Consider the following 72,089-nt stretch of genomic DNA (forward strand, 5'->3'; position numbering starts at 1 on the left):
GAGGCAACCAGTGTGTTTGTGTCAAACAGCGTGGTGATAGTTTCATGGGTGTGTTCTTTTCTCCAAACTCATCAAAATGTAGGCATTACATATACACAAGTTTTGGAATGTCAATCACACCGCAAAAAAAGTAGTTAAAATAGTTCTTATATCTTGATTTCTTTCTTTTTCCTTTCTAATAGTATTTGTATTTTATTCTCTCAACTAAATTCACTTTTTAAATATCAACATTAGCAATACCAATAACAGCCACTGATGTGCCAGTGCTGATATGAACACTCAATGCATATAAAGTCATTTAAACCCCAAAACAACTTTATTAGGTAGGTGTTATTGTTTTCTTCACTTTACAAATAAGCACATGGATGCCCAGAGAGGTTGTGGGACTTGCCCAAATTCACTGAAGGTGGAAACCATGACAGACTATCATCTATACAGCCTGGGTACACAGCACAAAGTGTGTAACAGTTCCGTGCATTTTCAAAAAAGCAGAAGAGGTGATCTTATTGAAAGGGACAGAAGAGGAGTACAGTGATAAGCAGAACTGTTAAATAGTTAAGTGGTGGGCCAGGATTTAGCTCAGTGGTTCCGCCACCTGCCTCCCAAGTTCAAGGTCCCCAGTTTGATCCCCCGTACCAAAAAATAATAAATAAATAAATAAATAAGTAGCATTTGTTTTTTGTGTTTGTTCTATAGTTTGTCTCATTCTGCAAATATTTACTGAGTACCTAATACCTGCTGGGCCCTAGTGTAGATGTTAGGACACAGACAGACTCCAGGTGAGGAACCTGAGGCTTGGGAAGTGCAGAGCTGTCCGGGTGGGAAGTGCACCCTTTCTAGTCATGTGCAGAGAGAACAAAGAGTCACTGCACAGTGCAACTGAAGAAGGACCTGTACACAGCAGCAGGCAGAGCAATTTGCAGAGAGAATAAATGACACTGTTCTCAGGCGTCCTGGGAGGTGAACATTTTAGAAAATCCCTTTCATCAGAAGCTTGCTCCGAGAAAAGATGAAATCGACCTCATTGCCCACAGGAAGCTGGGACATTTAGCTGGTACCAGGAGACCTTTAAGTCATGACGCGCACTCCCCAGGCGCTCTCAGATTGAAAGAGACAGGCGCCCGGGTGGCTTCGCCTGGGCCTCACCTCTCATTTCAGTCACCAGGGCGAACTCAGCTGCAGACCGGACCCGCTGCCTTCAACACGGGCCTTGCATTAGATGTGTGTCAGCAGAGATTAGCTCAGCGCCGACACTGCTGTGTGCCATTTGTTAGGCCACCTTCGCCCACCCCGTAATCTAATCTTAGCTGGAGCGATGCGTCTTCCAGGTTAAATGCATTAAAGGGGCCAGGGGATGTGGGCAGTTCCAGGAGGCCGCGACTTCTTCCTTTCTGACAAGCCTGACCCGAGCTCCGAACCCCTGGCCCCCAAGAGACGCCAGGGGTCAGCACCCGGTTGGTGTAGACGAGAGACAAACGCTAACAGAGAGAGACGAGAGGATATTGGAAACATATTCTCCAGGCCTCCGCGCCTTAGAAATCCGAGAAGAACACGAGGCGCCAAGTGAAAGCTTTCCCTGCTGGAAAGACATTTCCTGCCCACGTTTCAACAAGAACTTGATGAAGATATTGGTGGGGGTGGAGGGAAGAGGAGGAGGAGGAGGCCAGAGTCCAAAGCAGATGGGAGGGAAGTCGGGGAAGATGGATGCCCTGACCCGGTGCGGGAGCTTAGGGGCCGACTGTCCGTGACACCGGTCTGTTCTTTCAACCATGCCACCCTTTCATAAAGGCAAATAAATATTTCACCAGCAAATCTTGCCTTTCCATTCCCTTTTCGTTCCTTTGAACCCCTGGCTAGGTGCGTGAAGAGGTCGCTCTGGTTTTCCGCTATTCGCACCCAGTCTACCAGGGTGAGAGGTAAGATTTCTCCTTTTGCCTCCAGCATACTGTTTGAGTCTCCCAACACCTGGGCTCCTTCTCCGTGTGTCTTTCTGCCCCCCAACTCTGGCCCTGCCTCCCCATTTCTGCAGAGCTCCTCTCTGGTCTTTAGTTAGCATCTCCAAACTGCATTCACCTAAGTTTTCAAACCACTACCTCAGGGCAGCCAGCATCATTTTTAAATACCAAAATGTAGAATTTTTTTAAATGCAGCCAGAAAAGGGCACAGATTCCAAAATTCATCCTGATGAATTTTCGCACACTGAACACATTGTCCCCAGAGATGAAATAGTCAGTCAGCTCCCTTCTAGCCCCTCCCCCAGGTCAGCAGTATCTGGATTTCCAACACCGTAAATTGGTTTTCCTCTTTTTCATGCTAGAGCTAAGGGAAATTTTAAGCTGTACACTCTCTTGGCTTACTTTCTCCAAGATTATCTACGTTAGTTTGGGTAGTTTTATATTTAAAACAAAACAAAACAAAAACCTGTGTGTAAAATTCCCTGTGTGGGCCAAGCACGGTGGCCCAAGAATGTAATCCCTGCACGAGGGAAGCTGAGGCAGGAGGACTTCTGTGAGTTCAAGGACAACCTGAGCTACACAGCAAAGCCCTGTCTCAAAACAAAACAAAGCAAAGCAAAATCGTGTGAATATATCACAATTATTTTCCCAGACTGCTAATGATGGGCATTTGGGTAGTGTTTCTACAGGAACTCTTTTTTTTTAACCCCTTCAATACTAAAGACTGAACCCAGGGTCCTTGTACTGACCTACATTTTTAATTTTTCACATCTTTATTTTTTATTTTGAGACTCTCTCTGAGTTGCTACATTGCCCAGTCTGGGCTCAAACCTTTGATCCTCCTGCCTCAGCCTCCCAGAGTGCTGGGATTACAGGCGTGCACCACCAGACTCAGCTGATTAGGAGGTCTTAAAAATATGAGTACTGTGAACAGTTCAGGTTGCATCTTTTGCTCTGGATCAGAGTTATTTTTCAAATCACAGAAATCCACTTGCTCCTCTCTTTCAGGTGCTTCAGCAGATCGTCACTGTTTTAAGATAAAAATCAAATAGCCCCCAAGAGTCTGGGAATCTGGTCGTCCCCCAAACAGGTATCAAAATGAGTGTTCAGGTCAGGGAGGACTGTAAATGAGAGCAATAGGAGACATCGGGGAGTAGCAGAGACTGTGGCAAAACCGGAGGGCCAGGAAGTAGCTGATAGCTGACATCTGCAGATGTGGAGCCCCTGTGTCCAAATTTTACCTACTTTAAAAATTAGTTAAAATATTTTATGTTAGTTGAAATTTCCAATTTTAAAATGTTGACCATTTCCAAAATATTTTTCAAATATTGCATGAGTCAAAAAGCAAACAAAATAACAAGAAATGAAACATTTCTAAGGGCTGTATCTGGCTCCTGAATCCACCATTTGGAATCACAGACCTTACTTCCCCTTCTAGAACACTCTTGTAACTTCCTGCACAGTCCCTAGATCAATTTCTTTTGCCTGAAACATCGTATTCCTTATAGACTCATTAGCTTAATCAAGAATCCCCATCTGGAACCTGAAAGTGAGTAAAGGGAACCTCTGTATATCCCAGGGGCATCTCCCTCCTCTTCATCTTGGCACCTAGATTCTTGGCCAGTACTTAGGGCCTTGCACAAAGAAGGTGCTCAATGAATAGTGTGAGACTGAAGAAATATCACTGGTGCCTAGAACTGCATTTATGTATATGTCTCTTCTATTAATACCCAAAGGGGTCCTGTATTACCTTGCTTAAACCTGTTCCAAAACTTTAACGATTAGCAACAACGAATATTAGGATCTCAAATGCTTGCGTATAAGGTCAAGGTATGTGAGAAATTCAGACAGCAGAGTAAGGGGAGTTGTAGACAGTGGCAGGGACAGCCACAAAATAGGGTACACGAAAGGTTTGTGATCTGAGGGAGAGGGCCAGAATCTTCTTTGGTCATCACAGTACCTGGAATGGGGTAGCTCCTATGAAGCACCTGCTACCTTCTTTTCTATGGTGAAGAACAACATCTCGCTCTGTGTTTTCAAAGGATGGTGGAAAAACTCCTCCAGGGCCCAGGAGGATGTCCCTGAATATGTGGCATTTCAACCGAGTGTTGAATAATGAGACAGCTTTGTCTCAAGGAAGAGTATCTCAGGAAGACAAGCTCTGGAGCAGGAGCCACCTTGGCATGTTAGGGAACAGAAGGGAGGCTGATGGGGCAGAGAGGCTCTGAATGCTGTGGGCTGCAGTGGATGGAGCCTCACAGGCCTGCTGCGACGTGAGCACTTTCCTCCCAGGTATGCAGGACCTTTGGTGGTGACTCAGTTTCCCCTGATTGTCCCCTGATTCCTGGCTTCTGTTTCCCACATCACCACTCTTACTCTTTCCCCCAGGCCTGGGCCCCACCTTGCCCCACTGAATCACTCTCTCTGGAGGAGGAGCCCGGTCTGAGTCAGTTACTGCAGGTCTATGTGTGACTGGGATATATCTTCAGTGGAAATAGCCACTAGCTCCCCACTTCCTGTGTATGTATACATGTAATGGTTTGGGTCAGAAATGGCCCCAATGTCTCATGGGTTCAGGGACGAGCTTTTGAAGGATGATCAGATCATGAGAGCTCTAACCTCAATGGTGGATTAATCTTGAATGGCTGATGGGGGCTGTCGGGAGGTGGGGCCTGACTGGAGAAAGTCGATCACCAGGGTCAGAACCTGGAAAGGTATACTCTTGTCCCCAGCCTCTTTATCTTTCTATCAATCTCTTGCTCTCTCTGTGTTTCCTGGCTGCCATGAGGACAGCAGCTTTCCTCTATCATGTCCTCTGTCTTAATGCTCCTGCCTTGGGCCAGCTGACCATGGACTGCATCCCCTGAAACTGTAAGCCAAAATAAACCTTTCCTTTTTTAAGCTATTTACCTCAGTTCTTTGTCACAGCCAAGAAAAGCTAACACAATATAATATATATGACATCTAACTATTATCTCTTTCTATAATTTTTGTACTTTTCGTATTTATCATCTATTATCGATATGTTGACCTCTCAATCTATCATTTACCTATCTCTCTCTCTCTCTCTGTCTATCTCTCCCTCTCCCTCTCTCTTTTGCACTGGGGGTGAACCAGTGCATGCTAGACAAGCACACTACCATTGAGCTACAGCCCCACTTCTTTTTATAAAAAGTATTTTTATTTGGAGACAGTTCTCACTAAGTTCCCAAGGCTGGTCTTAAATTCACAGTCCTCATGTTTTAAACTCCAGAATAGTTGGTATTACGGGCATATGCCCCTGAAGCTGGCTTATCTACTCATTTTTAATTAAGCAAAAAGAAAAGTCAAAGAATGTTAAAATGATGTCTTTATCTTTCTTAGCATAGCAACTGAGACTGAATATTTAAATAACACCAAAAAAGAAACATGGGAGAAAAACTAAGTCTTACTGAATTAAAGACCTTATTTTGCTATCATCTGGAATCTTACAATGAATAACTAGGTGCTTAACTACTTTAGCACATTTATGTGGCTTTCCATAGGAAAAATTCCTGGGAGAATGATTACTTTGTCAAGTAGTATACTGTTTTATAATTTTCCATACATGTTGTCAAGTTCTTTCCATAAAACTTACACCAATTCAGACTCTCCTAATGGTGTTCATGTATTTATTTTTAAAAAGCCAAGTAAAAGACAAAAGAAACACTGGAAAGAATTTTAGCTACACAGATGTTAAACAAAGGGTTAAATGCTCTTTTACAGAAAGTAGGCAAATGAAAAAAATGTAAGATAAGCAAAACAGTAAAATTAAAAAGGAAAATAAAATGGAATTGAAATGTCAACTAATAAATGAAAGAGAATGAAAAACTCACTAATGAGTATTTTAAACATATATATTCACACACATTAGTTACCAAAGAAACACAAGCCGTAATTGCAATAAGATATTTTACTCACAGATCTACAATTAAAACCCACTTACCATTCTGATGAAATGGACATTCATATAATGCTGATGGGAATCTGAGCTGGTGTAAGCTTAATGGCAACATTTTGACACTATGTATCAAAACCCTTAAAAGCCCTCTTGTGCCTTAGCTGGATAATTCTCCTTACAGGATTTTTTTTTTAAAGAAAAATAAACATGAAGAAATATTTTTCATTGTATTGTTGGAAATAATAGCAAAATTAATTCAGGGCAGCCATCATGGAAACCAGCATGGAGGTTTCTCAAAAAATCAAAAATAAAACTGCCACATGATCCAATTAAAGGGATCAAAAAGCAAAATTGCCTGCAGGTTGATCTCCATTTAAAGCTCGCAGTGGCTCTCAGCTTATGCAATTGTTTTAACTTTGAGAAGTCTTGCATAATTCAACTTTTGCATAAGTCCCAGAGCTTACTTGTAATCACTGCATATTTTAAAGTTGCAAAATTCATGATGTACTTTTTCTGTGCACGCACCAGCTGTTATTCAAAATTTTTAAATTATCTCTGTATCCAGAGTTCACACCAAAAGAAGCAAAAATATTGTTGTGTATCCCTACAGCACCCTGCTCAATGTTGGTGGCTACAGAAGTGTTTGTTAAACATTTGATAGATTTATTTGTAGAAGGTTGTGATAGTTTTACTGGTGTTTAACCAAATATTTTGGGCTTTCTATCTTTCCCAAATGCAGTAGGCAAACTCTGACCTTGTGATTGGTTGTCTAATTCTAGTGGATGAGTCATGAGCTTTCTGAGTGGAGCATTTAATTGCTGATGTTAGACTCATCAGAGATCTTTTCCCTCGGCCCTTGTGAACAATCATTCCTTGGAATCCCAAGAGGATTGGTTCTGGAATCTTCTGCCCATACTAAAATCTGTGTATGCTCAATTCCTTTACACAAAATGATGAAATATTTGGATATAACCTACCCACCCTTCCTGTGTATTTTAAATAATTTCCAGATTATTTATAATACCTGAACCAATGTAAACATTGTATATACAGAGTCTGTACTGTTCAGTGCAGTGTAATCCCCCCCACCAAGAGTTTCAATCTGAAATTGGCTGAATGTACAAATTTGGAAGCTGCAGATACAGAAAGCCAAGATGACTCCTCTATTATCCTTATTCTTAAAGTGAGGATAAGATGGAATAGCCCTCAGCTAACCTGGGAAGAACATGTAGCCTAGACAAGAAATGAGGCTTTGTTATTTTAGCCCACTGATTGAGGAGGTGGTGTTTGTTACTGCAGCATAACTGAGTCTTTTCACCCTCAAGGTATGATTTTCAGAGCAGCTGGGAGTTGGTTAGAAAATAATTAGAGCCGGATGTGGTGGTGCATGCCTGTAATTCCAGCACTCAGGAAACTTAGGCCACAAGTTCAAGGCCAGCCTTGGCTACATAGTGAGTTCAAGGCCAGGTTGATTTATGTGGCAAGATCAGTCTAAAAAAAATAGAAGGAAGGAAGAATAAGAAGAAGAAGAAGAAGAAGAAGAAGAAGAAGAAGAAGAAGAAGAAGAAGAAGAGGAGGAGGAGGAGGAGGAGGAGGAGGAGGAGGAGGAGGAGGAGGAGGAGGAGGAGGAAGAAGAAGAAGGACCTAGAGGTCAAGAAGATGGACACAGGAGCCCAGCAGGTAAGTTGCTTTGCTTCTCTCTGTTTGCTCATCAAGATGGGTGTGAGAACTCAACAAAAATACAGTGGACCTCCTTGTTTTCCAGTTTCATTTTTCATGATTTCACTTATCAATGGCCAGTTGTGATCTGAAAATGTTAAATGGAAAATCCCAGGGATAGTAAGTATCATTGTGAGAAAAACATACACCATCCTGTTCCAAACTATCTGGGTTGTAAATCATCTATTCATTCACCACATCCATCTGTCTCCACTACCTGCTACTCTCCCACTGTCACTTGGTGGCCTTCAAGGTTATCAGATTGATTCTTGGGACCATCACAGTGCCTGTGCTGTATCACTCTTATTATACAAGAGAATGACCTCAGAATGTCAGAATAGTGATGCTGGCAGTCTTAGAACAGCATATTGCTGTCATTGTTTTATTTTGTTAGTTATAACAATAATATTGTTAACCTGTTACTGTGCCTTATTTATAAATTAAATTTTATCACAGGTATGTAGGTATGGGAAAAAAATAGTAATATAGGCTTGGTTGCTATCTGACCCTTGGGGGTCTTGGAATGTATTTCCTGGGATAAGGGACTGGTACTGTCATGTGTATTTGGTACCTGGGCCTTAGTAAATGCTCAATAAATGACTGGTAACTTTAGAATTTCAGAGAGCAAATAGATTTCTCCCTGCCTGGAGGGGGTCTTGGCTTTTTAGGATCTTCTCCATTACCTCTACTGTAAGAACCACATCTTCTAAAGACTCAGGATGGCATTTCATGTAAGAATTCAGTAAATATTGATCAAACGACCCACCCACAATGAGGTTCCTGTCAACTACTTAATCGCCTTCAAATGGAGTGTTGATTGGCTTAATTCCCCCTCCACCCTGTTTCTGAAGCTTGGTGGCTTAATTCCCTGATCCTCCAACCGAGAGACCTCCCTGGAGCTTGACAGAAGTGTTTTCAAAAGCTAAGAACATTTGTGAGTTGCATGTTCTTTCTGTGGGCTCAGTGTTTTACCTTTCTCATGGCTACAGAACGCCACTTCCTCTTGAGAATCATGGGTAATTGTTCCACAGAAATATGCACGCGCCCACACGGGGACCCATGGACGTACACACGCACAGATGCATGGCTACACGCACACACCCACACTTCGACACACGGACGCACGATTTCCATTTCTGTCTAAGGCAGAGAAAAGAAAATGCCTGAGAGGGAAAGTACGTGGGTAAACACAGGATGATTAGACTTCACTAGTTTCTTTCCCTCGAGAGAACGTTCTATAATATGTTTGTTCATTCCAACCTAAATCTTCTTGTGAGGAAGAAAGAGTGAGGATTATTCGCCTGTTTGTAATATGGAAAAACCAAAGTTGAGCAGCTCCCCCAAGGCCATCATGGACAGCGCCTAAGAGTGAAGCATTTCCAGTCAGGCCGGCTAGGGTCCAGGACCAGAGACCACCCGGCACGAGCCCTGCGGCATCCTGAATGTAGTGTTTAACTTCTCTAAGCCTCAGTTTCCACATTGATCTCTCCCCACCCATGCAGTCTGAGAACTCAATTTTATGTGTGTGTGTGTGTGTGTGTGTGTGTGTGTGTGTTTAAATCAGAGGTTAGATGTAATTATCCTACGGAACTTCCCAAGGCATTGATTGTTTACTCTTCTTAAGGAGAGGAAGAAACAGAACCAGTGAGAACCAAAAAGGGGGTGGAGATAGAATGTGAAGAGAGGTTCATGGGAAATGCTTAGCATTTTACCTTTTACCAACAGCGACATTAGAAAGCCAAGTACACCCAGGGAACAGAAACTCAATATGAAACAAATGATTGTGGATGTGTGACATAGTGACAACTGTCCCAGTTTGCCTGGAACTCGGGAGTCCCCTTGGCCATGAGTCTTCCAGAGCTAAAACTCAGAGTCTCAAGGAACCTGGAGTGAGCTGGTCCTCAGAGATGCAGGTAGTAACACTAACTGGCCAGAAAGAGTGGCACAGCCGGGGACTGAGATTTGACTGAAGGTTTCAAGAGAGGAATGGGGGCTCTCCATGAGCACCACACTCCTTGCTCCTTCGTGGAGTTGCCTGAGCTGAGGTTTCCAAGGTCAGGATGCTGATCAAGGGTGTGGATCCATTTTTCTTGAGACAGAGGTGGGGAAGGAGTGGGAGGAGCCAGAGCAGAGAAACTCTTTAAAAGATGAAGGTCAGCAATGTTTTAAGAGTAAATTCAAAGTGGACACCCTACCGAGGTCCCGAGTCACGTGGAACATGCCGAATCAGCCTGTGCATCGGCAACAATCCACTGGACCCTCACCCCCACCCCGCTCCTGTGTACAGCCACCTGGTTCCACACTACAAAGACGCAGAGGACACCGGACCACCAGACCACGGTACTGAGTACCACTGCTCCTGGACCAGAGGAAGGGGCTTCCCGGCCACCATCCCTCCCGCTGCTCCCAGCCCACAGGAAAGGGCTTTTGGGCCACCATCCCTACTACTGCTGCTCCTGGCCCCTGTCCCACCTCTACCAGCTCAGAGGAGGTAATCTGTGCAGGCACCAACAGCCCCCCCCCCCAAGTTGAAATGAGAAAACATGTAAATAAGTCTCAAAACCAGACTTCCAGATCACCTACATCAACCCCAAAGGGAAATGAGATGGAACACTGTGATACTCAAACACCTGGACCCACTGAACTGGCAACAAAAGGGGACCTGGAAAAAATGAAATCAGAAATAATTTCTTAGATAACAGGAGAAATTGTGCCCCTAGTGTAAGACATGATTAATAAATCTAGAGAGGAGCTGAGGAACATGATGGAATCCCAACATAGGAAACAAATGGAATCCATAAAGCAGATGCAAATAGATTTCCAGGACATGAAAAACTCCACTGAAAGAGTAAATTCAAAGTAGCAAATAATAAACGAACCACAAGATACTTCTTTAAAAGACAGACATTGTGTAATTAGAGAGGAAAAGAAGGCTTACTCTGCCCGGTGTTCCCTTCTGGCGGGGAAAAAAACAGCAGAGCAACTTCATCACACCGATTCCCTCACGCTCTGGCAGGCAAGTGGTAAAATTATCAGATGAGGGTCCAATCCTGTCTCCTACAGCCACTTTTGCCAAGTGTGCCATGTCTAAAATAATGAAGGCGATTTGATTAAATGTTCACTGGCTGCAGCCGCTGCGCTAATTTGGAGATGGGCTTATTAGTTTAACGGCCCCTCCAAATCATCAGAATTCATTAGCATTAGTGCTACAGCTTCATGTGACATCCGCCCAAGGCTCCAGGCTGCCATTGTCACTGTTTCTCTTTCTGTATCACTCCTGCTTCTCAAGAGGGACACTGTGACACTGCGTGTGTGGTGTGTGTGGAAGTGTGTGCACACAAGCCAGGGCTTCCTAGTTGCTTTATCAGCATGCTGATTTTACTTGTCCCTCTATCAAAAAGTTGCTATAGCCCCTTTCCACTTTCAGCATATCCATACATGGACAAAGACCATTTCTGAATATGTTTTGGTGAGTCATTCTTTTTTATAATATGATCCAAAGCCCCCACATTTCCACTGACTCTCCACTTGCCCTTATATATCTTCTTTCATCTTATGTGACTCTTACTCTGACTCTCCTTCAGATACACAGATTCCTTGCTATTCCTAAAACATATCAGGCATGGTGTGTGCCTCAGGACCTTAGCATTGGCTCTCTGCCCCTCCTGAAACACGCTTTCCCAAGACAGCATCATGGGTTGCTCCTTCACTCCCAACTGTTGATTCACATGTCACCTCAGGAGGTCCTTATGGCCATCTTTCTTACATATGTGACAGTTGGGGCTGGCCAATGGGAAAGTGAAGTGAAGTTGTGGTCATCTAGCAATGCCGAACCTTCCCCACTCAATAATGAAGTACAATATCCTTCCAGGTTGTGATTGTTCTATAGTTGTCTTTTTTTTTTTTTTTGGTGCCGGAGATCGAACTCGGGTCCTTGCACTTACAAGGCAGGTGGCAGAACCACTGAGCTAAATCCCCAGCCCAGGTTGTGATTGTTGACTGTGATGGTTCAACTTGACTTGAGTGAGAAGGGTCTAGCAGATTAATAGAGTTCTGGGTGTCTGTGGGTGATTGACACGGAGGCTGGGAAACTAAGGGAAGACTTGTAGCCTGGATGGAATAAAAAGGAAGGAGGGAAGTGCTCTTGTTTGGAAGAGCCCGGTCTTTGCCACTGCCTTTGGACCTCCCGCTGCAGTCTCTTCAGTCTTCCAACATGGGCTCGCGCCTCTGACTGCAGCGAGCTTCTAGGCTTTTAACTTTTGAATGCTACTGCATCCTCCAGCTTTCTCCAGTGCCCATTTTCGATTCTCCTGCTTCTGACCCTGGGATACTTTTGTACAATTATGCATATATTTTATACTGATCCCGTTCTTCTAGAGAACCCTGATACACAGGTCAAGTCCCTTAGATCTTTTTCATTATAAGAAAATAAATAAAAACCCTACCATAATACAAACCACAAACTAACACCTTCCCTGCAATTGGTACATTTTCTCTACCTCCGTATGTGTGTCTGTAATTATGACATTAAAAAAGACGTCTGGGAAGGACAGAGGCAAACTTCACTTGTCTTTCTCCAGCCTGAGCTGTGAGCTGCTGATCGGACTAATAGCCCTGTGCGTGTGCTGCTGTAACTTCAGGAAATGTTTGAGAACAGAATCCAACAATATGAGGAAATGAGAGCATTTCTTTCTCTTCTTTCATAATTTTTTTTGAAAACAAGATTTCCTTTAGCTTAGAAGTATAGTGTAGTTAGAAGATTTTTCTCTTAGCTCTTTTTCTCTTTTCCCCCCACTCTTCTTCCCAAGACCCTGATGGAAAATATTTGCTCTTAAATATAAACAAACAAAATCATCCTAGTTGTCTAATCTGCTGCCTACACATGAGGGAGTGCTCCCTCAGTCTGTGGTACAGGAAAAGAGGTAAAGCTTCGACTTAAAAAACAAAATTCCAATCATCTTACACTGTGTAGCACTGTCGTAAGTGCGCTTGAGGGAAATTCAACTAGTGACTAATGAAATGAGTTTATCCTGTTTCAAAACCAAATCAATACAACAACAAAAATCTCACTCCACTTTGGGCTATTTTATTCCAGTTTCTAAATGGTGGGCCCCTTGAGGGGAGAGATCCTGTCTGATTCATCTCTGCACTCTTAGAGTCTTCCATGGCACAAGGTAAGGATCTTGGAATGGATGAATGAATGGATGAATAAATGTATTAGTGAATGATTTGCAAAAATCCTTCCCAGCTTTGATGTCTCTCTTTTTTGCTGTCAGGAATAATGGACTATTACATTTCACTCACTTGGGGAAAGACAATATTAAAGCATAGATCTACCCCACCATCATTCCCCCAGAAAGAAAAGCCAATGATGATTCCCATAAAGATATCGTCATAAAGAGGAGTCCATACCTAGCATCACGTAACCCAAATAGCAAACCGTGATTGGTTTTGAAGGAGAGGTAGGACTTGGAAAATGAGGAGGGACTTACTCAAACTCCTGAAATCTCAGTGCCTTGTGCCATCATCCATTGAGAATCCTTTGAAAGACCACACTCAAGCATTCTCATTAGAAGTATATAAACTTTCAGGGACACAAAAGGATCATGGTAGTTATGGCCATAGGAATGCGATGCATACCTGTGCTTTGCCCAAAAGGATTTTGGTGTTTCCCAAAGGAGCTGCGTGCTCTTCTCTACATTTACACATATTTAAATGGTTGTCTTGAAGGGTGAGGAAACAAAGGTGTGAGAACCGGAGTCCAGTTTATTCTCCATGGATCCTGGATCCTAGCAGAAAAAAAAATGATTCTATTCAGATGGTTAAAATGTGAGATGTTTCTAAAGGAGTTATTTACAGAAGTGTGAGTGTGGTTTGTAGAACTGAAAGTCGAAGTAGGCCCTCAGGGTCTTCCAGTAGTAGGAAGCTGGAACCAACCTGGAATGTAAGGGGCAGTAGAAGGAAATGGGGTTCCTGGTGTCCAGAAAAAGCTGCAGCCATAGAAGTTGGGCCAGCCAGTAAGATGTGGAGACTTGCGAGGCCACAGTCTCCTTGAGAACTGTGATGCAGGACCACTGCCCATTGTCCTGCTGGTGATTCCTATTGGTCAGACTCCATGGAAAGCCAGGAGTCAGAGGACCGCAGGTCTTAAGAGTCCACCTGGGTCCTAGAAAGGGCAAAGCAGCGTGGAGCACTGATGGTAAAGAGCAGGACAATGCAACCTATTTGATGAGGACAAGGGGTTGATGGGAATCAACTTCATTGGGGGTGATTTTCTTATGTGGAATCAAGACAGAAACACCCCATGTTTTGATGGGAAATATCCTGTCTTTTAAATGTTTAGCTTTGTTCTGAGGAAAAAAAAAAATAACAGATCCTGGGCCCTTGGAGTGTTGTATTACATGGAGGCCTCTAAGACATGGTAGTTAAGAGTTGCATCTTCAAGATTACCCCAGGAATCCTATCCTTATGTATTCCATGCCCTCACTGTACCAGGTTTGGTCTGTATGACCAGTGGCACACAGCAGAAGTAGGGGTGTGTTGCTTCTGAGATGGGGTAATCAAAGAGACAACAGGTTCTCTCTCACCTGTCCCCCCCCCTCTCGCCCCTTCTATCTCTCTTCTCTGCCTCTTGGCTTAATGTGGGGAAAGATATATTGGGAACAGTGCTACAGAGAGACCCATACAGTGAGGAGCTGGGGCTTCCTGTTGACAGCTGTGCTGATGGCCCTGGAAATCAACTTTCCCCATTCAAGCCTTCAGATGAGACTGCAGCTCATTTGCCCACCTGCCAGCTTGTGCAACTTTACAAGAAGCTCTGGGGCTGAACCTCTGATTTTCAACCTTCAGAAAGTTTGAGATAATAGATGCTTGTATTTTTAATCCAGAGTGTGGGAGGACGTCCATCATAGCACAGCAGCAGTGAGCTAATTTAAAACTGGAGGCCAGGTGAATCTGCTAATGCACAAGTGCATTAATGATGATTAACTTGCATTGGAGCCTGTTGCTTTGCATGGATCCCAATCATTCATACTCTTAACTATGTAAAAAGCACTGGTCTGAGCCTCAGTTTCTTCAGTTTACAATGCAGATCACAGTAATGCCTATCTGAAGGGTTGCTCTGAGAATCAGAGGGAATAAAGTATTCCAAGTGCCTGGGACAGAAATGGAAACAGAGTAGCTGCTTCACAAAGGCAGCTCACATCATTGACCAGGGAGAAAAATGACTTTCAAATGCTCTGCATACTTCAGGAGGTGGCCCCAAGGAGACTCAGGGCAATGGTTCACCAAGCTGCCTGGTGTATTTCAGCTCTCTTGCTTCTCTTGCCTTAAATCCAGTTCTCTCACAATCTTCTGTGATGCATGGTGTCCCCAACGCAACCAGCCCTTCTGCCAGCTCTGGCAGCCTGGAGCTTGGAAATCTCTCCCTCCTGACCATGGAGAATCGGCTGTCTCCACTCGCGCCTCCTTGGCGGTGTGGGGAATCCCTGATTTTCTGGACGTGCTCTGTCACTCTTTGGGTGCAGGCCAGGCTTTACTCATGATTTCCATTCTCTAATGACTCAAGGATGAGTGTGTGACTGAGTCAGCCAGAGCCGGGTGGGGAGTGAGTGGCCATGTGTTTATAGAGGAATCACATGAAGTTGGGGGCCTTGCAGACAAAAGCACCAAGGGCTGAAGGCAGGGGCAGTGGTGGAGCCATGCATGTTAACTTGGGGAAACTCTCCGGTGTGAGCTGTTGATCGGAGCTTTGCGATCTGGAAGAGCACCTTCTTCCCTTGAGGAGTAGGGTAGAGACTGGCACCTCCATGTTTCCATCTTACAGCTCCAGCTGCCTTCCATGACAAACTCTCCACTTGGCAAAAAGAAAAAGCACATTCATTTCAGTTTTCGACTCTATCCCCCAGAAGCAGGTAAAAAAGAAAAACACACACCAAATTGCAGTGGACTTTCTGTGTCAGTTTTCCTCGTAGTTAGGCATAGAAGAGTCTGACTGGATCAGGGTGGAATAGAGTTGTCAGGTGCAAAGAAAGTAAGGTCTCAGTAATTCCTTTTTGAGGCAGTGCAAGGTTGCAAAATACATTCAAAAAAATGTATGTTCAAGGGCATTCGGGGTTATGATCTTTGCAATAGTGAAAAGCAGCAGCTATAAAACTCATCAGTTGGTGATGATGAAATGGATTCAGATACTTTCAGAAGTGGAATACTCTATAATCATTTGCAAGAATGGGCTATATTTATGTGTACTGAAGAGCACCCCACACAGAGATGTACACAATATCCAAAGAAGTGAGCCATGTCATATTATAATAAGGATAAAGTAGTCCCATTTCTGGTTTGAATTATCATTGTCATGTGTATGCGAATGCATGAATTTAAATAAGAGTTTTAGATGCCTGGAAAGTTCTATACTAAACTGTTAACAGTAATTGGGGGTGACCTGGGTTTGGGTGGAAACAGAAAAGAAACTGCTTTTGTCTTTTTAAAATCTATAATATGCTGTGGCATTTGAAATGCTTACAGTGAACATGTTCGTGGGGGGCTTTACTGTTCTTTCATTAGACAGCTCAAGAACAGAGAGGCATAAGGCATGGTTCTTTGTGTTTCTCTGCAAAGTAAGTTATGTGCCTCTAACCAGTTCTGGAGAGAAGCCCAAAGCATAGAGGAAAGGGAAGAAAAGAAAGGGGTGTAGGGAGAAAGAAAGAAAACTGAGCAGTGGAAAAGAAAAAAGTGCTCATTCTAGTTGAACAGCAGCTAAAGAGAATTCCAAACTCTGGAACTACCTGGAGGCTGGCAATCTCCAGTCCTGGGTCTTGGGTCAGTAGGTGAGAGGGGAAATGGGAAAACTGCATTGCAATTCCTCTTCCAGGAGCTTCTGGATTATGGTCCAAGCAGAGATGTGCTGTCTGTGCATCCCTGGACAAGCCGCTTGCCCTCTCTGTCTTTTGCTTCTTCGTTTACAGAGAAAAAGACTCCCTCATGTACTCATTCTCAGACTTAAACACACAGCAGAATAACCCAGAGGGCCAAAGTCCCAGATTCCGATTCCTGGATTTCTCTCCCCACAAGTTCATTCTCACCGGACCCAAGGGACCACCTGAGAATGTATATTTCCAACAAGTCCAAAACTGGGAGCTACAGCAGAAGCCACACTTTGAATAAGCACCGCCTTACCATAACAAGCCAGAGGTTGCGGTAGGGAGCAAGCGAAACCATACAGGAAAGTGGCTTGCAACACAAGAGCTTTGTGGCACTGTTCAAGTTCTGCCTCTAACTGTAGAATTTTGGGGGAAAATATCACTTACCTTTCCTGAGCCTTTGTTTTCACATCTGTAAAATGGGCATAATACTTTTTAAGGACATGGAAACTCAGGGAAATATATGTGGGTTTTATTGTGGTTATTACAGTGATGTTATTAAGATTAAATTATTTTCTGTGGAGGAAGTCCCCACTATCAATGCTGAAGCACTGGAAAGGAGAAAGGAAAACAATTTGGGTGCCAGAGGACTTCTGCAGGCATTTATTATGCTCAGGAGGTGGCAGAGATGTCTGCCGAATCAGAGCAGGAACACAGAACTCAGGATCCTGAGCCCCAACATAGGTGCATTGTGGGTAGAGAAGGTCATGTGATCTGCATTGTAAGAGTCCTTATCCCCTGCCTGGAATTACACAGCCCGGAGCTTCCTCCAGAGCCAGTCAACACAATTCAGGGCTTGCTGGGCAGCTGGTTTCCCCACAGATCCACCTACGTCTTGGGCACCTGGAGTCTGCTCACTGCTGTGTCCTGGTTTTCTGGCCTCTCAAGCTCCCTCCAGTCTTCGCTCCAGTTCTGTGATTGAACGGCTCAGGGACATCAGCACATTCCGCTCTGTTCCCCTCTTCTCTGTTCCAGTGTGGGGGGCAGTGATTTAGGAGTTGCTGGGAGAATTGGGTTCATGCAGGGGCACACAGTAGGTGCTTTCCTGAAGAGGCCTATTCTCAACACGCATCCACTCTTATCCCGTCTCTGTCCCTTCTTAGGATGTCCTAGTGAGGCTCCATGGCCTGGCCTGCTGGGGACACCTGGCAAATCCTGCCTGCCTCCCCCAGCGCTGGCCTCATCCTTTCTTCCTTTCTGCTCCGTGATTCACCTAAGGAAGCACTGAGGTTTCTCTGAGGATGATCACCCAGCCCCCACATCCAGGGCCAGCTGAGAATTCTTACATTTCAGAGTGAACACGCACATAGATGCTGATTCTTGGGCCCTCACTGGACTATCGCTATCAGGTTCTTGGGGGCTAGGCCCACTTCTGCATTTGCAAGAGGTACATGGATCTCATACCCATAAAGTGGGAGAATCACTGCCCTCCAAGCTCTAAACCTAGCAAGTGGGCCCAGAGCTGTACTATCAGGTATTGTTAAAGCTACACAATAACAGCAGTACCAGAACCTGTCCTTCCTGAGCCCTTACACTGCGTGCTAGGCCTTAAAATAAGGTATTAGCAGCACCGCAGATCTGGGCCAGCAAACTCCAGCTAGGGGTCAAACCCAGCTCACCTCCCATTGTTATAAAGGAAGCCTTCTGATCTTCTGTATTGTCTGTGGCAGCCACAGGGACAGGCCACGGTCTCTGTCCTCAAGGACAGCATCCTCTCTGCCATGACATAGTAGTTGGCCATTCAAAGCCAAAGTGATCTCACAGCAACACAATTCCTGCTGCTGCTGAAAGACTGGCCGTAGGTACAGGAAAAACCCAGAGAGGCTGGATTCCCATCCCAAGCAACTGTCTTCATCTCTGGGCCCCGCTTTCCTTCTTTGCAAAACGGCTGCATAAGAGGCCCCCGCTGGCCGTGGCAAGGACAAGATGACAGGGACGAAGCAGTAAAGGACTGGCTCTCCTTCTGACGCACCTGAGCTGCTCGGAAATCTGCAACTGTCCTCTCTTCTCCAAGTGGTGGCGTCTTCCTGCTGTCCGCCTTGCTTGTCTGCTTGCTTTACTTGCCTGACAAAACTACAGAAAGTTACGAATATGTTTGCAACACTGCGCAGAAGGAGGGGGCCCACAGATGTTGTTTCTTTTGCTGTTTTGCAGAGCCGGGGTGCCCCAGGGGGCCTCAGCATGCTGGACAAGTGCTGAGGGACACCCCCAGCCCGCTTGTTTGTTTTAAAGATGGTTCCTCCCTCTCCGGGAACATTCCCCTCTCCTCACTCTCCTTCTCCATGATCTCATGATGCGTAACCCTGGCACCTGTGAGCTGCTCCCTGATCTTTCCAATGGGCACTTGCAATTTTATTGGCCTGTGGATTCTGGGCCTAATGATGCCTCTCTGCACAAGTTCTTTCTCTCCATCTGGCCTCAGGTTCCAGGTCCTTAATAAAGAAGCCATAGAGGAGGCTGTCTGCCAGCCTCTTTCCAGCTCTGAGGTTCCCAGCTCCTCCGATGGCAAAACAGTGTGAACCGCACGCGTTCCCAGCAGGCTGGGCACCCTGGCCGGGCTCCAGGGAGGGCAGAGGCAGCTGCAGAGACGCTTCCCGCCTTCCCAGCTGCTGGGCTGGGCGGCCTTCTCAGCAGTACTGGGATGCGGATTAGGAGTTTGAGCAATGCCCTGAAACCCTGCACTCTATTTAATTTCCTTGATTTATGGCAAGGATTTCTTGCACCTCCAGGGGAGAGAGGGCAGCTACACAAGTGTGCTTCCCAGGGTGAGCCCACTCTTCCTGGGCCTGTTTATCCCCTCGTCATAACAGCAGAGCCTAGCTCCAGGGACCCATTTTCTGTCTCTTTGGAACCACGAGACAGAGCCAGGCTGCAGCTCCTTTTCATCTGCCAGGATTTCCTCTCGTGGTGCTGGCTCTGGGTTCTGATCCTGCAGATGCCCTAGCTGCGGAGGAAGCCCCAGGGAAGGCAGGTGACTTTCCAAGGAGCACCCCACTTCCAAGAACTGGGGGTGGGGACCAGTGTGGTCTTCAATGCACAGAGTGCCAAGAAGCAGCAGGGAGCAGAGAGGCTGGAGAGGGCAGTTGCTTTCAGCCCAAGTGGCCTTGAATCCTCCTGGGCAGGGCAGGGAGCTGGAAGGGGGTCTAGGATCCGAGAAGATTCGGAAGGGAGAGGTCAGCATGGGAAACGGGGCCTCTGGGGAGCTCGTCCTGCTTTCTCATGACTTTCTCCTTTAATCGGCTCCCCAAGCAGCTGGCATGGCCCAGCCGAGGCCAGAGAGCACAGATCCCAGGATCTCCGGGCAGCCTGCATGGGAAACTAGGGTACAGTCAGAGAATGTGGAAATGCTGAGCCACCACCCACGGGTCCTCCGCCTGCTGGCAAAGCTGACGCCTTGCCGCCTTTTCTCGGGTCTTCTGCAGCCCAGGCCGCTCTGCCTGTCCCTCTTCCTTCTCTGTTCCTCACCTTCCTTCTTCTGCTGTCCCCTGTTTGCCTAGCTGTCCTCTCCTTTCCGATCTCACTCTTTCTTCTTTCCCTCCTTCGCTTCTCATTCTCACCATTTCCCTTCTCCTTTGTATGTTTTCTCTCTTCTTTCTGGTCTCTTTGCTCCCTCTCCATCCCTCGCTCATCCCTTCTCCCTTTCGGTTGCGGCCCTAGTAATCTGGGTTTTAATAAGCTCTCCAGGGGATTTGATGCACACTCAAGTTTGAGAATCACAGCCTTGGAGGAAAATGCCAATTTACCAAAAGCATGAGCATCTCTGAGTGCTGATCCAATAAGCCTGCATTTCTAAACATGCAAAACCCTCCTGTGCCCATTAACTAATTAGGACGTCAGACCACCAGCCTGGCCGGGATGCTTCCAGAGACAACACACGCAATTCCACTCAAGTTCTCTGATTACTATCGTGCTGCTAAATCCTCTGGCCACCCCCCATCTTTCCAGTCCCTGTGCTGTGGGCCACTTCCTCTCGCTGTCCAGCTTCTTTTAAGGGATACAGATCAGAGGGAATAGGACCTGACTTCCAGCAGCTCACAGTCAGTATCAATGTTTGCCAAGATTCGCTTCTCAGACAATGTGGAAAAGAGACCATTGTCCAGGATGGGTGAGGGAAACTGGGCAGACAGCTTTCTCTGGTGTAGGACTTTTCAGAGCTCAAGGGGCATGGTGGCCACAAAAGAGGAGGTAAGGTCACCTTTAGTAGCATGTCCTGTCCTTGACCACAGAACTCCACTTCCGGGGAAGAGCATTACACTGTGCTAAGTGCATTTGGGAGATGTGGATGCAGGGGGACAGAGCTTTTTCTCCTCCCGGCCTGGTCCATCTTTAGCAGCCTGTGCTGGGAGGAAAGGGACCATAGCAGAGCTCTGTAGAGGGGCCTCACCCTGCGAGGGCCCTGCAGGGTTTGCGTGGTCCACTGCCACTGGGCTGCCCACCACACCTTCTCCGTGCCTAAGTGGTGTTGAGCAGCCTCTCAAGCAGCCTGTAAGCCGGCTTCGCTCCATGATTTGACCATGGTGGGATTGCAAGAGAAAGGATGAGAAAAATGTCCTCATGTTGCCCTTTCTTAACTTGCCCAGAACTTACCCGTGGAGATTCTAATTCAGTGGATTTGGCATAAGGCCTGGGAATCGAGATTGTATAAAAGCTCCTGGGAGCTTTGCATGGATTCGAGTGGAGAGCCCAGGGTTACTGCGCTTCTGTGCATGGTGTTTGTGTAACTGTGTATTCAGGGAAATAGAGAAGCCAGGGCTGTGTCTTTATTTATTACTTTTCCCCAGTATTTCCTTTATTTATTTATTACTTTTCCCTAGTATTTCCCCCCCAAAATGCTGTGAAACTTGGTCTTGTTCACAAAATTAATTTGTATCCCCATGTGAATGTAGTCATTATGTACTACAAATATGTATTAATAAAAATTAAAAAGAAATTTATAAACAATCTATCAAGAATATTAAAGTCCTGCAATAGTCATTAGTGAGTACACAGGGAAGGCATAGGGCTGGGCAGGATGGAGCTGTGTGTAATTCTGTTTTCATTTCTGAGGATCGAACTCAGTGGTGCTCTGCTACTGAGCTATATTCCCAGCCCTTTTTGTCTTTTATTTTGACTTGAACGTGAGATCCTCTTGACTCTGCCTCTTTAGGTGCTGGGATTACAGGCATGTGTCACCAAGCCAGGCCAAGTTTTGTGCAATTTTGATAGGCCATTTAAACATCTGTAACCTTTGAAATAGACATAAAGAATTGCACATAAAATAGACATAATAGGGCATGGTGATGTACCCCTATAATCTTACCACACAGGAGGATGAGGCAGGAGGATTGCTGCAAGTTTGAGGCCAGCCTGGGCTACATAGCAAGGCTCTGTCTTAACAAACAAACAAACCAACTAACTAACTAACAAAACCAGACTTAATGGAAGACTGTTAGATCCTTTCTATACCATTCTCCTTGGGGAATTCAGCATAAGCAAGTGGTCTGTGTTTTTTTCTAGCGGTAGTGATACAGAAAGGGGGAGAAATTTATATTTTTTTATGTACCTAAATAATATAAAATTACGGTCTAGCTCACACAAGGACAAAAGGGGTAATTGAGAAAAAAATTAAAATGTTCATGACCCATTTTCCCCATTAAACTTGAAAATAGTTTTACCGAGACCCACAAGGGAAGTGGATTTTTTTTCCGTTATTGAGATACCCTATCCTGGTGGTCTTCAACCTACTTTTAATAGCACAAATCTTTTCTCCAGGGAAGCCTTAGAATCAAACTCCGATGATGTAGAACATATTAAGAAAAGGTCATACTTGAGGGAAAGCAGATGAGAGATCCGAACCCTAAGTAAGGGGGCTGATTTCTCCTCAGGTTTCAGAAGTAAAGGAGGCATTTTTTGAGAACAAGACGAGAAACCCTAAGTGGGCATGGTGGCCCACTCCTACCATCTCAGCACCCTGGGAGGCTGAAGCAGGGGGATCCCGAGTTAGAGCCCAGGCTGGGCAGTTCACTGACTTAGTGAGGTCCTGTCTCAAAAGAAAAGCAAAAGGCTGGGAATGACAGGTCAATGTGAAGGCCCTGGCTTCAGTCTCCAGCATCGGGGGAAAACGTACAAACATATAACCTATATCCTGTTTTCTAGATGCCCCTCCCCAAACAGTCAATGAGAAAAAAAGATTTTTCCAAAATGTTAGCACTGAAGAATATTTGATTAGCCACAATGTCAACTTTCAACTTTTTTTTAAACAAGATAGACTGAGGCTACGTTCATTTCAATGAATTGAGATCGCTAGAGACTGCCTGTAAGCATTCTCTTTAATTTGTAGAATTTCCTTTCATTTATATCATTTAAACTTCTACAGAGAGGCCTTCCATTGTTTTTTAATCTGAGAGTTGGTAGAGTTCATATCTGTATTACACCGTTATGCTATCATGCCGTGACTATGGCAGCGGCAACAACAACAAAGACTTAATGGACAGGGGGTGATTAAAAAGTATGGTGAATGTGTAAGTTTTAAAATTGTATTATAGTAAAAGACACATTTCCATTAATTCCCCACAAAATACTCCTCCTTGCTTTGAACACACTTTTCCCATATTCTTGCCACTTTCTGAAGCAGCTCTGGAAGTCTTCTTCCTTGGGTATCTTTAGGAGCTGTTGTCAAAATACGTTGAATGCTGGTGTCCAGCAGAAAAGCAGGCTCATAAAAGAACAACAGCCTGTCCTCATCCCTCTCATTCACAAGATCCGGCACTGTGCAAATTCTGGCTCTTTCTCAAAGTCAAAATGACCATGGAAAGTAAATCTTTTGAATCAATTCAGGACATTGAAGGAGCTACGTACGACAGTACAACTAAACAAGTATAGAGGATGGAATTAACTGTTAAAAACAGAAGGAATGTTGCACCTGCATTATTTACCATTTTCAGTAGCAATGATAGCCAAAATAACAAGGATTGAGATTTCCTACATGTTTTTCTTTTTTCTTTGGTACTGGGGATTGAACTCAGGATCTTGCACTTTTGAAGCAGGTGCAGCACCACTGAGCTAAATCCCCAGCCCACCTACATGTTTTTCCTATTACCTTGGGTCTTTCAACTTTATTTAGAGCTCTGTTGAGGTATAGTTGAGATACGAAAACAAAAAACTTTGCATATGTTAAACATCTACAATCTGAAGAGATTGTGCAAGTGTTTACACCTGCATCACCACAACTCAAAATGGATTAAAGGCTTACCAGGGAAGACTCTAAACTACAAGACTCCTAGAAGAAAACATCACATTGAGGAAAAACTCTTTTGAGCCTTACTGAGAGCGAATTTGGGAGAGAAAATAGAAAAGCTGTCAGACCCACCTTTCCATCTTGTTGGAACAGGTTGAAGAGGGACCTTTGGGAGGCATTTGGAGAAGGCCCTGAGTGTGAGAAATCAGGAAAGAACTGAGAGCTGAGAGATGGGTTTAGGAAGTGACCTTTCCCTGTGAACTGGATCTCCAGGGACTCAGAAAAACTTGGACTCCCTTTCATGGCACTGATTGGTTGTTGATGGACATTTCTTCAACAATGTATCATGCTAGAGATGGAAACCAGAGGACAATGGGGTGTGTTAATTAGCAAATGCTTTTACTACATTCTGGAAAACATGATTTGACAGTTGGTTGAACCTGGATGGCTACGCCAGGACCAGGAACAAGGGAGGGCGTCATGTATTTGGACCATGGTTGCTTTCTGGCCTGCTTTACTCTTGCTCCCAGTCTATCCAAGTGCTGCACAGCTCAGGGGGTGTAGCGCAGTGATGCAAAAAGTGGGGTCTCCAGATTAGGAACTCCAGCATCCCCTGAGAACTTGGGGACATGCACAGCCTTGGGTCCACCCTGGTCCTGCTGGATTGGAAGCTCAGGTTGGGACCCCAAGATCCATGTTAGAATAAATACCACAGGGCAAGATGCTGGCCACTGAAGCCAAGGCACCACCACGCCTTTGCAAGCACCGGTTTCAGAAGCTCTCCTCGCCTCTGAATCACTCTCTCGACTCTGTCTCACGTTGACCATGGGACTCACATATACCTTGCCAGTTAGGCTCCCAGTACCACCTCCGTCCAACCAGCTGGGTGCCCAAGGCTAAGAACACAGAACTTCTCTTGGCTTAGTTTATTTTTGTTTGTTTGATTTTTGGGGGGGGGGGCGGGGGTGAGACAGGGTCTCGCTTTGTAGTATAGCCTGGCCTCGAAATCACTGTGTAGCCCAGGCTGGCCTCGAACTCACAGCAATCCCCCTGCCTCAGCCTCCCGAGGGCTGGGATTATAAGAGTGTGCCACCATGGCCATCTTAGTTTAGTTTTTTGCCTAGATAATGGGGAAAATCTGAAAAATGTCTATCTACATTGCAGTTCTAATTATTCAGTTGAAGAGCTGGAGCAGTGCCTGGCACACAGCAGGTACTGTGATCTGTCACTGATCACGGTTGTCAGTCCCCACCTGGAAGGCAGGTGCTCTAGGCAGACACAACTCGTTCTCCATTCCGCTTTTTTCTAGACAGTGCTGATCAGCGGGCAGGCCTCACGTAGGTGCCCTCTCAGCCCCTTGTGCAGGGCTTGAGGGCCACAACTCCCATGTCAATCTTGTTGCAGGGCCTGTTAGACACTCAGGATGCTTGCTTGGTCTTTTCTTTAATGGAACACTCTGTGGGAGTCACACACTAGGCCAAGCCTGTGCTGCATCACTTCACCTAATCCTCTTCGCCAGCCTGGGAAGAAAGGAATGTCCTGAGCAGGACAAAGGACAGACCTGGAGACACTTGGTGACTTCCTGGGTGTCGGCAGAGCTGGGATTGGGAGCAAGGTGTGTGTGAATTCGGGCATCTTGCATACCTCTAGGGGAAAAGGAATAAACTATCCAAGATAGACTGTCTTTTCCTTTCTATAAAACTTTTATAATGTTTTAATGTATAATGTTTTCTAACATTCAAATGGCCTGTGTTCATTTAAAAAACCCTATCAATATAGAAATGCAACATGGACATCCAGGGCACATATATTTCTAGTGACCGGACCCACCGTAGTAACTGCTTTTGGAAGTTCAGTATATTTTAGTCTTTTGTATACACATGCACATATTCTTTTTACTTAACAGAAAACAAAAGCATTTGTAAACTATCTTGGCATTTTAAACCTAATATATCTGGGACATCTTTGCATGGCACACTTATAAACATATTTCCTTAGTTTTAAATGTGGCGTGTCATTGGCAGATTTATTCTACCCAATTTCCCATATAATAAAGGTTTTAGATAATTTCCAATAGTTTATGCGTGGTAGGCAGCACAACAATAAATATCCTTGCATTTACCTATGTATGGTTCTGGAATATTGTTGTTTTCTTCTTTTTTTTTAAAATTTTTATTGGTACCAGGGATCCTTGCACTTGCGAGGCAGGCGGCAGAACCACTGAGCTAAATCCCCGGCCCCAGAATATTGTTTAATTATTTCCTTAGGAAATAGAATGCTATGGTTTAGATCTAATACCACCCCTAAAGTCTCATGTGTCTGGAAGGTTGTTGGATTAAGCGGTGCTGCAGCTGACTTGCTCTTAGGAGGTGGGGTTTGATTAGAAGAGAGGGTTGCTATGGCCTGCAAGGGTGTATTTACTGTCCAGGCTCCTCCCTTGAGCCTCTCTGCTTCCTGTCCACCATGAGTCGAGCAGCTCTCTCCTGCCCCGCCCTTCCCCTTGTGTCCACCATGCAAGGACTCAGACTTCCAAACCATTAGCCCAAATCAACCTCTCCTCCTTTAAGTCTTGGGTGCAGGTATCTTGTTTGATGATAAGAACAGTGATTAAGACATAGTGCTAGAGGTGAGTACTCACATTTGTACAAGATTTTCATACAGATTTTTCCAAATTTCCCTGAATGTTATACTACTCTATATCTGTACCAGAAGTTAAGTGTGTCTACTGTAAACATAGGAGTGGTTCTCTCTCTCTGTCTCTCTCTCTCTCTCTCTCTCTCTCTGTCCTTATCAAAATCATTTCCTGGTTCTCCGTGAAAATGTCTCTGTGTACATTTATTAAATGTATTTTGATTGAAGGGTACATCTCATTACCTCTCCTGGCTTTGCTCCATTCCAAGATCCAATTGCTAATATTTCTCAGGCAAAAGCTGCAATTCTTGGCAGGGTTTTCTTTTTGACCTTATGCACCTTCATGTTTAAATAGACTGCTCTCTAATTACAGTTCATGGTGTTTGCATGTAATAAGGGTCTTGTCCCCGAAGTGCTAACTTCATTGGATACCAATGACATGATTTTTCTTCCAAATAACCACTGCCTCCCAAAAAGAGAAAAAAGAAGCAAAATCGCCCAAGGTACAGGCAGGCTTTTATTTCAAGTACATTGCCCAAGCACTTGCATTAAGTTATGTTTTCTCTGGCTAGAACTGCCTTATATATTTTTTTTCTGTCAGCGTAGTCTATAAATGAAATGAAGTTACTGCCCCTATTAAAATAGAACACTGTGCCCTTAGTTGGCTCTTAACGGGTGGGAAAACCCCATTAAGTGTTTGTGAAATATGTCTTAAATACAGGAATTTTAATCGAATGGGTTAGTAAATCCCTCTCCTCTACTCAAATGAAAGTCTTCGGTTTTCCTGCATCTGCTCAGTTAGTTCGTCACCAAGGCTTCCTTACACAGGCCTGACCCTGAGCATGAAGAGTTGAGGATGTTTTCTTCTCTCAGAGTATTTTTTATTTTTAAAGTACATATTTCAAAGAATCAGGAATGTTGACAGGTTCATCCCATGGTAAGCTCCCATTCTAGAAATGAGCCTGAATTCTTGCTCTTCCAGAGTAAAAGCCATGACATTTCAATGACTGACCCAGGGGGTGACAATTCATAATATTCTGAGACCTCGGACTCACAATGTCCTGAAGTCATTCTTTTGTCACCAAGTTTGACAGCATTTCTGAAGTACATTCTCCTTCTGGAGGATAGGCTGGCGGAGTTGGGAAGTTTATGCTTAGCACATCAAATTGGATGTGAAGACTTTAATTCAGTTAATTTGGCTCTTCTGCATGTTTCTATCTACCTATATTTGTGTGTGTGTGTGGGGGGGGCTATTTATTAGGAAACTGAGGTTTCTGGAGGAAAATCCAATATTCACATTGGGAACAATAGCAGATGATGTACATTCATATTAGTGCTCCAGTTTGTTTGTTTATTTGTTTGTTTTTAGCTCTTCCCCAGCTACTTTAAATTTATTCCCTGCTGGGTGTCATGGCACATGCCTGAAATCCCAGCACTCTGGCAGGCTGAGGCAGGAGAATAGCAAGTTTGAGCCCAGCCTGGGTAGTTTAGCAACTTAGTGAGACCCTGTGTCAAAATTAAAGAAAAAAATTTTTTTAGAAAGATATGTGGATATAGCTCAGTGTGAAGGCCCTCGGTTCAACTCTCAGTACCACAAAAAAAGTTTATTTTCCTAAAATAAGGGAATTTCTCTCCATAATCAAAATATAAGTATCAAGATCAGGAAACTAACACTGATACATTGTTACCATTCACTTTTCAGATTCCATTCAAGTTTTTCCCATTGTCTCAATGACACGTTTATAGCTAAATGTTCCCTTCAGAAAGGTGTATCACTTCTGGTTTTCCTGTCTCTCAGATTTCTTCAGTCTGGGGTAATTCCTCCATCTTTCCTTGACGTTCGCATGTGGGCCGTGTGTTTCTCAGACCGGAGGAGAATGCACTTCACAATAAACCATGTGCCCATGGGGTCCCACCTACACTGTAACTTTCAAAGAGGGGTGAAGACAGGGAGCACATCCCGGAAACCATGTGGGTTCGATATTACTCTACACATTTACTTTCGGTCCAGAGCTATGTGATTCATTTCCTTATTCCTAAGTGGTAAGTATCTGCTCATGAATTCATCCACTCACCCAATATTCCTCCTTCCCTCCTTTGCCCCTCCTTCCTTCCTTCCTTTTTTTCCTCTGTCTCCTCCCTTCCCTCTTTCCTCTCTCCCTGCCTTCCTTGTTTCCTCCTCTTTCCCCTCTTTCTTTCCATGTATCCATTCAGCAAATGTTTGAATGCCTACTAAGTACTGGAGGAAAGAAGCTAAATATTCCCTTCCCCACTGAGAATGGGCACCAGAATCCTTCCCAGCACAGCTTCCCGCGCAACCCCAAGCCAACTCTCCCAGTTCTCCCTCTGATGGAAAAGAAATGAGAAAGCACATTTTACATGGCCAGGGATCCACACACACCAAGTGGAACAGGGCCATGTGTGCTTAAATTCCTTGTTGAATTGATTTAATTGGGTGTTGAAAGTCTTTCCTCTCGAGGTAGGAGAGGACAGGAGTCACTGCAGAAAAATAAGACAGAGAACCCAATCACATTCTCCAACACTGAATCATGCAAGTGCTTGTTTATTTCGTCTTTTCTCCTGTGGAGGACAGACGCTCTGAACGGTTGAGTTCCTAAGAGCTGGGATTGTCCCCAGATCCTGTTACGAAGACGAAAAAGGAAGTGTGGCTGAGTTCATTAATAACGACTAAGAAACCCTTAATGCATTCAGTTTGTGATTCGAAGGATCTTCACCCTAAATCAGTGCCCTGCCAGTCCTCCCAGTCCAGAGGCTGGACACTGCTCTGGAGGCTCAGACTTCCTGTAGAGTATTTTTAGAAGTTCTTTTCTTGTGAGGAGGAAGAATGCAAGCTGAAGAATCTTGCTTGATTGGTTTGGAGAATGTTCTTATTACTTGATCTGTAAACTTTGAGGGTAGATTTAACTTGGGGAAAGGGTGATGTCTAGAAGAAATTATCTTTAGGAATAAGTAGATGATTTCCTTGATTATAGTAAGTTGGAATCACTCAACTAAAATGTAACTGTGAATTAAAAATAAGTGAATAAATAACTTATTGTTTTTTATGCGTTACTTGTAAAGTCTCAGCTAGGCATTTCCAAAGGCCAGGTTCAAGAAGGAATTTCAAGGGCAGCCCAGGTGGTGGGATCAGGATGTTCTCAGCAAGTGCTCTCTGAGGAGTCTTTCTTGAAATGTCACCGTGTTTATTTTGTTGGGGGTGAACTCTCTCAGGAGAAGTGGCTGAAACCTACACTGTCAGTTTATCTTTGCCTCCTGTTCCTCTGTTGGCAGAAGCCTAGGAAAAAGAGATCCAAGACAGTAGGAAGACTCTTCAAATAAAAGTCAGGTTAGGAGAAAGGGAAAGAAAGGAAAGAGAACAAAAATCGGGCCCCTGGTGACTTCTGAGAAGCCGCCTGTGGGCACCCTGTGCTGTCCTTTGGCAGGGCAAGACTGCCTTCGTGTGCTGAGCACCTTCTGAGCCATGGTGGCCAGAAGTAACTGTGGCAGAGACTGGAAATACTGCTGAGCAGGTTGGGGAAGGGTCAGAGTCATTAGTCAGAGGAGATGACATGGAAGGGAGGCTGAAGAGGGGCGTGGGTGACAGGAGACCAGGCACTCAGTCCTGAAGGATCAGACCCTTCTCTTCTAAGATCACCCTCTCTGTCTCCTCCTCGGTTCCATTTCTCCTCTGTGTCGCCAGCCCTCTCCTTCTGGCCCTCCTTAGGAGCACTCCAGTTGAGCTTTGGGCTTTTCCTGGCCCTGGTTTCTTTTTGCAAACAAAAGAGAGAAGTGGTTATCTTCTGGTGGCCAGCAAAAGTGTGGTGCTGGAAGGTGGCCTTTGTTCTCCCATGATCGGTCTTTGTCCCCCATCCTGCTGTGATGGGGTGGGTGGGTGACAAGCCATCCAAGTAGCAAGGGGACTTTTTGAGAGCTCTTTTTATTACCCACACTGCTGCCCACACCCTCCCATCACTCATCCTACTTTGAAATTCATTAACGCCCCAGCTCTGAGAATGCAGGCTTTATATAATAAAACCTCTCCCTTCCCCTGCCCTCCCTCTGAACCTGGCCTCAAGCATTTTAGTGAAGTTGAGGCTGTTGACAGGGGGTGGATTGACAGCCCTTGATTCGGGAGGCCTCCTGCTTTGACTGAAGACAGGTAGAGGCAGTGGCAGCCACAGTGCCAAAACAGTCTGGTTTTCTCTCTCCTTCCCTGGGAAACACCCAGCCTGGGGGCCACGGCTGAGTTGAAACACTGCCTCCTTGGGTTCTCAAACTTTGCTGTACATTGGAATCATTTGGGGGAATTTTTTTTAAAAAGCTGATGTCTGAACCTGAGAAGCCAGATTCCCCAGAGGTAAGGCCAAGCAGCAGAAATTCCTCCCCAATAATTCCTAGGAGCAGCTGAGTTTGAGAACCGATGGCTGGGATGGGTGTTTCTCAGACTGTAAAGTGGAATGAATTTCCTGCATGAGGATGTCAGGAAGCCAAGGGTTCCGAGTCTGTAGGTCTGAGGGAGGATCTGAGGTTCTGCAGTTTTCATTTGTTCTTGGGAGATGACAATCCTGCTGGTCTGGTTATCACACTTTGAGAATCAAGATCCCAGAAGCTTGGTTCTTTAACATTGCTGCAACCCACAAAGCTTATGAAACACCCACTTCCAGGCTCCATCTTTAGGTTTCTGCTGCACTAGACCAGAAATGAGAGCCTGAGAATTTGCATTTGTAACAATTTTCTGGATGAAACAGTTGCAGCTGGTCCAGGGACCACACTGAGGTCATGCCTCCTCCCCAGCCTTGCAGAGCACCCGTGCCGGCTGTACAGCAGCGCTGGAGTTTAGATCTAAACTGTACCCCACAACGCTCACCTGTTCAGGGGCAGGGCTTTTAGAAAGTGACTGGATCACGAGGGCTCTAACTCCCTAAATGGACAAATCCATTTGATGGTGTTGTTTGGATGGGATGGAAACAGAAAGTGGAGCCCCCATGAAGGGGTGGGTCATGGGGCCATGACCTTGGGGACTGTATCTGTCCCTGGTTTCACAAGCAATCACTGAACCCAATTTCCACTGCAGTCACAAACCAACTAGATACAAAGAGGTGGATCTTGGCCCCTTCTTTCTAGGAAAGAGTGTCAAACTCATGGTGAGAATCACAAGAGTGGAACATTGCTTTGGAAGTACAGTCTGCCACATTGGCTGCTGCATGTTGCAATCTCTGGGTGATCTATGATTGCCCTTAATGCTTAGCTCTACTTTGTGACTAAGTTGTATTTATTGAGTCTTAGTTTTTAAATATCATTACCATGCCCAGTGCCTTTCTAACAATGAAATCAATGGTCTGGAACTTGGTTGCCCTCAGAGATCTCCGGCTGATTGATAGGTGTGTTAGGAATAACAGTCCTTCTTCTGGAAGAGGAGATCTGCCCAATTGGCAAGGAGACTGGGTGGGCCCATGGTGTGATCTGATCAGACTTCTGATATCCACTCAACAAACAATGCTGAAAGGAAGATTAAGAGCCAGAGATGGCTGCACACGCCTGTAATTCGAGCACTCAGGGAGGCTGAGACAGGAAGATCACAGGTGTGAGTCCAGCCTGGCCAAATTGATGACTTGATGAGACTCCAACTCAAAATAAAAAATAAAAAAGTGTATGGGTATTTGGCGCAGTGAGAAGGCCCTGGGTTCAATCCCCCATACAGCGAACACACACACACACACACACGCACGCACGCACGCACGCGCGCGCGCACTCGCGAACATGTATTTACATGAATGAATGAAAACTAAGGACCTTACTGAAGGTGGCAGAGCTGGGACTTGCCCCCACCTCCACGCAAGTTTACAATCTCTCATCCTCCTAGAAATCAATTTTTGCCGGCACCAGAATTTGTTCATACATTGTTGAGAAGAATCTACAGAGTCGAGATGATGAAATCCTTTCCTCCAGACTTTGAAATCAAGTTTCTTTCGCTAGTGTCGTGATAATTTTAGCACGCCACTGAAGGGGCTTCTCCCATGGCAGGAGGTACAGTGCTGTGAGGATGTATGCCAGCCACAACAAAGCTACAAATACTTACTGCTTCTCTATGCTACTTGAAAGGTTTTACCAGTCCATGAGGTTGTTGTCCTAAGTATTATGAGGGCATCACCTAGGGGTGGTAGCACATGCCTGTAATTCCAGCATTCAGAAGGCTGAGGCAGGAGGGTTGCAGGGTTCAAGGCCAGTTTAAGGTACATAGTGAGTTCAAGGCCAGCCTGAACTACATAGTGAGACTCTTTCTTGAAAAACCAAACTAAACAACAACAAAAAGAAACTGAGGAAGTAGAAACAGACCCTTCTTATTTCCCAGCCCCTTGGGGTTAGGAGTGGCCACATCTCTAGTCCTGCCCAGAGGGCTGTGAGCAATTACACATCATGCCCATGGCAAGGCACAAGAACCAGGTGTGAGCATCCCGTGAGTGCTCTGCTGTTTCCATGGTGACAGCGGGGATGAAGATGGCAGATGATGCAGCTCCAGTTGTCAGTGCCACCATCAGCCTGGGTCCTGGAGGAGCTGAGCCACCTCCATCCTTCCCTGAGCTTATGGCCTGACTAGGAAATTGACCTGCATGATACCGAGTCCCTGGAATTTCAGAGCAATGGGCTGCAGCCCAGCCTGGGCTCATCTAACTCATTGACCGCCAACCTAGCCACTTCACTGTCTGAGGGGATCGTTCTGAAAGCTGCTGTCCTCCTGAATCATGTCCACCCTTTGCATCTCCCACCACCCATCTAGCCCGTGGCACCTTTTTTGGTAGCCCTAGTCCACAGTGACAGTCCCTGCCATTCATTCATTCATTCATTCATTCATTCATTCCACAAACGTTTCTCGGGGATTTATCACGTGCCAAGCGGATTCAATAACAGTGAACGAGCCTATGCACTAAGACAGAGGCAGTACCTGTTTCCTGGCTATGCCAGCTCTCTGGTCTCTCTCAGCCTCTCATTACCTTCTTGTTTCTCAATGTGTTCATGTGATCATCTGCTAGTTTTATGACTTCTTGGCAGGCCGGAGAGGATGTTTTTGCTCTCGAATCACCTTTCTTTCACTTCCCTTCCTCTTCTCTTCCTTCTTCTCCCTGAACTTGTTGCCTTGGGCTGTCAGAGAAACACAATGCTAAGGTCACCCCAACCTCTAGGAGCTTCCGCTCCGCTCTAGCTCATTCATCACGAGGTGTAATCACTGTGGAATGTCACGCAGGCTCTGCTCTAGGCTCCATCTCCCACTCAGCCTTAGACCTGGCCCAAGGCAGCTGTGTCATTTGCACAAGAGGGGCTGACAGGTGGGGCAGAAGAAAGCTTGTTTTGACATCACTGTGGGCAAGTGGGAGCAGGGCATGTGCCAATACATGGGGCATGGTGGCACTGAGTCTGCTACTTGGAGTTTGGCCCCACCAGGAAAGGTAACCCTGATGAGGGAAGCTTAGCCCTCCCTGGATTTGATACCTCCTGTAGCTGTGAGGGGACCTGGACAACTGGCCTGGGAAGTGACCTGCTGAGATCACCCAGCGAGCAGGGATCAGATCCAGAGCTTGAAACTGGGACCAATGGCTCCTCATGCCAGGTACCTCCATCACTCTCTGCATACCCTTTTGTCTGAGGCAGGATTTTCTACATGATGACAGTAACACTCTCCACCATCTGGCTGCACTCACTCTCTAGGCTCAGTGTAGACTGTAGTGGAGAGCATGCGGCCATCTCCTGTCAGTAAGGCACCCTCACTGTCCACACAGCACAGGTGGGGACACTGAGCCTTGAGGTGGCAGAGTCGTGGATTTGCATGAGTCGGTGTGACAGCAGTAGATCCAGGGTTCAAACCCACCTCTGGGAAACTCCCAAGCTGACCTCCTCAGCTCCGGAATTCTTACAACTTCTGGTTTACGGGTGGGTGTAATCCTTTAGGAACCTCTTGCCTGAGCCAGGGTGACAGTACATAGGACTTGCTGCTTCATCACAGGGCAATAACAGCACTGTCTAACTTTACAAGAGGGCTGAGGAGCTGTAGTGGCAGGGCCCTGTGTTGGTAATTTTATTCAGTAAATATTTCATGTGGGAATGAAGTCAGCCAAACTTCGCTTACAAAGTTGTTTCCAGTCCTTTCTGTTTATCCACAAACTCTTTCTTGACTCTGCCCAGTCCCAATAGTTTTTGGGTTTGTTTTCTACATTCACACAGTAAAGAAGAAAGAAAGCCTCCTTAGAACTCAGTTTAATGGAAAGGAGAAGCGGTCCACCCAGTTCCATTCAGGGACCCTCTCATTTGTACCAAGCACTGTGTCCAGTGCTCGGGGCTGCTGATCTCTTCAACTCATCTGCTACTTGAGCCATCACTTTAGTCACGTGCAGCCTCCTTGAGTTTTCTTAAACATGCTAAGCTCATTCCTGCCTCAGAGCCTTTGCATATGTCTTATGTAATGTGGCCTGATATCTTCACATAAGAACAACTCCTTGGGTTCAAATCTCAACACATCTTCCTTAAATGGGCCTTCTCCAGAGCCCATTTGATTGCTCTTCCTCATTCACACTGTAGTCATTATACTAAGGCCCTTACTGTTGTCAGAAGGCATCTAGTTTTTCCATCTTTATTAATTGGTTTCCTTGATAAAACAGAAGTTTGATGTGGGCAGGGGCCTTCTTTGCTTTCCTTGTGATGTCCCCATAACTTGGAGTGGTGCCCCTAGATTCAGCAGTAGCTCCCCAATAAGTAGTAGTTGGATAAGTCAATGAGAGACTGCACAGCAAAGAGAATAAGAGGAGGGCATGGGGTTCAAATCCTGGCTCCTACAGTTACCAGCTGAAAGACTCTAACAAGTTAACCAATGTGAGCCCCGTTTTCTTTTCTTTTATTATCAGTGCACTAATACTTATAACCATGGAAAGGCTGGAGTCAGAAGGTGGAGGAAAACACTTCCTGGCACACAGTGGGTGCTTGATAATGGGAAACCATTACTACCCTTAGCAACGTGGTCATCATCATCATTGTCATCGTCATTCTTTCTCAGAGTGGAGGGAGGGCAGAGAAGGTGGAGTTGGAGCCAGGGTGCCTACTTAAGATGCTCCTGTGACCATCCACCCAATGCCTCCCACTACAGACTCTTTCCACCCGGCAGGCCCCGGGCTAAGTGTTCCATGTGCAATATCTCAGGTAGCAGCACTCTGAGACTTATGTGTGTACTACACAAAAGAAAAAGCAAGCAGGATTTAAAATATCCTCCTGCCCCAACTGCAGACCTGCATCCGCATTGTCACAAGCCTCGCTGGTGACATCCCCAGCTTTTGGGCCATTTGCTCGAATCAGAGGAGCTTGAGTGTCATGGAAACATGGATACTGCAGTTCCATAAACTGTGTTTCACAAACAGTGTCACTCAAGTAGGGCGCCAGCCAGCAGCCTTTGCAGGTGAGAAGTCATAGCTGTCCTGAGGAACACACCTGTGCCCGGCGACATCAGCACACACAGGACCTCGAATTGGGCCCCGGTCTTTTCTCTCTGGACCAAAGTTTCTCTCTGAGGAAAGTGGGAACCATTAGCCTGCTCCACGTCAGCCTTGGCAGCCGAGCCAGGGCCCGTGACACTGCAGGACACCTTGCTTAGTCTGAGCCACAGTTTCATGCTTTTCTTCTGCGGACTTCTCAGAAGCAGATGCCTTCGTCAAAGGGAGCATGAGTCACTATGACGAGAGCGCTGTCTCTGGGGAGAACTCAGGTGAGGTCAGCGCAGCTTCCTCCCCTCCGGTTCCAAGGCAGATCCTGCTGATAAGTCAGAGTTGTCCTTGGACCACTGTGAGGACAGGCTGTTTGTTGCTTCCATGAATTTAGTTTCATCTCCTCCTGAAACTTTTATGGGATGAGTGATTCAACCATTTTTTTCAAAAAAATTTTGAGTGCAAATTATTATTTGGAACTCTTAGCCCATAATGATGTGCTTTGGTGGGGGGCAGCTAATAGGGTTTGGCTGAAGATATAAATAAAAGTAGAAATTTCTTCTACAAACTCAGGTAGGGTGGTGATGTTATGCACACTTGCCTCCCTGAAACGAGTTTTGTGTAATGCAGAGAATGATCAGAAATCGTCTGTTGTTGGAATGGCAGGCATTTCTTCTCGAGGGCTATCTCTGATTGATTGGTGGTGGCTGTACGGGGTTGAGACAGGTTCTGAAACTCCACCTGGGCTCACCAAGAAAGAGTAAAAGGATCAATTAGTGATGTCTGCATAATAGGATTGATTAGGAATGTCTGCATAAAAGGATGGATTAAGACCATACAAGTGGCACGTGCCTGTAGATGCAGCACTCTGAAAGGCTGAGGCAGGAGTACCACAAGTTCAACCTTAGCCTGAGCAACTTAGTGACTTAGCAAGACCATGTCTCAAATAATAATAATGATGATGATGATGATGATGATGATGATGATAAAAGGCTGGGGCTGTAGCTCAGTGTGAAGGCCCCGAGTTCAAATTCAGGGCCACAAAATACATACATAATACATACATTCATACATACATAATTAGTGATATCTACTAAGAGTGGCATAAATGAGCTTTAAATCAAAGATATGTTCCCCTACTTAAAGTCATTTTCTACATGGGCAACCTGAATCCCAAATAAAAGTTACTTGTCCAAAATGAGACAAGATACTATAAGTTAATTTCTGCCCAGTATCTTTCCCACGGTGTGAGATTCAGATCACCCTTGAAAGAAAACAGACTGATGAAAGGAAAAGACTGGGCCTACTCACAGTGTGGGCTGAGTTGATGGCTTGCACTAGCATGTGACATGTTGGAAACAAGCTCAGTGTGGTTTATTTTAAAGCCACCCTATTTTTTTCTCTGCAAATGTCCTGACTGCCTGAGTTATTTTAACAGGCCGCTCTGTACCAGCCTTTTACAACTCCTGGGAACTTCTTGGATTTAAACAGTTGGATTAAGGTTATTGTGAGATGAGTGGACGGGGCTCCCCCCAGGGATATCCAAGGGACAGGGGCTGTAGACTTGTTATTTGTTGAGTGATGGGCTCTCCAGGTCCCCCAGTGATATGTTATACCACCCCGATCTCCTTCTTCTGTGGCATCCTCTCCCAGACCTGCTGATACAGCTGAGAAATAAAGCCTGGAGTCTCAGAGCAGGGTGTGCAGAGTGAGAAGAGGGGAATCACTTACGTTCAATGCACTCTGGAGATCTGACATTAATGCATTTCTATCTCCCTTCTGAATTCCATCAGTTGATGCTTAATATGATCTCTGCTTGTGGGGAGGGAGGAGGCCACTGTGAGAAGGAATCTGGGATCCATCCCACACAAACGATGGGAAAGCAAGTATTTTCAAAGATCAGTACAGAAAAGTCTTCTCTTTAGAAGGCAGATCTATCTTGCTTATTAAATCCCCAGCACAGCTGTGCTGCTTGGGGCAGAGGGACATTAAAAGAAATGGGTTTTGATTTGGGAATCATAGGGGCACATCTAATTCCAGATTATTCCTTTCCCACAGTTTCACTCTACCAGGGGTGGGAGACACAGAAAGAGGACATTACCTGGGGGCAGCAGTCAAATGCTTCTCACTAGAGGCCACCATTCATGGGGCGCCTTCATGTGCAAGGGACATTCTGCTTCTCATTGTGAGTCTTCACAACCATCTTGGAAGCTGGCTTTCTATTCTTCTACTTCACAGTTGGAGAAATTGAGGTTCAGAGATATGAATGAATTTTCTTAGACATTATTATATTTCTTTTCATATAGTTATTCACTTCTTAAATGTTATTAGGCACTTATAGTATGCCAAGAATTTCATGTAAATCATGAATTAGTGTATTGGTCAGCTTTCTGTTCCTGGAACAAAATATCCAGTATTCACAATTTAATGGAGAGGCTTATTTTGGCTCCTGGTTGTAGGGGTTTCAGTCCATGATCTGCTGAGTCCCGGGCAGAAACATCATGGCGGAAGGCCGTGGAGGAGGAGAGCTGCTTACCTCATGGCATCCAGGAAGCAGAGAGCAGAAAAAAAGCCAAAGGAGAAGAGGTGAGAGACCAGCTTTAGCCCCCCAAAATATTTCCCCATGAACCATCCAACACACCCATTAGTGGGCTTTACTAATCTCTTAGGGATCTCTGAAGCCAATCAAGCTGATAATCAAGATTAACCATCACATTCTGAGAACAAAATTTTAATGGTGAATTTCGAAAGTATCTAACAGTGCAAAAAGTTGGGGAAGCAATATTCCGTGGAGAGAGAACAGAGATGTGGTTTTTGGATAGCGAGTAATGGAACCCAGAAATGACCTCACAGGAAAATAAAATACTGTAGTGTTCCTCAAAGGCAAGAATCCAGATGAGCTTGAGCTGTTAGACGACTGATAGACCCAAGTATGTCTCACTCAAAACAACAGTTGACAACCAACTTGTGACCTTGCATCATCTCAAAACAGCACAACATGTCCAGGGGAGCCCTGTGGAGTCTGTGCTTCCATATGGTCACTCCTCACTGGCAAGCAGTATACCGAATGCAGGTGGATGCTCCACACCCCCGGGGCCGCCATGTTTTCCTGGTCTCCATAGATGGACAAGGGCATGGACCTTGGAGCCAGAACATCTGGGTCTGAGCCCCAGCTCTGTTACCTAGTGACCCTGGGAGAGAGAGCTCATCAGACCTGTCAAGCTGTCAATTTTAATCTCTGCAATAGGCAGGTAATCCTAGTTTCTAGCTCAAGAGGTTATTATGAAGACCAAATGAATGGATATAGGTTAAGGACTGAAGGAATATTATTCAATAAATTCAAGTTATTTTGAGACACCTAGACTGGACGCCATGGGAGACAGTGACTTGAGACTAAATCAACACAGAGTGACTGTGTGAGACATCAGGGACTGCAATGTCCTGGAGGCGCCATTGTCATAATGAAGTGACAGTCAGACATAGTGGGCACAGTTGCATTGGAACTGTGTTCCTAGTGCTTCATGGGGTCATGGATCCAGATGCTGGCCATGTCTGCTGGCCCAGCTTGAGTTCATTAGTCCCCAGGATCACCCAGACAGATAAAAGAAAACCAAGAGATTGCTCAACAGACCAGTGACTGTCCCACCAGGGAATGGAATTCCAACTTGCTAGATAGCTCTGGAGAGAGAGAGAGGGAGAGAGAGAGTGATGTGGGATTGTATTCTTTCTTCCAAAATGGATGGGAGGCTGACAATGTGGAAAGAGGTTGCAAAAATAAAGACTCAGTCACGAAATTCAGCAAACTTGACATCTACTGGGGGAAGACATGGAAGTCCATGATTAAAAGGGACAGTTAATTTCTGTATTGTTCTGGTAAGGATTTAATGAGGTTATAAAAAAGAACAATAAAAGTAAGAATAATAAAGTAAAATGAAATGCAAAACTAAAATATATAAATTCAGGGAGAGGATGAACCAAGTGGAAAATGAGAGGCGAGGGGATGAGGTGAAGGTAGGGGTTGAATTAGTGGCTCGGATCAAGTGACCAGCTCTGGAGTCCTGGGTCGGCCTCTCCCGAGAAAGGGTTGTAAGTTCGAGGAAGATGGGCTACCTGGCAACATCGCTGCTTCCTCATCTTCAATCTGGGAATAACAAAAGTTGCCCAGGGGATTTTGTGATTAAGGAAGGTCAGCAGGTCAACATAGCTCCTTATATATTCAGGGGGTCTCTCCCACGGAGACCTAACGTACCAAGCTTGGGATCACCAAGCATCACCTTTTACCTCTTCTTCCTGAAAGGTTCCTGATGGAGGAAGCTTGACATACAAAGAATAGCAGTCATCCAGGAAACAGGAGGGGAGGAGGAAGAGGAGGAAGGGGAAGGAGGAGGAAGAAGAAAAGAAGAGAAGAAGAGGAGGAGGAGGAAGCAGAATAAGAAGGGGAAGAAAGAGAGGAGGGTGAGGAGGGGAGGAAGAGAGCAGAGAGAAGAGAAGGGAGGGAAGGAGAGGAAGTAGGGCAGGAAACAGTGTTCTTCGGTGAGTTAATAGCAGGATTCCAGGACATGAGTGGGAAAGCACTTTTTCCCCAGTTTCAATATTTCAGCTTTGATCTTTGTGTAACAAGATACTGTTTTTAGTTGCTTAAATGTATAGATTTGGTTCTCAAACCTCATTGTCTGTGTGACCTTAATAAAACACCTAGCATCACTTAACCTGTGTCTCCACTCCTTAAAATGGGAATAAGCCTGGCTGAGGTAGAGACTGCTATCTGTACACACCTCTTTTTCATAGGATCTCAGCCAAACTATGTTTCCCAGACTTCCTTGCAGTAAGCGTGAACATGTGACTGGCTCTGGCCAATGGAGAATGGGCAGAGGTTTTATAAGCACTTGAGCCTCCCCTCCTTCACCCTTTTCCTCTCTTCTGGCTGGTTCAGGAAAGAATGAGCCCCAAGGCATGGCAGAGGCATAGAATGCTTGGAATCTGGTGTATAAAAACAGCCAAGAATATCTGATTGGGCTCTTGTATGAAGTGAGAACAAACCTGTACTGTGTAAAACCACTAAAATTTTGGTATTTATTTGTTATACTGTTTTATTTAAAGCTTTAAAAATTAGCTATTATTATTTTAGTTGCCCATATTGATGGAGTACACTGTAATAATTCCACACATGTATACAGTGTGTACTGATAAAATCAGAGTAGCCAGCATTTCCATCTCTTTAAACATATTTAAATTTTTTGATAATCATTTTAAAATTCTTTCTTTTTCTTTCCCTTTGCCTGCCTTTCTCTCTCTCTCTCCTCTCTCTCTCTCTCTCTCTCTCTCTCTCTCTCTTCTCTATAGGGATTTGTAAGGCCTTTGCATGGAGCTACATCCATAGCCCTTATTTTATTTTATTATTTTATCTTGTGTGAGACAGGATCCCACTAAGTCACTAAATTGCCCAGGCTGGGCTCAAACTTGTGATCCTCCTGCTTCAGCCTCTCAGAATGCTAGGATTACAGGCATATGACACAGCTGTTTATGCACATTTCTTAGGTACTATGCATCCAGCACTTGCATAGAGGATGTACCAGCCCTACATGAGGAGATACATTGTGAAAACCGAATCCAGAGGCTGATACCTCATCACTTCCTGGCGGATGACGGACTTTGCTTTTGGGATTGTTAAGATATCCAGACCAACCCCAGCAGAATGGGCCCCGCTGGTAACACCTTTCCCATGTGACCCATCTGGCATCCATCTGAGTATAACCTGATGCTCTCTCCCTCCCTGTGTTCCAGGATGCAGCTCGCGGTCACCAGGTCAGGTCCTGGGAAGGACACAGACGTGGTCTGCAGTACAATTAGCACCCTTGAGATTCTGCAGTGCACAATTTACGGTCAGCAGCAGACCCAGTGCCTCTGTTAGAGAAAAACTAAGACAGGAGGGGCGACAAATACCATTTCATCCCTGTCTTTCTTCGTCGCGATCCGTGTACCTCACTGGAGTGTCAAGCATGGGGTGTGTTTCATAGCTGCTGTGTCCGGCTCATCAGTTGCCGCTACTTAACAGCGAAAGGAGCTGTGCTCCGTGTTACTGAAAATACCTTCACTCCACCCTGTAGACTCTCAGAAGCTTTTGTTTTTCAGCTACCTGTTGCTTCAAGGACCCTAAAGAAATCCAAGAAATTCTTAAAGCACTCAAAAAAATAAATGCTCCTGCTCCCTACCTCTATGGTGGGTGTCAAGCTCTCTCTGACTTCCCTGTCATTTTATTTTTGGCTCTGATCTCAGAGGCCTGCAACATTAAATCATCGCTGGAAAAGGCTGAGGACAGCCTGTTATAAGAGAACAAGTACATGGTGCTAACTGACCCTCCCAGCAAGAATTGCGATCTGGCACCATGAGAACAAGGTTGCATATGTGTCTCTGTGGCCTGGGAGGACAGCCGCCTGGCTGGGAGAAGTGCGGCCTGAGGCTCTGCATTGCTGGGCTCGCTGGAGGAGTCCCTCTTCCCTGCAGGGCTCCAGCGTCCACCCATCCGCTCCCTGGACTTGGTGATCACAGGATGTAATGTCTTCCTACCCAGCAACAGCCATTCCTTTCTCTTCAACTTGCTAGCAGCTCAGCAATAACCACTGCTTCTTGCAAAACACTTGCACGGATGCAGCTGATTCCCATGCTCAGGGAAACACGCAGCTGACTCTGATGTAGTCCCTGCTACGTGTCCTGGGCAGCATACATAGCACGTGTTACCTCAGCAACATCCAGCCATGCTCCTGTGAATCAGAATAAACCTGAGCTGACAGCCTCAGAGAAATTAGGAAGATTTCCTGAGACAATTCTCCTAGCTAATCTACATGGAGAACTTATTACATGAGAGGGTGGTCCTTCTTTTAATTCCCACAGTCATCCAAAGGCAGGGATGGTATCACTGTGCCCATTTTACAGATTAGGAAACCGAGGAGCAGCTCCCCAAGAAGGGAGGAAACCAGGATTCAAAATCAGCCATCGGACACCAGAGCCCATATACTTCACCCAGTCCTGATGCTGGCATTTGAATCCAGCTCCATCTTTCCCTCTTCAGGCCCCAGAGCTACAAGTACAATCAGGTTTTGCAAACTTCAGACTTTTCAGAGTTCTGATGTGCAAATGTATGATGCAGGCTAAGGATGTGAAAACTGGCTGTTGTTACTGAAAATGGGCCATTCTCCATGTTTCTTTAGTTTTTTTCTTAGTTTTATTCAGTAGAGATTTGAGTACCAGAAATATCTCACCTTCTTCTAAACTCAGCTCTGAGAAAGCCACAAAACAAAGCAATGCCAATAGCACAGGGGCAGAATCTGAATTAAGGCAGGAGCTTCCCTTCAGAATGGTTTGCCTTGGAAAACATTTGGGGGGTTTGCAGATGTCCTCAGCACCGTGCAAGCCCCGCTTCCCAAGGCTATCGGCAAGAACGTCAAATGCTCTCTTTTAAGTTCTCAAGTCTTTGCCTCTTCCATTAAAAGGCAGTTCAAATGATAAATAGCAGACAAAGCCTTTCCAAACATGAGCTGCTGCCACTCGTGAGGGGCCTTCGGAAGCCCACGGACAGGGCTGGAGTTCTGGCCTTGGTGACTGCTTTGCAGCTGGAATTAGGGAACCAGACAGCGTGCCTGAGACTCACGGACTCCGCTGCCCTTTCTGCTGCTTATTCTTGGCCCAGCAGGGATCCCCACAGTACAGGGGCTGGGAGAGTTGGAGGAAACTCTCATTGGCTCCCTGACAGTGGCCCCCTGGAACCCACCCTGGGAGAGGCTGTCTCCAGCTGATCCTGCCTGTGGACATGACTCAGATGCTGGGCAGAAAAAGGCGGCCCTGGCACGGGGGTGAATACTTGCCAAGGTAAGTCTTGTCTGGCATGTTTTCAGGGACTATTTTCTATATGATCATCATCATAGGAATCGTGGTCTACAACAGTGGCTTCCACATATACCTCTGCTTCTTTAGTCCAGGTTCCTCGCCCAGTATCTTGAATTTTCAAGAAAGGAATGTCTGATAGAATCCAGGAATTTCTCCTGTCTCCAAAGGATTCTAAAATGTTTGTAAATCTGAAGGATTTGATAATCACTGACTAAAAAATGCCAATGTACTGTGCTTACTGGTGGGTCATGAAGTCTCCTGAAATGATAATTCAAGGTTTTGTTGTTGTTGTTTAGAACAGTGATCCCTCTAGCATGAAAAGACATCATGAGCAAATGCAAGCACCTAAAATGGTCTAGCTGTTTACTGAGCATCTACTATGTCCCAGTCATTGTATAATGAACTTAACAAGCATTATTGCCTTAATCCTGGCAACAAGTTCAAGGGAGAAGGCTGAGTGTGCCCGTTTCATAGACAGAGAAACTGACTCAGAGGGCAAGAGCCTTGTGCAGTCACACAGCTAGGGTGTGACACAGCTGGGAATCAGATCCAGGTTCCTTTATTTCATGTGAGTCCTTCTCTGATGGAAACACAGTAGGAATTATTATTCTGAGTTTGCTGGAAGGAAACAGAGGCTGAAAAGGGTCTGGGAATCACTAGCTGCTCTAACAATTTCTTGCTAACTTGGCGGCTTCAGATGACAGAAATGTGTCTCCTCACAATTGTGGGATCCAGAAGTCTGGTTCAGCATTACAGGCCAAAGTCAAGGCATCAGAGAGGTGGAGTAGAGAGAATCCTTCCTCGCCTCCTTGGGCTGTGGCGGCTTCATTCCAGTCTCCACCATCATCCTCACAGAGCTGATCCCCTGTGTCTCTTGAAGTTCCCTTTATGTTTTCTTATAAAGATATTTGTTATGGGGTTTAGGGCCTACTAGGATAATCCAGGATAATTTCACCTCAGGATCGCTAATTAGATCCGCAAGATGGCTCTTCCAAAGACTCCCAAGACAGAGGAATAATGATTATAAATAGCATCCAACTGTCACATTTACAGTTTCTGGGGGGATGTGCTTTGGGGGAACCAAAATATAGAGACCTTTAACTAAGAAGCTGTCAATGCCGGATGTAACATAAATCTAGCCACACTCTCTGGTGTGCACTGTTCACAACTTGGCCTCTGTAAACCACAGAAACCTAGCCCAATGAAGGATTGTAGATGGTTGTAACATAGGGAGAGGGAAATTTTGTTTCCCATAACTAAGAAGTCCAATCACTCTGGTTTCAGGGATGGCCCGCTTTGCTAAGTTTTCTCTACACCTTTCCAGTTTAGCTAGTGAAAAGTGACTTCCTTTTCCAGTAAGTCAGGAGAAAAGGTCCCGATTGGCTCTGTCTGAGTCACATGACTGCCCAGGAACCAATCACTAGAGCCAGAGAGATCATTTATTCAGCAGCCATTATAAAATATATGTATACTAAGTACATTATATGTGTCAGGAAACTTGAAGGCATTAACTAACTCTAGTAAGCAGAAGACAGAATCTTACCCTGATGGAGTTTATAGTCTGGACAATTAAAACAAAAACAAATCAATAAAGAGCTATAATTCAAGTTCACATTGAAACAAGTGCTGTGACATGAATCAGGTCAGTGTGCTGAAAAATGGTCAGAGGGCGGAGGGGCTCCTTAGCTGGCTCATCAGGGCAAGTCTCCCTGGAGATGTGGAGGATGAGGAGGGGAAGCAGCCATATGAAGATTTGTCATCAAGAACAGATCTGTGGTAGCGTGTGTCAGTTCTCACATTGCTGCCTACCTGCATGCTGTCTTCTGCCCTTCCTAGAAAACTAGGGTTTCAACGGGAGAGACAAACCAAGGGTCAGTGAGCTCTGTAAGGTCTCATTAGATCTTCACTCAAACTCAAGCTTCATCCAAGCAATACACTTCATTTGGGTGGGAGTGGGGGAGTGGATGAGTGATGTTTTCCCTTTTCCCTTCTTTTTCACTTTCGTATGTCTCTGGGCGGATGGTTCCTGGCCAAGGCCAGTGGCACTAAAATACCACATGGAAGGAGAGCTTTGAAGAGCTTCTCTGTTCTGCCAAGAAGGAGGTGGTGTAGCCCAGAGGTTCACCCAGGAATGTAATCTCCGGAGGCTCCCAGGGATGAGTGGGAGCCTTGGAGTTGACTTGGAAAAACATCTGAACTCTGGATGGGGTCCCCTGGGAGCCTCATTTGTTCACAGCCAATCAACAGAAGCCACCTGCTCAAGGGCTGAGTGGTTAGCTGGACCACTGCCTTCAACTTTGGGAAACTCAGAGGCAAGAAGTGGAATTTGGCTTCCAGAATGTACCCCAGACTCCCTTGTTCTCCAGTGCAGTGGTTTGCAGAGGCATCTGACCGTGTGAATGGCCAATCTGGGATGTGGTAGTTTTACTGACAGATCCCACTAGATGCTTCTTGAGCCAATAATACTGGCACCATCTTGGAGCTAGTTAGAAATAGAGGCTCCATAGGGCCCAGCCTAGACCTGGTGTATTACAATCTGTATTTGAACAAGGTCCCAGTTAATTAGCATGCACAGCTGAGTTTAAAAAGAGCAGCAAGGACAAACTTTGTAAAAATTCTGGCTGCTACTCCTCCTTCCTATTATGTTGGTAGCAGGCACCAAAAATCAATTGCAGAGTCATTTTCTTTGGAGCTTAGAACCTTTTCACATCATGGTCCCCCATAGCATCGGCCAATTCGTGGCAGCTGATCTCAGGTTAAGGCTATCTTCCACAGTAGTGTCACCACTTGAGGAAAACTCTTATTTTTGCTGCTATGTTCCCAATGCAAAGTACAGTGATAGACATGTCATGGGTTTCTGCTATGGCTTGCATCTAAATGTCCCTCAAAGCCTCCCCACTCATAGGAGGGGCTTTGGGGAGGTGACTGGATCCTGGGTGTGTGATGCTGGATTAGTCCACTGATGGGTTCATAGCTAGGTGTGATGCTGGGAGGTGAAGCCTGGCGGGAAGTGGCGGTCACTGTGGGCGTGGCCTGGAGGGTACATATATCCTTCCTTCTCAATGGCTTGCTGCTTGCCACAGTCACACCATGAGCAAGCCTCCTCTGCCACACCACCCTGCCTGACCATGCACTGAAACTTCTACAGACTGTGAGGTAACATATACCTTTAACTTGGGGGTGTTGGGTAATTCACCCCAGAAACAAGAACATAACTAAGACAGTTCCTGATAGATGTGTGTGGAATGAATGCGTCTTCCCCAGGGCTTTTTTTCCCATAGGATTCACTCTGCCCCACCCCACACTCCCAGAGCCCAATTCCCACCGGGCACCCAGGCAACTCCGCATCTGCTGTAGGTGCTGGGTTTTATTGTTGGCCGTTATCTACTGGAAAGTTGAAGTGAGGTCGTAAAGATGTGAGGGCCCATGTGACAGCCCGTGGGGATCTGTCTGGCTGACGCATGTGCCTCAGATATTGCTTGCTTTCTGTAGGACATGGCCCCTATGTCCTGCTCCACATGATGGCAGCCACGTGAAGCAAGGTCCATGCAGAGGTGGCAGGCGGAATGGGGGAGGGTAGGAGAGCCAGACCAGCAGGGCTCCCAAGACAGAGCAATAATGATTATAAATAGCATCCTTTTGACGGCCTTTTGATGTACTGTCCAAGGCCAGGTGGAAAATCTTTCTTCTCCTGCCTTTCCCACTAATCATCTTCCTCTCATTTTTCAATAAAGATTCTGAGTCCAGTCTGGTCTCTTAGCTGGAGCATTTGTTTCCCATTAGAATACCTTTGGTGATTTTGGTGTGTTATGCTAGATAATTGCTTTAATAACAAACTGAGGAAAGACTTTGGAACATTTTAGGAAGCAATTTTTTTTTCTTCCATGAAAATCTAACAGACACTGACAGGCAACTTGGGGATAATGAAGAAGGGTGTGTGTAGGGAGGGAACAGGGGCTGTGGGAGGCAGGAGAGTCACCAGAATTTATCGGCCAGCAGTTGAGGGGTAAAGATCAGAAGCCAGGGTCCTTTCCCCACTGCAAGAATTGTTAGGGGCCCTCGTGACCAGAGGGGAGGGGGCTTCATATTTGGCAAGTTGGAGTATGCAAATTTGAAGCAATATGATCACTGCATCCTTCCCGTGATTATTAACAAGTCTGTGTTGGATTTTGCAGACAGATAGGAGGGGAATGTATTTGGGGGGCCTTGTCCTTGTGGAATTTTCCCTTTTTGCCTAGGAGCACTCAGAATGTTCTGTGTCTAATTCATTGAACAATGTGATATGGACTGAACAGAGAAAACAACAATTAGCTTTGTGCAGACACAAGAGTGCTATGTACTTGATGTACTTTAATTTAATTGCGCTCGCACACTTTTCCAGGTTAAAAACCAATCAGTAATAGATAATACTTATTGAGTGCTCACGACATGCTTCATACTGTACTAAATCCTTTGCATATTAGTGTGCGCTTGAACTTTGCAACCAGCTTATAAAATAAGTATAATTTTTATCTCCCTTTTGCAAACAGGAAACAAAGACAGCACTGTATGAGAAACCCAAATTATAAATAAAGAGCAAAACAGAAGATAGTCATAAGAAGCAGGGAGCTAGGTCTTTCTCAAATGGGGAGGGGATCAAGAGATGCAAGGAGGGGGAGGAAGGCAGGGGAAGGAGGGGAAAAGAGGAATGAAGATGTGTGATGTACATGTGCCAACTCCATGCAAGGAACGTAAACGTTACATGCTACAAACATGTTATAATAAAAATAAAGTGAAGAAGTAAAATTTAAAAAATAGAATTCGCAATGAATAAATGCTAAAGATACATTTACATGTTGGAAGTCTAACTGCAGAGTCTGTGTGTTTAGCTTCTGTATATACTTTGTTTCCAATTGGGCTACTTTGTATCAATTCTCCACTGCGAAATCACACACACTTAGCAGGCTTTATCAAGTGCCCTGTGTGTCAAGTACTGAGTTAAGGCGTTCCTGTGGATATGAGGTGGAGGCTGGTCCATGTGAAGGGTTTTGCAGTCACACAGTAAACACTGATGGTGCTTTGAGCTAAGGAATGGCAAGAAGGGACTTAGTGATTGATCAGCCATAGTGAGTGCAAATAATGATGCGCCCATGGCAAAGATATGAAGATCATTCATTCTGAGTCCATTGTTCAATTGCTTATTCATTTACTAAAGAGACTTTTATTGAGCACTTACTAATATGGCAGACCCTGACTAAAGCTCTTGGGAGAATCTTGAGTCAACATTTATGGGATCCCATGGAATCTTGCAATGCCCAAATCTGGACCCATCCACAGGAGATCCTTGGAGCTTATGAGTTCCTAGAAGCAGTCAAGGACCTTTCTCAAGGAAGCTGAGCTCCAAGCTCCCAGGAGGGAAGGAAGGTCCTGAACTCCTGTGACCCACTTCCCTGTCTTCCCAGCACACGTGTTGTCCTACATGCAGAACTTAACAGTGTCCGTGGGCAGGTGCCAGGAGCCTTGTTTGACGTTTTTAACTGGTTCTGTCATTCACTCTGTCACGTTGTCAAAGCTCAGACAGAGCCAGCTTGCCCAGTAGTAGGAGGAACTCATGAATATGCATTACAGGGACTTGGGACACTTTGGCAAGAGTATCTCAGGGGCCCCGGAAACTGGTAATGACCATAATAATCTATGATATATGTTCCACCTACGAGTCTTTTCAAAGCAAGTGGCCGCCCCTTAATTATCTTGCAACCCTTTGGGAGCAGATAAAGCAGGGTTATTACCCCAATTTTATAGCTGTGGAGCACAGAGAGGTTTGGGGACATGCTCAGAGCCACAAGGGAAGCTGAGATCAGGTTGGATTTGAAAGGATGAGAAAAAAATAAATGGAAGAGTTAAAGAGCAACAGAAACAGGTGTGTGTGTGTGTGTATGTTTCCTCCCTAGGAACTCATAGAATGCTCAGGGGTGTGAATGACTATTGTCTTCCCTCTCTCGCTCCCTGCTTTCCTTCCTTGCTTCCTTTTAAAATATTATTTATTTATTGTAGTGATTAATGGGGGTAACTTCTCACTTCCTACTCTCCTGCTCAGGGGACATTTTAATTCCTCCTTGAAGGCCAGAGGCAGCACTCGATTCTCTAAGGCAAAGCGAACCCAGGCAAGTAGGGACAGCTGGACATAGAGATGCAGGGGTGGAGAAGCTGAGCAGAAGTGCGATGTGGCCTGTGATGCAGACAAGACAGCGACCCCCAAAGGCGCATGGTGGGTGCCTGGTATGGGACATCCTGCTCCTCAGTGACTCAGTTTCTCCGGCTCAGCTTGGAGTACAAAGTTTTATGAGCTCAGGTTTAGAAAGCTCTTCCTTTTCTCCCCACCCCCCCACATTTGCCAAAGGTCTATGAAAGGGGCTTCCGGAAGTTCATGTGTCCAAAAACACGCAGGGAGTCACCCAGAAGGCATATTTTGTGCCCCTCCTTCCAGATTTGGATCCCACAGGTCAGGTCAAGGGCAGGGCCCAGAATTTGAACAGAAAGTGAGAACACAGACAACGCTTTAAGGAAGACCTTGATGCTGACAGATGGTCGCAACTCATCTGGGATAGAAAAGAAAAAGCGCAGATCTTGAGCAGAAATGGAGATAAACATGCCTCTTTCTACCACCCCCCCCCCATCTTGGGTTTAAGCCTCTACCTTCTGTCAGCCGGTGGAACCCAAGGAGGACAGGCCAAGAGATGTATTTTTATTTGCTCATTGGTTTGTTTGCTTGTTTTTTAAATTCATGACGTTCTGTTGCTCTCCATGTTAAAGTACTGCGTGTGGAAAGGTGGGGAATAGGAATGGGGCAAGGAAGGAGAGACGGTACAAAATGTCAGGACGAAGAGAGAGCGAGCCAGTGTTTATCGGCCAGGTCTGGTGTGAGAAGAGTGGTGTGAATATTAAGTGGAATATCTCCCGGGCTCAGCTTCACATAGCAGCCGTGACAGGCATTGGAGCCCTGCAGGTCTGTGTCCTAATTGTGACTCTATCTGACACAGGCTGTGTGATCGTGGACAATCAACCGTTCCACACCTCAGTTTCGACATCTGCAAAATGAGCAGACTTGCCATGCCTAACTCGCAGGACTATTGTGAAGACTGGTCATCCAAAACATTTACTAAGTTATTTCGCTTGATGTCTTAGTCTACTTCCCATTATTATAACAGAAATATCTGAGACTCCGTAATTTTTAAGAAAATAGGTTTATTTTGGCTCACAGTTATGGGGTCTGGGAAGTTCCAGAGCACGGTTCTGGCATTGTTTCAGTTGCTGGTGAGGGCTTCACACTGTTTCAATTTGTGGCAGCTCGGCAGACTCTTCAGGGAGGGCATGTGTGTGAGAGGAAGTAGGTGCACCTCCAGTGATAGTGAGTCATTCATAGGAGAAAGGCATGAATCCATTCATAAGAGCTTCCTATGGCTGGTATCTAAAATGTCCCCTGAAAAGCTCATTGTGTTGAAGGCAGAGTTGTCAGCTCACAAGCTTTGGAAGTGACTGGATCTCCTCAGGGGATTCACCCACAGTCTGATGGCATTTTGGGAGGTGAGGAAACAGGAAGTAGAATCTTGTTGAAGTGAGTAGATCATGTAGGATGACTTTGGGGACCCATCTCGTCCCTGGCCCCCTTCTCCTGGGTGTTTTCCTCTGTCTGCTTCCTGGCTGCCATGATGTTAGCAGCTTCTCTCCACTATGGCTTTCTGCCATGATGTTAGCAGCTTCTCTCCACTATGGCTTTCTGCCATGATGTTTCTGCCTTGCTTCAGCCTCACAGCAATGGAACCTTCTGACCATGGACTGAATCCTCTGAAACTATAAGCCAATACAAACCATTCACCATTAAGTGCACCCTCCCCCCCAAAATAGGATATTTTGTCCTAGCAATAAAAAACTCAGTAACACAGCAGTCATTGCCACAATCTAATGTCTCCCACTAGTCCCCACTTGTGGTCACTGTCACAAAGAGGAATTAAAGTTCCAGCACACAGACTTTTAGGGAAATACTCAAAGCACAGCAGTCTGACATTGATCTGGGGACCACAGACACAGCAGTAGGTGAAACAGGCAAAAGCTCCCCATGGCAGGGCACACATTCTAGTGGATGTGCTGTAGTTTCTGGCATGAGCCACTGGCACACTTCTTAATTCCCATGTCGCAAATAGAAATACTGAAGCTCAGGAGAGCTGAATTACTCACTTCGGGTCCCACAGCTGGCGAGATACCAAAAAGGGACTGGATTTTGGTCTGTTACATTCTAAGGTCCCTGCTCTTCAGACTCTTCCTAAGTCTGGGGGACAGTAGGGAAACCCCACTGGTTTCTAGAAGCCTCATTGGTTTCTAGAACCGAGAAGAAGAGCAGAAGCCTCAAAATTGAGGATAGACAGTCACCCTTCTTTCACAAGGATGTTCCTGGAGGGAGCAGATAAGTTCAGGCTGGCCTGACTCATGAGCTCTGTGGTGCTAAGAAAGCTTCGATTGTCTCTCCTTCTCTCTCTCTTTTTTTCTTGGAAGGCTTGGAGTTAATCGAGGAACCCAAACAGGGATGACCCAGGATTGAACTAGTCTGGCAAGGAGTGGTACAAGGAAGAAATCAGCCAAGAGCTGAATCCATTCCAACAAACAAGGGTATTTCCTGGGCATCGGCCAAGGTGGCACCAACTCTGAGAGCTTCTAAAATGTAGTCCAGAAGAGGAAGGAGAGGAGCAGGCAACTTAATTTTGCTTTTGGAGCTCTCAAAGATGAGAAGGAACCTGGCTATTCTTAGCTGCCGTCTCAGGGCTCAGTGAAAGCTTTCTTGCTTGAATTATAGACAACAAGAGCATTTATTAGCTCGTCCCCAGTTGTAGCCCAGCTACTAAGCAGATTCCAGGAGATACTATCTGGAAGGTGTATCGCTGTGTATCAATATTTCAGAGGTCAGGACCCAACACAGAGTTTGAATTTTTAAGGGCCTGAGTGTGTTTATCAAGGGATGAATGTTTAGGCTCCATTTCTGGGTGTTGGGTAATCTTGCGACCACTTCGCGTAGCTGCTCAGAACAAATGCTAGTTGCCTTAATGAAGGTCAGGATAGTGGCCAGGATAGCATCAAAAAGTCTTGCTGGCATGGGTAGGTTCTGGCTTTGCATCCTCAGGGCATCTTCAGGCCAGAATCCTTAAATCAAATTTTGAAAATCTAACTCTTGCATGAGAATTTCATAAAGAAGTTCTTCTCAAATTGAATTATCGTAGGATATATATCTGGGGAACTTAGAGAAAATGTGAATTGCATTAGGAGGTCTCGGGAAGGACTTGAGATTCCCCACTTCTCACAGATGTCTGGATGCTGCTGATCCTGTTAGTCCCTGGGCCACACTCTTGGTAGCAACTTCTAGACCAGAAGTCCCCAAACTTCTTAGCACTAAGGTCTCGTTTCATGGGAGAAAAGTTTTCATAGAAAGGGTGAAGGAGGTGATTTGGGGATAATTCAAGTACATTACTATTATTATTGCATTGTAATCCATAATGAAATAATTATAGAACTCACCACGATGGAGAATTGGTGGGAGCCCAGAGCTTGTTTTCCTGCAACTAGACAGTCCCATCTCAGGGTATGGGAGACGCTAACCCTTGCAGTTATTGCTTATATCCGGTCTACTCTATAATCTCACTTTGGTTGCTGTGACTGCAGAGAAACATGCTTCACAAGATAGGATGTTGGAATGGAAGTAGGCTTTTCAGTGCTTTTGTGGCAATCTCAGGATATTCCACCTGAACTTTAATCCAGAATGTATGAAGATTTGAAGTTGTCTCAAATTTACTTTTAAGGCCACTGTCATTTGCAATCTCAACCAGTTGATCTCTTCTGGAACAAACTAAGTCAATTCCTCTGGCTTATTCACAAATGGGCTATGGACCCATTCCTTCCCAGTTGAGGGGTGTTTGTGGTTGAGAAGTGATGGTCAAACTCTCAAAAGCTAAAATAGGTGATTATGCACCAGCTGGGAGAAAAAAGGCCCTGGTTCAATTTCTTTTGAAATCTTTGCTAATGTTTCAAGCATGTCAAAAATCCCAGGGTTCACTGATCACATCCATAATTCCAGTTCGGCTTTGAATGCAGCCAGTTTATCTGCCAAAATGATCACAATTACCATTCTTCCCTGAAGTGACAATTTGAGTTTGTTGAGCAGGTTGGATATGTCACACAAGTAAGCAAGTCTTCTGACCAATTCTGGGTCACTGAAATGTGCTGCCCAGGGTGGTTGTTTTTCTAAAAGAAATCTCTAGAGTGGCTCTCATAACTTAAAAACTCTGGCCAGCAATCCACCTGTAGATGTACTTTTGTGTATAAGAGAAGACATGTGTTCTGTGTCCATCTCCTCACAGAGCTCAACAAACTGATGTAAGTTACAGGCATGTACTTTAATGGGATTGAAAATTGTAATCATTTTGCAAAATGTTGTTCAGTTCAGGTGACATTTTTCTGCTAGCTAACGTTTCTCTAAATACGATACATGTGGCGACCCACATTCAGAAGCAGTCTCTTTGACCTGAATAGTGGAACCATAAACACTTCCAATCATTGTGGCCACTCCACCTGTGTATAGACTGACACAAAGTGACCATTTTAGTTTTCCTGATATGTAATCATTTAAAGAGTTGAACAGTTCTGCAGTTGTGGTATTGTGTGGCAACAAAAGTGCACGTAACATATCATCATGCATATCTTCCTGAGAATTATATCTCACAGAAAGCCAGCACTGCTGCCTTTTTTTCAACATCTGTGGACTCAGCAACCTGAATTGTATACCACCTTGACTTGTTAATCCTCTATAACAACTGTGCCTCAATATCTTCTGCTATTTCATCAATGCATCTATTTTTGGTGCTGGCTGAAAGAGGAATATGTACCACTCTTTAAACTGTGGCCTCTCCTAAAAGTTTATGACTAATGTCCTCAGGAGCAGACAGCAACACTAAAGGGCATCTTTGCTTTAGCAATGAAGGTAGCCACTAAGAATGACGTGTTCTGTACAGACACACTTGATAAAGTGGTGCCCTTCTGTAATTTCTTCTGTTCTTTGTGCTCACATATTTTTTCTTTTGAAAATTCCAAAGGTTTGTCTTCTAATGCAGGGTGCCTGGTCTCCATACGATAAAACAGTTTTGAAGTTTTCACAGCTTTGTTGGATACCCAGCTGCCAAATATTATACAAAGTGGCTCAGAGGATGTGAATCATCTGTTGAAATGAAGCCATGATTTAAGCAGGATTCTTGGTATTTTCTTTTAAATACATCTTTCTTTTTGTTGGTATCTTAGATCCTTTTGTTGTCACTGGGTCTTTCTTCCTTTCCAAAGAAGCTCTCCAAACTTTTTTTAACCCATTTTGGCTAGGATTAGCTTGAGAAACTATCAAACCTATGGCTGAAGCCAGTATATAGTGTGGGCAAAATTAATAGACAGAAGTGATAAATAAAGTAGTGCACAGAGCTGGGTGTGGTGGCACATGCCTATAATCTCAGCACATGGAAGGCTGAGGCAGGAAGATCACAGAGTTCAAGGCCAGGCTGGGACACACAGTGAGTTCACGGTCAGCTCAAACTACAAAGTGAGACCCTGTCTCAAAAATAAAAGCCAAAACTAAAATAAGGGTGTTGGGCACATGTGGACTGAAATAATTGTGGAATTCTGATTTAACACCTGTCACTAGGTATAGCTGTACTATTGAAGTACATCCACTCACTTGTTACTATACAGCCTGCCACCAAGTCCAGGTCAAGTGTCACTTGCACTCACTGATGAGGTTTTCTATGTGTCTGTAAACAATGTATTTATTATGGTCTCTGGGCAGTCAAGCCTCTCTGCTAATCTTAATCTGTATTTGCAGCCACTCCCCAGGACTAGCATCACAGCCTCAGCTCCACTTCAGATCCTCAGGCTTTAGATTGTCCTGAGGAGTGAGCAGCCTAGAGCCTTCACATGTGCAGTTTATAGTAGAGTTTGTACTCCTGTGAGAATCTAATGCTACCATTGCTCTGGCAGGAGGTGGAGCTCAGGTAGTAATTCCAGGAAGGGAGAGCAGCTATAAATACAGATGAGGCTGAGCTCACTTGTGTCTCACCTCCTGCTGTGCCTCCCAGTACTGGTCCATGGTCTGGGGGTTGGGGACCTCTATTCTACACTCCTCTGATAGATCTCCTATAGCTACATCATTGATTTACTCCATAGATCAAGATTCATTTGTCTCAATCAGGGATACATTCAGTTGCAAACAACAGAATATTCAGCCTAACTGGCTTAAATAGGGATGGTATTAAAAATTAATTTAAATTGACAAAAGTTGCACAGATTTGTGGTATGCCACATGATGTTTTGATACATGAATAAATTATGCAATAGTTAAGTCAAAACCTGTTACCTTACTTTTTTGTGTGGTAAGATTGTTTAAAATCTAGTCTAAGTAGATACATTGTTATTAACTCTAGTCACCATGTTGTGCAACTGCTCTTGGAAACTTATCCCTCCTGTCTAACTGAAATTTCATATCCCTCAACTAACATCTTCCCATTTCCTTCCTCCCCCTCCAGAGCCTGGTAACTACCTTTCTATGAGTTTGACTCCTTTAGATTCCAAATAAATGTGAGATCACACAGTGTTTATCTTTCTGTGCCTGGATTATTTCACTCAACTTAATGTCCTCCAGATTCATTCATATTGTAAATGACAGCATTTCCTTAATTTTAAATGCTTAATACTATTTGATTTTAAATATTTGACCCTCCCCCAGAAAGAAAACCAGTAAGAAAAGCAAAAATAGACAGATGGAATTACATTAAACTAAAATGCTTCTGTGCAACAAGAGAGTCAATCAACAGAGTAAAAAGACAACCTTCAGAATGAGAGAAATTATTTTTTTGGTGTGAGGGATTGAACTTGGGATCTTACATTTGCAAGGCAGGCGCCAGAACCACTGAGCTAAATTCCCAGCCCAAGAGAAAATATTTTTGAACCACACATCTTAAGAAATGGCTACAACTCAATAGCAAGAAAACAACTCAGTTAAAAATGGGTAAAGGACTTGAATATGAATATCTTGAAAGAAGACATACTAATGACCAAAATATGAAAACAGGAAAAAATGCTCAACATTGTTAATCACTGGGGAAATGAAAATAAAAACTATGATAAGATATCATGACTATTATCAAAAGGAAAAAAGTAACAAGTGCTGTCGAGGTCATAGGGAAATAAAGAATCCTTATATATTGGTGGTGGAAATGTAAATTGGTTCAGCCACTTTGGAAGACAATACGGAGGCTCCTCAAAAATATTAAAAATAGGACCGGGGATTTACCTCAGTGGTTTCACTGCCTGCCGCACAAGCACAAGGACCCGAGTTGGATCCCCGGTACCAAAAAAAAAAAAAGAAAAATTAAAAATAGAACTACCATGTGATCCAGCAACTCCATTTCTGGTTATGTACACAACAGGAAATGAAATAAGTATGTAACCACAATCAAGCCCCACCTGTGGTTGGCTAATGGGCAGGCACCTGATCTTATTTTGGCCAATGAGGCATGAGGAGCAGTTTCTTGGGTGCCCATGGGAACAGTGTCTTGCTGTTGTAAAAGAAACCAGAAAAGATAACGATGAAGAAAGGATCTAACTCAAAAACTAATAATAAACTCTGTAAGGCATGATCGGAGATAAGCACACAGGAAGGCTCAATAGTTTAAGTCTTGTTTCTGATACTGATTAGAGTTATATGAACACTGATTTTCCTCTTTTAAACCCAATCTATACATTATATATAAAGTATATATAAGTAAAGTTGTTTATATATGTGTGTGTGTACTTGTTTATGTGAAATGGTTAAAAATAAAAATATGAGAAAAATCCCCAAATATGGGAAAAATAGTCTCTGTCTTGCTTGGATAATACTATCATATTTAGAAGAGAGGTTGAGAACTGTGGCCGCCATCTTGCCATCATAATAAGGCCTTAAATTGGGTGGGGCTCCATCTGCTCTTTCTTCTTATGTATTTAACAAACATTCTTGGGACACCTAGATTGATAGCACATGCTACAGTGAGTAACAGTCAGGTTTTGGATGCTTTATTTAGACCACTGAATAACCAATAGTGGGATTGGTCTATGGATCCACTCATGTATGAACATCCTAATATGGGACATTAGTATATTTAGCTTGGTTTGTTTCTGATAGAATAGTCCCTCTTTAATCACAGGAGATATGTTTGAAGACCCCCAGGGGATGCTTCAAATTGCAGAGAGTATGGAACCATACAGACTGCGTTTTCTCATATTCATATCTCTATGATAAGGTTTAATGCATAAATAAGCACAATGAGAGATTAACAGCATTAACTAATAATAAAGAGACCAATTATAACAACTTACTGTACTGAAGTGTCAATGTTAGGGTCTGGCTCTAGAACGACCCCCAAAGGACTCATGTCTTCAGAGATAGGGCTGTGAAAGGTGACTGGATCATGGGGTCACCCTACTCATCACTGGATTAATCCATGGGTGAGTTTAGAGCTAAATGTCCTGTTGGAAGGTGAGGCCTGGTCAGAAGGGTGAGGCCTGGTCAGAAGAGTGTGTCCTGGAAGTGTGACCCGAGAAGAGCCTATCTCCCTCCATGGCTCTTCCCTTCTCTTTCTGCTTCCTGGCCACCATAATGGGAGCAGCTTTCCCCCACGCTATTTCTAAATTTGTCAACTAACCATGGACTGAAAATTCTGAAACTGTGAACCAGAATAAGCCACTTCTCCTTTAAGTTGGGATGTTGGGTATTGAGTCCCAGAGATGAAGAAAACAACTGAGACGGTGAATATGGGCACTCTCTGAGAGTCAAGACAAATATTAATATTTTTGAACTACAATTGACCACAAATAACTGAAATTACAGATTTTAAAAGTCGTATTGTAACTAAAGTCATCAGAGCATTCAAAGGCTTTAGAACATGTGTCTTCCACAAGTACCCGTATTTTGTTTGCTTGGCTCATGGGTAGGTCACCTGGGTGTCCCTGCTAGGTGGTTGCACTTTGGTCAGTTGAATCTTGGTACATGTGACAGTCCCTCTATGGCTTACAAGGGTTGGAGAATGGAGGGCTGTGAAGCCACTTACTGCAGGTCACAGAAGATGGCCACACAGGAGGCACTCAGCTCCAGGAAAGGGTTTCTCAGGTCACCAGAAAGAAACACATCGATGAATTCCAGTTGCAAAGAACAGCTGAACATTGCTATATCATGATGGGAAGAACACGTGATCTTTTTCTTATTTGGACTTAATAAATTGTTATGTATTAACTAAGAAGTTAACAAAATTTGACATGCAAATTCATTTAAATTATAAGCTATAAAACAGTATACCAATGATTTTAAACACATGTTTTTAAAGCCCAGACTTTAAGGTAAAGCCATGAAGTCCCTTGGGAAACCTCTTTAGAGAGATGGATTTAGCTCGATTTTATCTTTCTTTTTTGATGTTCTCCTGCTACTAGGTTTCAACTCAAACTCTGCTTTGCCTTACTTACCCAGAATCCAGGGAAATAAGTTGAGACACTTCATTTCCATCCTTTACCTTTAAGTTCCACCTTTGGTGGGACCCAGACAAAAACCAATATATACTCAGATGAAAGTGGTGATCAATTTATTACTGCAATTGATGAGCATTCATTGAATTGCTACATCCCAGGCCTTATTCCCAGGGCTGAGCACATCCAATGAATAAGTCACATATTTCGTGATCATGGGTATAACTTCCTGAGTCCTTACTCTACATTCACCACTATTCCAAGTGCTGTCCATTGCTACCCCACCATATCCTTATGAGGTAGTGCGAATTTTGAATCTCCATTATCAGAGGAAAAATTTGAGGTCCAGAGAGGTTCAATGATTTCTGCATGTCTTAGTTACTTTCTGAAAGCTGGGACATGATACCCGACACTTTTTCTCAAAGCTGGGACAGATACCCGACTACTTAAAGGAGGAGAGGTTTATTCTGGCTCACACTTTAGAAGCTTCAGTCCTCACCTGGCTGGCAACTTGGCAGAAAGGCCTGGTGGAGGAGAAGCTGCTCCTATCATGGCAGCTAGGAAGCAGAGTCGAGGGAGTAGCTGACAAGGGAAATACATCCTTCTGGGCCACACCCTCAGTGACCCACCACTTCCTCCCAGACCCCACCTCCTAATGGCAAGCCAGCTATAGCACCCCATAACCCAATCACCTTCCAAACACATGCAGCTTTGGGGGCCATTTCAGATCCAAACCTGACACCCAATATCGTGTGATCAGCAGACAGAGAGCCAGGAAGTAAATGGAAATATCCAGCCTGAGCTCCTGACCCCTCCTGGAAACCATCTCCCAGTCACCCACTCTGGCCTTCTGCACAAAGCTTGCTCAACTCCGCACTGCGGTGCGTGGGCTGAGTCATGCTCCACTGTGGGCTCTTCCTATGCACCAGAGGATGTTTAACAGCGTCCCTGGCTCTGCTCACTTGATGCCAGTAGCAACTCCAGATTCGTGACAGCCGAACATGCCTGGTCATTGCTTAATGTCCCCCGGGCCTCTTTCCAATTACTCATCTCATAAACTTTAAAGGCCTCTGTGACTCTTCTCTTTCTCCCAATCCAGTAGGAAATTCCATCCTTCACCCACCACTCAGAACGCCACAATTGCTCTCTTCTATACCCTGGTACCAGCACTGTCACCTTCCCCGGCCTGAATCCTTTCATCCACCTCTGGTGGTGTTCCAGCTTCTATTATTTTCTCCTACAACTTACTCTAGGAGAGCAACTAACTAACAGGATGTATTGGAGCCCTAGTTCAGAGGGTCTCACTTTTTGTCTCAAAATCCTGCTATGACTCCCTAGTTCCCTCGGAGGGAAAGCAAAATCTGCAGAGGGGCCTCAAGTCCCACACAGTCATACACGATCTGCTCCTCACTTGTGCAGCTCCCTGAAGAGAAGCTTCACCACCCGCTCTGGTCCCAGTCCCTCGCTGTGTCCCAGGTCACACTGGCTTCCTTCCCATGTCTCCAGAACACCAGATGCATTAGCGCCAGTGGCCATAACTGCATGCTTCAGACTGGGTGGTCTAAACAGCACACAGTTGCTCTCTTCAGTCCTGGAAGCGGGGAGTCAGAGACCGGGTGCCATCGGAGTTTGTTTCCCATGACGCCTCTTTGCCTGGCCACCTTCTGTCTGTCTCTCCTGAGCTGTCCCTTGGTGTCCCATCCAGGTATTTCTTCTTCTTATGAGGACACCTATCCCATTGGATTAGGGCCTCACCCTTGTGACCTTGCTTAACCTCTCGGAGCCCAAATCCAGTCTCATTGGAGATGAGGGCATCACTGCATGGACCTGCGGAGGGGCACAGCTTCGCCTCCAACAGGAGGGTCCTCCTGTCTCTGAGATTTCACTCAGGCCACTTCTGAGACAGGCCTCCACCAGTGAGCTGCATGGGTAACTCCCTCGCTTCTTGCCAGTTCTTACTTAAAAATCCCTTCTCGACAAGGCTGAGTCTGAATTCCCCAATTACATTTCTATCCTGCTATTTGTTTATTTTCTGTTGCAATTCCTCCCCCTGTGCTCTGTATTTAATTTTTACACAGCATCTTTTGATCCTGCTAATTTGGGGTGCTCATGGGTGACTGGCTTGGGGGGGGGGTCACCTGATCCCAGCAATGGCAGCACCAGTGTCTGGTGTGGATGCAGGGGTTTCCAAACAGCTGAGGGCACCCCTGACATGAGCTAATGCGAGGAAGCCACTGCAAAGATGGAGAAGTGGCTAATTCAGGACTTAACCCCAGGCACTGCAGCTCCAGATTCCAAACTTAATGTCTAAAGGACACTGCCTGGCAGACCTGGGCGGGGGTAATTTCCAAACAGCATGATTAATGAAATAATTAGAGTAACATGCTCCATGCAGAGCTAGCAGAAAGTAGGGTCATTGTCTTGGCCTGTCTGGGGTGTGTGTGTGTGTCTGTGTGTAAACACACACATGTGCACACACGTGTCTTGTGGAACAGGATATTATTCACGAAGAGCTCCCAAAAGCAAACATGTAGACACTTGCTCTTTGACAACATCAAAAGTGACTTTATTACCACTACAGAAGAATATATGTTGACTGTCAAAAAAAATCAGGAACCACTGATAAGCAAAAAGAAAATAAAATACCATATACTCATCATCTTTTTTTGTTCCTATCTACTTTCCAGAATTATGCTTGTGTTTCTTTTCACATTAAGATGGAATCATGCTGTAAATCCTAGTGTGCAGTTGGCTTCTTCCACCTACCTGTCTCTCAAGGGCATTCTTTAATGGGTCCTGAGGGATGAGGAGGAGTGAGTGAGGCCAGCAGGTGGGGACAAGAGGTAGGTCTGTATGAAGATGCAGAGAGGCGCAGGATGACAGGTCATGCTGCCTCATTTCAGATGAGTCTGTCGCAGCGTGAGGTGCTTGGAACACAGACAAAGGATGAGGCTGGAGCGGGAGGCCAGGGTGAGATCCGAAGGGATTTGTATGTGGTGGTAATGTCCTGTGGCCAGGCCACTGTTTTCCCTAGGCAAGGACACAGCCCACCAGTGGGATGCGAAAAGATTTTAGGAGATAATAAAAAACAGAATCACACAAGGAGACAATCGTTCCCTTTATCTCTCTATTCGTCCTTCTATTTGGTAAAACAAAAAGTGCCATCAGTGCCAATGTCCTTACTTGAAACTCCCTTATATTAAGGAATAGAAAAACCTCAGACTCAGAGCCTTGAATAACCAACTACTTTGAATATTAGAATAGTGCTAAAGTTCAAAATACTTAGAATATTATATTATTAAAAATAAGTGCCTCAATTATGTTTATTTTCCTATCAGTCAATCATTTCTTCCACAATATTGAGCACCTCTTAGGTCCCCAGCTCCCGTTTTGGGTGCTTCTATTTATGGCAAAGTGACAGTGTTTTTTCTGTTTGTGGTGATATTGACAGTGTGGTGTGACATGATATTTCTTTATGACACATTAGTGATGAATCGTAGCCCCCACCCCTTGATTCAGATTTTAAAATCCTAACTTACAGTAGCTTAGAGTGTGATGACTGTGTTTGCAGATACGGTCTTCATATCTGGAGATTGAACCCAGGGCTCACACATGCCAAGCACCTGTTCTACCCCTGAGCGACCTCTCCCATGCTGACAGTGGGTCTTTGAAGAGGGAAATAAGCTAACGTGAGGTCATGACAGTTGGGCCCAATCCAATCCAGCGGGTGTCTTTGTGGGAAGACGTGACCAGGACACAGCCAGGTGGGAAGCACCACATGAGGACGGAGAGCGACAGCAACTAACTCCGACCCAAGAAGAGAGACTTCAGGAGAAACCAGGCCTGCCCACAGCTTGCTTTTGGACCTTTGCCCTCCAGCGCTGCAGGGAAATAGATGTCTGTTCTTTAAGCACCCCATCTGGGAAGGCTTATTATACCAGCCATAGGAACTAAGGCAGAACATAAATCCATTCGTGTTATAAAAGTGTCTTTAAACGAACCATGCTAAGTCATCTTGTCAGTGGCACCAAGATAAGGCAGACCCATGGAAGCGACACCCAAAAACATGAGTCTGCAGGAAAGTCTTGGAAGCAGACCACAGAATAACCAGATCCCCAGGGACCCACAAGGTGGGTGACCTGTGGACGGTCCAAAGCGGGGGACCTGAAACGCATGACCTCTTGCACTTGGCTGCCCCTCCTGTCCAGACAAAGGCCACGGTATGGGCATGGAGATGTCCCCACGCCCAGCTTCTGGTCAGCACGTAATCTGCCCAGTCCAGAGAGGAGTCTGTGCCTGTCTGCAAGTCCCCTTTGAGCCTCCTGTCCCACTGCTCCTTGGCCTGGGTCCCCTTTATCCACCTGCTGTGCTCTGTGTCCTTTCAGACTGCCACGGCACACATTCCCTTCCTGCTATGGCAGAGGTGATGTGACAGAAAACATTTACGCCTCGCCTTCTGGGTTCTTTCCTAAAGGGACCGTCTCTGTGGGAATATGTCGCCCACCCTACCAAGGCCACTCTTGTCCCTGCGACCTTCTAGGGCCCATGAATATGGCATGTTCCACTTTGGAGCACAAGTTTTCAGTGTCCCAGAGGGATCCTTCCCCACCAGTCCCCCTCCTCATGCAAGGGGCAAGACTGAGAATCCCACACAGCAGAGCTGAGCTGAAGGTGACCCACGGTGGTCACAGAGTGTGTGAGGAATACTGTCACACGCGCCCAAAACCCGGCCTCTCATTTGTTATTGCAGCACAACAGAGTCGAAGCTGACTGTGCTGTTAGCTTTATCTGCTTCCTCCCTCTGGATGTGGACAATACCCAAGGGCCTGCTTCCCATTGCTCTCCTCATTTCACTGACAAAGACACTGAGGTCCCGAGAGCTGAACAGCTTCTGTATGGTCACAGAGTAGAGAGCAGCAAGGAGAATTATTGGCTCAGCCCCTGCGCAAGACCTGCTCTCTCGAAGCAAGACGGGTGCGCACACGGCCAGAGGGGGGCGCAGTCAGGAGACTCTGTGGAGTTCTAATGAAGTGCAGGAAGGAGGAGGAGGAAGCCTGGACCTTGTGTCAGGGTGGACTGCGTCCTGCCCTGAAAATGCAGAGACCTGAGCTCTTGTCTGGAGCCCGCCCTCACACTTGGAGTGGGTAGAGGGGACCTCCAGGGCCACACTGCCTGGGTTTGAATCCTGGCTCTGGAACCTGCTAGCAAGTAACTTAACCCCTCTGTGGCAGGGGTAATGGCAATAACTCCTGCAAAGAACTCTTGCAAGGAATAAACTAGTTCATGTACTTAAGCAAACAGGACACAGAGCCCCCTGCTATTATTATTGCTGTTGTTGTTGTTATAATGCCGATGATGCATCCTGATGATTAAAGAAGAGACCTTGCGCCAGCCACTCGACTTCTTTGAAGCTCAGTAAGCTCATGTGTAAAATGAAGGTAAAAATACCCAGGGATCCCCGAAGCCCTTTGACTTCATGGAAAACACCAAACAGTAGGCACTAAGGGATGTAGAGTCTTCACTCTGTGCCACCTGGCGAGTCCTTACACCCCATGGGCCCCAGCCTGACCAATGTCACAGAAGCACCCAGAAGAGCGATGCTAAGGGACAAATGAAAGCACTAAACAGGGACAAGGGTCTCACGTGGCTATAAATCATCTTCGCACATGGGAGTGGAGGTGTTATTCCGCTTCCTTGCGTTCTCCTTTCCTCTTTGCTGAGAATTCAGTTAAAAACAACACACGTCTATTCCCCATGACAATATTTTTTTTTAAATGGAAACCAGTTATTTAAAAACAAATTCCAACCTCAGCCACTGCCACCGCCCCTAGGCTGCAGCCCACCCTCACCCTTCAGGAATGATTTCTTAAGCTGGTCTTTGCTCTGAGGGACACCCGGGGGGCTGGGGCTGAAGATCACAGAGTCTGTCCGCTCCAGGGCTAGGAACAGGAGGCCTGGGACGCCCAAGCTCAGAGAGGACGCTTGCAGTGACTTTATCTCTCAGCATCCCGCTCTGTCGCAAGACACGTGGCCTAATCCCCTGAGACCGCCACTGTCAGGAGAGTAACCAGGTGGGATTTGGAAATTAAAAGAGCCCTACAATCATAATCTGACAGCTATTTCTTTGGGAGAATTGGAGACAGTGAAGAAGAAACGTTGCTGCTACCGATAATGACGCATGGAACTCTATCTCAATGTCAGATTCCAGGGTCCTCACTGACGCCAGCCCCCTAAATTCCTAAAGTACTTTTTGTGGTAGCACCCCCTGCATACTACACACACACACACACTCACACTCTGTATAAGCTCTGCACGCATGGAATCTGCATCCACCCCTGCCACCCCCCAAAACAGGAACTGACATTTAGCAAAAGCCAGGAAATCTACAAAGAACTGTGTGTGCTGATGTATTTAAGCATCGCCATGAGCCTTGGTGGGGATTGGGTGGATAATTTATTATTCCAGTGACCGATGGGAAGTGAGGTCCAGAGTAGTTGAGGAAGTTGTCCAGGATCACACAGCCTGGATGTGAGGAGCTAGGATTTGAACCCAGGCAGGACAACCTGTCCAGCCATGAGTGTCCCTGCAGGATTATAGAAACGTGTCCCTCCCTGTACACATGAGTAGTCCTCCCAAAGCACATCCGAGCTGCTTCACAACTCATTGATTGTTCTGTTCAGCCTAAGGCTGAAAGAGAGTGATTTTCCCCAGTGGGTCAGGGTAGAGAGGCCGTCTTGTCCTCAAGGAGCCCCAAGAATGCCACCCACCTGTTACCAAAGAGGCGCACCACGACTGCTGCTCATAGCGGTGCAGACCCACACCCCAAATGTGGGAACCTTCAGTGACTTCGAGACAGACACCCAGAGCAGATTGGCTGGCTTTCAGGTGCAGCCCTCAATGGCACAGGGCCCCAGGTTCGAATCCCGACTGAGGTGCTTGCTTGCTGTGTGATCTCCACAATTGATTTTGGAGTCTCACTTTGCTTGTCCATAAAGTAGAAACAAAAAGACTTAACTTTGCAGCTCATGTGAGAATTAAATAAGGTCAGTGGCTGAAAGAACTTCACACAATGCCTGTGTATTACACAGGGTTCTCTGGTAAACAAAGCCAAGAGGGTGTGTATAAGTCTGCAGACAAATTTAACTGAAGCAATTATGGGGCCAGAAAGTCTGAAGTCTCTAACGTGGTCTGGGAGGTAGGATGCAGGGGAGAGTTGATTTTGTAGGTCAAGTCCAAAGGCTGGCTACTGGTAGAATTTCTGTTTGCTTAGGTGAGGTCTTTGATCTACTTGGGCCTTCAACTGATTGGCTAAGGCCCACCCACATTACCCAGGGCAATATCTGCGTCAGTCAAAGTCTACTGCTTTCATTGTTAATCTTATCCAGAAACGAACTTCACCAAAATATCCAGAAGGACATTGGATCAAATGTCTGGGTGCTGTGGCCTGGACAAACTGACACATAAAATGGATCATCACAGCTTGGGAGAAGAGATGTTTAAGAACAGGAACTATTTTAAAAGTCAGAAAGAGGTTTAGAAGTTATATGATTACATGGATACCTCAAGGAAACAAGTCCTAACCTTTCCTACTGATCTTACTTCCTGTTTCTCCTGCCAGACAGCAAGCAGCTTCATGAGGAATACGATTACTTTCTTGTTTGGTTGGTTTTTGTTTTTTCAGTCCTGGCGATTTGAACCTATGCTAGGCAAATGCTCTACCGCTGAGCTATACCCCAGACTTCTCTTCCCTTCCTCTCCCTTCTCTTCCCTTCCTTTCCTTTTCTCTCTTTCAAGACTGGACTCATTAAGTTGCCCAAGCTGGCCTCAAACTTGCAGTTCTTCTGCCTCAGCCTCCTGAGTAACTGGAATTACCACTATACCAGCTTAGGAATATGATTTTTCATTTTTTAATTTTTACTGCTGAATCCTTATCAATCACAGTAACGCCAGGCACACTCAGATTGAACACCCTCGATCCAAAAACCCAAAGTCCAAGATGTTGTAAAATCTGAAAGTTTTTGAATGCTGACGTGGTAACCAAAAGATTTCCCATCTTGGGCTGGGGTTTAGCTCAGTGGTTTCACTGTGTGCCTCACAAGTGCAAGGTCCTGAGTTTGATGCCTGGTACCAAAAAAAAAAAAAAGATTTCTGAGGTTGAATAATTTCATATTTTGGATTTTTGGATTAGAAAGACTCAACTAGTCAAGTCTAGGTAAATATTTCAAAATTTGAAAACATCCAAAATCTGAAGCACATCTGATTCCAAGCATTTTGGGTAAGGGAAACTCAAGCTGTAGCAGACAGTCAACAATTGTAGAATATTCAAATGTATGAATGAATGACTGCATGAATGAATGTATGAGGGAATGAGTAATTGAATGTGTGAAGGAATGAATGCATGAATGAATGAGGGTCAAGTGTCCAACTCACATCTATGACATTTCCCTTCACTTCTAGATCTCAGCACATCTTTGTCCAAACAGAGAAGAATCAAGGCCCTGCTTCGGGCCTCCCGGGCTGGGACATGGGGCTGTGTTCCGATGCAGAAACTCCTCAGGATTCATTCGGTTCAGAAATGCTCCAGCTTTCTCTCTCTGCCCTCGACCTCTGGCAGCAGGAGGCCTAGTTAGGACCCAGAGTTTGAGGAAACTCAGATTCCAGCCCATCCTACCCCAAAACGGCTGTGGGGCAAGCTTGGAAAGCCTCAGCCATCCTCTGCGGTTTCAGAGTGAGACATGGCAGAGACTGCAGACCACAGGAATCTGCCGCTGAGCCGGGAGGGGCGACCTGTTTGCTACATTCTCATCCCTTTCACACCTGTCTCCTCCTCACTGCTGCCTCCCCAAAGGGCCTGCAGCCTGGGCTCTCGGGCTGACACCTGCCTCTCTGAAGCTGGGTATTAAGGGTGAGTGACACGCTCCCAACTGTGGTCCCGGCTCCTGTTCTCACCACACCTCATACCTCAGAGGCTTAGCGCAAGTTACAAGGTGTTTAGGGAGCCTGGAAAGTAATCTGCGTCTCCCTGAAAAATGACAGCGAGCAGGGGAGATGTTGTCACTCACCCAAAGCCTCCCCTCCTCTCTTCCATGTCAACATCATCCAGTTTCATAATGGTTGGTGATCCTTAGATTTGGAAGGAAGGCGAGACCATCCCTCAGCCTCAGGGATGAGCATAATAGGTTCATACTATGATTCATATAATCCTATTTCCATTTGCCAGTGATTTGTTTAAAAGTGAGCATGGAATGCAGTACTGGCTCATGAAATGAAAGAGGAAGCCCAGGGAATATAGGCAGCCTCCCTTTCCAGTTCAAAAGTGAGAGCACAGCTTTATAAGCCTGTCGGCTAACTGGGGGATACTATACTTGAAGCTGCTGCAGCCATCTTGGGACCATGAGGCAATGAGTATGATAATGGAAAGCCAATGTACTATGATGGCTGAAAAAATTGTGGAAATGAATCTGAGTCCTTGATGACTGAATCACAGAAGAACTTCCTTCCACAGGTCTCTCTGTTGAACAAGATTGTTAAGGCATTTGGTAAATAGGAATTTTGTTACTTGCAGCTAAAAGCATTCCTAGGCAATCGTTTAGCTCTCATACTTGCTTCCTCTGAGCAATGGTCTCTGATAAGTATTTATGAACATTAGCTCACTGAGCCCCCATAACAGTTTAAACATTGGGTCCAGTGTACAGATGAGAAAATTGAAACACTTAAAAGTCCAAGGGATTTACTGAAGATAATGCAACTAATAGATCACAGAGCTGTGAATCCAATCTAAGGTTAAAGTGTATGCCCATTGTCTCAGTGTTCTCCACTGCAGCATGACTTTTCTCTTAGAAAAAAAGAAACTATTTTGGTCTTTGTTCCAGAAGAGGAAGAGAATAATGGCAAATTGTCTTCTCCCAGGCTGACCTTCACCTTGGTTAAATACATTTGCTCAGATATTTAAACAAGAACCTAGTGACAGCAGAAGAGAAGACATGTTCTTAAAGCACCCCATCCGGATGGGGTTCTCCCCTGAGGTGGGAGTGCCAACAAGGCCCTCCGGGGGTGGGCTAGGACTGACAGTGTGACCGTGACGTGGCTGCATAGTCTGCCACTGTAGCACTGGAGTGGAGTGTGGTTCAGGAGCCCCGAAACGGAAGGATGGACAGGGTGAGGAGGGAGGGGCAGGGCCCCAGTGCCAAGCAGAAGCAGGGCATGGGAGGCATCATGGGAGAAGCACATCCGGGGCTCCAGGTGAGGCTGTGCTGGTGCAGAGTGCAAGAGAAAGCGTTGAGGGGACCCGTGAAGAAGGGCCCAGGTTGGAAGCTCACTTGTTAGGGCAGATTGAGCCATCCTGCACATTCAGGGGCCTTGGACTCGCACTCTGGAGGAGACGACCGTGGCTGACACTAACTTTCCAACAGCGAACGGGCTGACACCCTGTCTGGAGGTGGCGAACCCCACGGGGTGATGGGCACCTCACCCCACCCAAAGGAGCCCCTTGGAGGGGCGACAGCAGGTGCGTGGCTGCCCCCTATGGTGCTCCTCTGTCTGATTTTCGGCTGAGCTTCCATACTGCTTTCCACAGTGGCCGAAACAACTCCCATTCCCACCAGCAGTGCCCAGGGCCCCTTCTTGCGCCACAGCCTCCTCAGCAGTCCTTATCGTTTGCTGTTTGGTAATAGCCACCCCAGCAGAAGTGAGGCAATCCCCACGGTGGTGGTGTCGATTTAGTGATGCTGAGTTACTGATTTCAGATACTGTGGGCCATTTGCATGTCTTCTTCAGGAAAATGTCTACTCAAACCTTTTGCCAACCTTTTAGTCAAGTTATTTTTCTTTGCTATTGAGTAGTAGACCTTCCTTTTATACGCGGGATATTAGCCCTTTGTTAGATATGAAGTTTGCAAACATTTTCTCCCTGTGTGTATGTTGCCATTTCCCTCACCTGATGACTTCCTTTTTAGTTGATGTGGGTCCACTTGTCTGTTTTTGCTTCTGCTGCCCACACGTGAAATAAATAAAAACAGGATCTAACTTTTGTACCCTCATGTTCATTGAAGTTGTATTCACATGAGCCAGTAGAAGGAAACAGCCTGGATGTCCATGGATAGTTGCATGGGTAAATACACACAGGAATATTACCCAGCCTTGAAAAATATGGAAACTCTGATACCTGCTACTACATGAATAAACCTTGAAGACATTATGCCAAGTGAAATAAACCAATTACAGAAGGACAGACACTGCATAATTTTACCTACATATGGCATAGAGTGAAATTCTTAGACACGGAAAGCAGAATGGTCACAGCCAGAGCTTGAGGAGAAGGAAATGAGTTGCTGCTCAATAGCAACAGAACTTCATTCATGCCAGATGGAGCGTTCTGGAGATCTGCCATACAGTCACAGGGTTCCCAACACTATACTTTATGCTTAATCATTGTTAAGGGGGCAGATTTTGTGTTAACTGTTTTTACTGTAAAGAAAATAAAAAAAAAAAACACAAAGATATTGAGCTCTTTCAACAGAAGTCATACTCTGAGATGTTTGAAAGTCCAATATCCCAGTTTTCAAATATTTTCAACTAATTCAAATTTAGAAATCGCCCTTTGGGAGGTATTTGCCTGTATCCCTTCCACAAGAGGTCAGCCCACTTTTTCCCTAAAGGGTCAGGTGGTAAATCCTGTTGGCTCTGTGGGCCATACATTCTCTGTCACGATTACTCAGTCTTCCCTGTAGCACCCAGCCATAGAAAGCACGTGAACAAATAGGTTCTGCTGTATTCTGATAAAACTTTATTTACAAGGATATGTCACAAGCTGCCTTTGGCTGGTGGGCAGATCCCTTCTTGGGCACTCACCATAGGCAGCTAGCTGGCTTCTCAATATAAAAACCCTTGTGTTTCTTCTTGGATTCTTTTCTTCTGGCAAGGGAGCATATCTGCCTCTGCTTGGAATGAACTGGAATTCTGAGTTAAGCCCCAGGAGGCAGTGCTCCAGCAATGGTGAATGGGTGGTGGGTAGATAAGCACCCCAGCTCCCTTGCCTTTCTGTTGGGAGAGCTCTGTGGAAGGGTCTGCTCAGTCTCCCAAAGGTTCCCAGTCATGAACTGCAGCCGCCCTCAGCTGGAACCAGCTTCATACCACACTCAAGATGGCTGCCCTTTTGCCCGGGCTCACTTCCTGACTCCCTGCCAGGGCTTCCTGGGATTGCGTTCCAAGCCAACTTCTTGCATTTATACCTTTGTGTCTGTTCCTGCTCTGGGGAAACCCAGTCTAAGACACAGTGTTTGGTCTAATCATATCTGTTGGCAAATTTGGCTCTCTTATTCATTCATTCATTCATTTATACAAATATCTTTCTTGAGGACTAAAAATACAGAGATGAACATATCTAAATCCAAACCACAAGGAACTTAAACAAATGGAGGGAAACCAAAATGAAGAAATGAAATGAAGCCCCATGAAAGGTACAGTGGGTGACCACCCACCTCAGATGCTGGTAAACTGTGGCTGGTGGGCCAACCAACTCCAGCTCCCTGGTTGTTTTGGTAAATAAAGTTTTATTGAAACACTGCCACACACATTCATTTGTGTGCCATATCTGACTATTTTTGCACTACGACGGCCAAAAACTGCTTTTCAGTAGCTCTGACTGAGACTGTATGGCTGCAAGTGCCAAAAAAATTTGTAATCCAACCTTATAGAAAATGTTTGCCAGCCCTTGTTCTACATGACTAGGGCAAAGGGAGGTGGGTAGCAGTGCCGGAGCACGAAAAGGTGACTGGTTCTGGGTGAAAGCCACCAGAGTTCAAACTCTGAATCGATTTCATAGATATGT

The sequence above is a fragment of the Heterocephalus glaber genome, unplaced genomic scaffold, assembly GCF_053883595.1.
Source record: "Heterocephalus glaber isolate CG9 unplaced genomic scaffold, H.glaber_assembly_v1.0 deba00001687, whole genome shotgun sequence".
Taxonomy (NCBI): Eukaryota; Metazoa; Chordata; class Mammalia; order Rodentia; family Bathyergidae; genus Heterocephalus; species Heterocephalus glaber.